At 37.7% G+C, this 72,089-nt stretch overlaps 2 protein-coding genes and 1 pseudogene across 2 annotated transcripts; 2 read left to right on the forward strand and 1 right to left on the reverse strand.

The window, feature by feature from the left end:
• Nucleotides 1-5,441: 5,441 nt before the first annotated feature.
• Nucleotides 5,442-6,282, reverse strand: LOC149235526 (uncharacterized). Its single transcript, XM_089368577.1, has 4 exons — nt 6,219-6,282; nt 5,930-6,086; nt 5,743-5,801; nt 5,442-5,611 (listed from the first exon to the last, which is right to left on the reverse strand). The coding sequence occupies exons 1-4, from the start codon at nt 6,280-6,282 to the stop codon at nt 5,532-5,534; spliced, it is 360 nt and encodes a 119-aa protein (XP_089224703.1). The 3' UTR covers nt 5,442-5,531.
• Nucleotides 6,283-22,625: 16,343 nt separating this feature from the next.
• On the forward strand, nt 22,626-29,477 carry LOC149235527 (putative pectinesterase 11; annotated as a pseudogene).
• Nucleotides 29,478-61,732: 32,255 nt separating this feature from the next.
• Nucleotides 61,733-62,755, forward strand: LOC149235528 (putative pectinesterase 11). Its single transcript, XM_089368578.1, has 4 exons — nt 61,733-61,812; nt 61,997-62,168; nt 62,252-62,440; nt 62,540-62,755. The coding sequence occupies exons 1-4, from the start codon at nt 61,733-61,735 to the stop codon at nt 62,753-62,755; spliced, it is 657 nt and encodes a 218-aa protein (XP_089224704.1).
• Nucleotides 62,756-72,089: the final 9,334 nt, after the last annotated feature.

Consider the following 72,089-nt stretch of genomic DNA (forward strand, 5'->3'; position numbering starts at 1 on the left):
TTCCGGGCCAAGCCAAGTGAAAGCAGAGTTAGTGAACCTCCTGCCAGATCAGAGATTAAAGGAACTAGGCCTCCAGTCCAGTGTTGGGGATGTGGATGACCGCATTATGTTAAAAAATGCCCGCAGCATAAAGGAGGCGACCAAATATCTCAAATCCACGAAGCCTCGACCGTTGGGGATGTGGCACGCAGCGTACCAAGAATTAACGCAGCCTTGGAGGACCGGCAAGCTGAATATCAACCGAGCATGGTGGAGTTTGAAGGTAAGATCTCAAACCTTTCTGTAGCTGTACTTATTGATCCAGGAGCTACTTTAAGTTATGTTAGTCCAAAAGTAGTGGAACATTGTAAGCTATCACCGGAAAGGTTCAAAAATCCATGGTTGGTACAGTTAGCTACGGGAGCCAAAAGACGGGTTTTAGCTAAAGTTAATAACTGTTCTTTTAGTATAGCTGGAAAGCCAGTAACAGCAGACCTGAATGTACTCCCATTAGGCTCTTATGAAATCCTTATTGGTATGGATTGGCTGGAAAAGCACCGGTCATTGGTGAACTGCAAAACTAAAACCATTTATTACAAGGATGATTTGGGGCAACAGCAGGAACTGCAGGGAATTAAACACCCTATCCAGATTCGACCTATCACCGCTTCTCAATTAGCTAAGTGCATTAGAAAGAAATGTCAGATCTATGCCATACAAGTTGGTTATGCAAACCAGAAAGATAAGATGTCCGCATTAGGCAATATCCCGGTGGTACAGGAATTTACAGATGTTTTTCCTGAAGAGGTACCAGGGCTGCCTCCAAAGAGGGACATAGACTTTACTATAGAATTAATACCGGGAGCAGCAACAGTATCACGGGCACCATAGCGAATGAGCGTACCAGAGTTAACAGAGTTGAAGATGCAACTACAAGAGCTGTTGGATAAACAGTACATACGTCCCAATGTATCACCATGGGGAGCTCCAGTATTATTTGTGAAAAAGAAAGATGGCACTCTACGTATGTGTATAGACTATCGACAGTTGAATAAGCTCACGGTCAAAAACAAGTATCCCTTACCCAGAATAGATGAATTCTTTGATCAAGTGAAAGGGGCAAAAGTATTTTCCAAGATCGATCTGCGATCTGGTTATCATCAGATCAGGATTAAAGATGAGGACATCGCTAAAACTGCCTTCAGGACACGCTATGGACACTACGAATTTGTAGTACTACCTTTTGGTTTGACCAATGCACCTGCCACCTTCATGTGTATGATGAACAACGTGTTTCATCGGTTTTTGGACAAATTTGTGCTGATATTTATCGACGATATTCTGATATACTCTCGTTCCCAGCAGGAACATGAAGAGCACCTTAGGTTGGTGTTACAAACTCTTCGAGAACATCAGCTATACGCTAAGTTCAGTAAATGTGATTTCTTCAAGGAGGAAATCCAATATTTGGGCCACGTGATCACTAAAGAAGGAATTGCAGTAGACCCCGAGAAAATAAAAACTATTATGGAATGGCCCATACCCAAAGATGTTGCTGATATCAGATCCTTTATGGGGTTATCTGGCTATTACCGGAGGTTTGTGGAAGGCTTTTCTAGGATAGCCTATCCTATCACCTCATTGCAGAAAAAGGGGAAGATATTTAGGTGGACATCAGAGTGTCAGCAGAGCTTTGACCGGTTGAAGCACTTACTCACCACCGCGCCCATCCTGAGTATAGCTGATCCTAATAAGGATTACGTGGTGTGCACCGATGCAAGCAAGGAGGGTGTGGGAGGAGTATTAATGCAGGAAGGTAAAGTAATAGCCTATGAATCAAGGAATCTAAAGGAGCATGAGCAGAGATACTCTGCTTATGATCTGGAATTAGCAGCTGTTATTCATGCGCTGAAAATGTGGAGACATTACCTCCTAGGGAGGAAATTCCTGTTGTTAACTGATCATCACAGTTTGACACATTATTTCAGCCAGCCTACCTTGAATGCAAGACAAGGCCGTTGGGCAGATTTCCTAAGTGGGTTTGATTTCGAAATAAAGCATTTAAAGGGTAAAGAAAACCGAGTGGCTGATGCGCTAAGTCGAAAGGTTCATTTTTTATGTGAACTATCAGTCAGCAAGTGGCGGAATTCGTTGGTTGAACAAATAAAAGCAGCAGCAAGTCACGATTCTGAATACCAACACTTAAAACAGCAGGTACAACAATCTGTTAAAGAAAGATTACAGCAAGGATACACACTGGATAGTGCTGGAATGTTGTGTTTTAATAAGAAATTGTATGTACCTGATTCAAATGACCTTAGGAGGCTGATTTTAGATGAGTTCCATATCAGCCACTACACTGGCCACCCAGCATACCAAAAGATGGTCACGGCGCTCAAGAAGGAGTATTACTGGCCGGGAATGAAGAAACAGGTAGTTGAATACTTGGCGCGGTGTTTGGAATGCCAACAGATTAAGGCAGAACACCAGCATCCAGCAGGACTGTTGCAGCCTTTGCCTATTCCGGAATGGAAATGGGAAACCATTTCCATGGATTTCATAACTGGGTTGCCCCGAACAAAGAAGGGCAACGACTCTATCATGGTAGTGGTTGATAAGTTGAGTAAAGCAGCGCACTTTATACCTGTGCAGTCTACTTACAAGGCGGTGCAAATTGCTCACCTCTTTATGCAAAATATATTCCGATTGCATGGGTTGCCAAAGGTAATTATATCAGATCGAGATGTGAAATTCACTTCCACTTTTTGGAGGACATTGTTTGCTCAGTTGGGTACTCAGCTGAACTTTAGCACGGCCTATCACCCGCAGACCGATGGTCAAACTGAGCGAGTTAATCAAGTATTGGAAGACATGTTGAGGGCGTATGTGATGCTGAAACTAGGTCAATGGGAAGAGTATTTACATCTGGTCGAATTTTCATATAACAATGGTTATCACACTTCAACCCAGCTAAGTCCTTTTGAAGTTCTGTATGGACGAAAGTGCCGCACACCCTCAAGTTGGGGTGGACCTGAGGACAAGCTGATTTTGGGTCCAGAAATGCTTAAAGAAATGGAAGACATGGTGAAAAGAGTGCGTGCCAACTTAAAGGCTGCACAAGGCCGATAGAAAAGCTTTGCAGATAGGAAAAGAAGATTCACAGAGTATAAGATTGGTGACCATGTGTTTGTGAGGATTCAAGCTAGGAGGAGCACACTACAGTGGAGTGGGTGCGCCAAGCTGGCTCCTCGATATTTTGGACCTTTTCAGATCTTGGCTAGAGTAGGGCCAGTGGCCTACCAACTTGCCCTGCCAAGTCATATTAGGATTCACAATGTGTTTCATGTTTCTGCCTTAAAGAAATATGTATATGACCCTAAACATGTTATCCAATGGCAAGATGTGCGGGTAAGAATTAATTTGGTTGTTTTGATTATGCAGCTATACTCAATAGGAAACTGATTAAAGGCATGGTTGTCTGCAGGTCGAACCGGAAGGCGAGGTCCTGGTCGAACCTCAGAGCATTCTCGACCGGAGAGAAGTGCGGCTGCGGAAACGGGTTATTACCCAAGTTAAAGTGCTGTGGCAGCACTATGGGCCTGAGGAGGCTACATGGGAGGACGAGGAACTCATTAGAAAAGCTTATCCAAATTTATTTAATGGGGCTAGACATCGGGACGATGTCCAATCCCAGGGGGGGGAGATGTAATGACCCCGGTAACTTGTAATTCTGAAATACTTACTGTGGTAAGAACTGTATGAGTGGTTACTCATTATTTTTGAATGACACTATTAATGAAGGAAGTTATTATATTAGATTATTTTTACATGTGTATGTTCTTGAAATGCTGGCAGCCTCCTGGTGGAGGATTTTCTATTTTAAGAAGATCAGTTATAAAACTGAATTAACTGCTTCTCACCCAAGGAAAAATCCTGGGAAGGAAAACCTCTGGGCTGTTGAGGAACAGGCAGAGAAGAATTCCAGAGAGGGAGAGACAGCAGACAGAGAAAGGGGTTAAGTCTGGTAGAGACCAGATAACCCAGCACAGGAGTGCATGTGTCTTGTTGAGGGCTGTAGGCCTGCAAGACTGCTCGGGGGGAGAATCCAGCGGAAAGTGGATCTCAAGGTTGGGAGGTTAAGAGCAAACATATAAGGTGCAGGTGAACTTCTGGAGCATTAACTCTTGTAGCTGGCGAGCCAGGTACGAGTTATATACCATTGTTCACTATTATTCGTCATTGTTTACTGGATTTATAACTCTGTATTAGGCTACTGGTGTTCAGGCGGAAACTATAGTAAACTAAATCTTTGCATTATTAGTTGCAAGAATATACATATATGTTTGAGACAATTCTTATTATCACCTGAACTGGTTATTTTAAACAAAAGAATAGAGTTTATCTATTAGATATACAATGCAGGTTGCTGAATGAAAAGTACTGGTTATTATCCATAAAGAACAGAAACAAATCATTATTAGGCAAACTAAGTATGTTTTCTATATAGAGAAGAGAAATAAACTTCTTTTAAACTGAGCATCAAAACATGCTGTCGACATATAGATAAGAACCGGTATTCAACTGCAACTCTATAACTGGAATATACATAAAAGCAGAGACATTCTAGATGTAACCGACCGTATGCAAATCCGGAGGCAAAGGCCTTAGTAGTAAGCAAGAGAAGAAAGATATACGAGAACGATACAACACATTGTAACAGTAAAACGATTTAGATAAAATACAGAACTGTATAACAGTTTCGTGCAGCTACGGAAAACAGAGCACGCTGTGAAATGGGTTATTATTCACAAGTATATCACAAACTATAGAAAAAAGCGTATCAGACCCTGTACGAGGGTTGAATGTCATTATTCTCAAAACTTGTAAAGAAATCACTGCGGCATACCAACATGCGCAGAATCTATGTGAAAGAATTAAAACATAGTAATATCTTTAACAAATTTCAACTAGTTAAATGATTAAAGATAAGCCGTAATGGTGCGAGGTCGACACGAAGTCACCGTGTGACCAAACCCTGTAGAGGGAACGGCCGGTGAACTAACCGCCGGTAACCTGTGGGTAGGCGACAGTCACCTTAACCCTCAATAATAAATCAAAACCTTATGGTCAATGGACGGTATTGAACCAGAACACGATGCCAAGCACTGTATAATCACAAGAAAAGCATTGTATACGGTACAGTATAGTTGAACTCTGGATGAACGAAACCATTGACAAATGCATGCAAGCCGAACAGGCGAATTTATTAACCAATATATACATGGTAAGTTTCAAAAACCATCCTTAAATATATATAGCAGGAAACCCTTTCGGGTGCCAGAACAGTATGAAAACCCAAAGATACAGAGTACTGAAGGAGGCCTTGGCTGTCTTAGATTCATATACATTTGGAAAAGTCAAATAGAAAAACCTTCTTGGCAAATAACAACAATACGCGTTCAGAAACATTAAAACATTCAGGGTTTATGGTTCCGACAGAGGGCCGTGAACCCTCAAACAATAATATATGAATCTGGCAGAATGCCGAATGGTTAACCAACCCACATCTGTATATTCAAGAATGGAAAGGCCGTCCTCGTTTCGAGCTCGGGATTGAACGAAGGACAGAACCCTGGGCCATTAAAATAAAACTGCCATGAGGAATACCTCAGGCTGGTTTCAAACACCATAAGATAAATCGTATTAACAACCCTTCTATTCTGTTAATCATGATTTCGGGTGAGAAAAACGCATGGTAAATACCTGTAAGTGCAGGGACTGCGTATTGACCTTCGAGCCGTATGGAAACCCCAATCGGATACCTGTAAAACAAATAAGAAGCGAGGTAAGCTCAGAGTATAAGATATGCCGGAGTATAAATAAGACCTGTTAGCATAAACCAATACGAATTATCCATGAGAAGATTTAATATATGGCGCGTTATGGATACCTGGAGAATGTTGCAGGATTGCTCACCGGCGCATGGAGGACTGCCGAGCGGAGCAGAATGCGGCTCTTCCACAGACAAATGCAAATGAACCCGAGAACCTCGGCTCGGTGGATAATAAAGGTCCCTAAAACCCTTGAGCTGTCGTAAACCCTTGGATCTGGTTAAGTGATCTGGGCCGTCCGTCGAATCCAAGTTATGGCGCGCTAAACCCCGCAGAGTTACCAATGTATCACATGGCCTCTGCACGGTGCTAGCCACCTGGCAGGGGTAGGTGAGGATATTAACATACGTTCACCACTTGGTACCGATATGGTCGGGTAGTAAGGTTGAAGCGCCACCTTTGACTTAGCCATAATATAATCCCGACACCTCCAAACAAACAGTTGGATACGCCATGGAAAGCTTACATTATTCATATGTGTACATTTAACTATAACATGGGTGCATCAATGGTAAAGAATTTTATGTATACGCAAAGGATTATTCCATGCTCGTTATATATAGGGATGAATGTTAGGCGTAAGATATTTAATTAAATTTTTTTTAATTGGTGTAATTGTCATGGAGTCGTGACAGTTAGCCTTTGCATCGGTCACTAACTTCTAGAGATTTTCAAAAGCATTTTGTTGTCCCACTACAAGGGGAAATTGTGTGAAATAATGAAGCCACTTCCACATTCATGAACCATTATAATAAAACGGTATGATGCTAAATGTACCACAAATTTTTGTGATTCTAAGTATATTAGGGGATCATAAAAAGTAGCAATGAGAACCATATGCCAAATGATAATGATAAACTTTGAAATATAACATGCATCTTGAGTTGTATTTAGGTTTAGAATGCATCCAAGAAATCTATCATTTTCATTAGATATTTATAAAATAGGATGTTATTTCAACCATCAAAGCAACAATTAAACTCATGAATAACAATAGACATCTCAACCTCCAATGTAAAGCAATGGGTGGTGATCTTAGTATGCAAATGTAAGGTTATATATGAGAAACAGCCTTGCACCTTTGGATTAAGAAATAACTATTTATCATATATATCGTATATCTTTGGGTTGAGAAAATTACACTTTTGGGTTTCAAAGGTTCTTTCATAACTTTGTTATCCTTATTAAATTTGAATCATTGATCCAAACCAATGAAATAACCTTAATCTAGTGAGAGGAATTTCCCAAATCTTCTATTTCTTAAATTTACCTATTCACCTTTAAGTGAAATTGTTAGTTAATAAATTTTATAAACACTTACACTCTCCGATTTTTTTTTGAAAAAAAAAACAGATTCCAATGATTTTTTTGATGTCGGAGTAAATTTGGCGCTCTATAGACAACGCTCCGCCCTTTTTATTTTGTTGAGGTTGAGGAACTGCACGGTGAGTACATTAAATGAGTTCACTGTCCTTGATGAGCGAGATTAGGTTAAATTCCTTCGCTGCCATCCTGATGTTTTTGAATGGGTTACTGACTGGTCAGAAGTGTGGTTCTCAATCATCTTCACTGTTCATTTTTCATTTTTCAATTTATTATTAATTTTTTTTTCATTGATATGTATAATTTGTGTCGCTAATTATATAAAATTTACATTAAAATTTTAATAGCATTTTCTATTTATAATTTTTATTTATATTAAAAATATATTTTTCTATTTTTAATTTTAAAATTTTAAAATATGTTTTATTTATTATTTAAAATCATCATAATTTTTATATATTTTTAAAATTAAAATAAATAAATTATTAATTTATACAAATCTAAATAGGTAAATAATAATAGTAACCTCCACATCTTAAAATATAATGGCAATATAAAATATAGTTACCTATATCTTATTGAAAAGCAACAACCAGACTGCACGGCGTGAAAAGATACCGCAGCGCTGTGATGTCTTAAAATTTCGTTAAAATATGTTTCCCTCTAAAATATACTCTGTTGTACTATGATGAAATAATAAAAATAAAAACTAAATTATAATACCCTGCTGTACCTTGAAGAATGAAAAAAACAAACAAACTAATAAATGGTCTGTCCGAAGGATGTGTTGAGAGAAAGATTATCTGCAATTAAAAAGGAGAAAAGTAAGATTAAAGGATGTATTTGGATGGTTGGATAAAGCATAGCTGGCATTTATAAAAGGTAGTGTAAGATTAGCAACCTCTATAAAAGATTTAAATGAGGTGTACACACGCTCCAAGGCAATTGCAGTACATGTTCCTCTCACATTGACAATTTAATATATTACCTCCAAATTCAAATGGGACGAAGAGTCTCAAGTCTCGACACTGTAGTCATTTAACTATAGCATTGCTGGCCTCCGCCCATCTCAACTTAAAAAGCAATCTCTACCTTGCCCTAGCATCGTCCCTCCGCCGGCTCTCGATTCCTTAAGGGCCTCCGCAATTAAGATGAAACTCAAATCATACATGGATTTCTGCTCATAACATAATTTCTCTTCTGTGTCTATGTGCAGAACTGTGTATTATGGGTTGTACAAATGTTCCGGACCTGGTGCAACTAATAAACGAAGAGTCTCATGGTCGCGTGAACTCAGTCACACTGCACAGGGAGGCTGCACCGTTTTTAAGTAGCAGTTTCATTGATGGGCAGAATTGGATCAAAAATATGCCAACCCGCTGGTAGAGATCTACTAATTTGGTTCCACTAAATGGCTAAAACGTCGGCCATTAATTTTCGTCTTCCAACAATTCCCTCGTTTCTTGACACGTTAAGTTGCATTCGTTGCTTGAGTCTCAGGCAATAAGAGCAATCGCGTTGAATAGCATGATCTGTCTCAACGGGTTTGTAATTGAAGGCCAAATGTACATTGTAAACGATTCATTTCATTATTCGTTCACGTTTCTTACAATAATTTATGCTCTAGTGTGGAATTTATTCAACGGTCGTGTGGAATTTATTCATGTATCAATACACCATGAAGAATGGCAGTCTATACGCTTTCATTGTTCAATATTTGTTACCGTCCTCACTTTGTTTATGATACCACAATACGAATCTAGCATAAACTAAAGTCTAGCTAGTAATTGTCAATGTTGGCCAGAGATTAAAAATTTGATGCTGAGAAGAACAAGCGAGAGAATAAAGCTGACGCCTGAACTCTGAAGGTGAATTTGAAAGTATATTTACATAATTTAGAACGACATATGATTTGTTTCTGAAAACTAGATACCAAGGATTTTTCTGGTATTGAAGTACTTGGCAAGGTGTTTCCCATGTGAAAGTTATGTTTTAGATTGAATTTGCTTCGTTGTCCTGGCCGTTCAGATCCATTCGTCGACCACATGGCTGCTTTTTAACGGTTCAGATTCATTAGACAAGATCTTGCTGCTTTGAGTAGTTAATTTTATTTCTCTAAGGGTTCCGTAGATCTAGATTTTAGACCAGATCTTTCTGCTTTGAGTAGTTAATTTTATTTCTCCAAGTGCTCAGTAGGTGTAGATTTAAAATAGATTTTGATTTTTTTCTATAAATTTCAATAAAAGTATAAATTAATTGAAAGATTCTAATAAATTTTAATCTCAAATCTTATAATTTATCTAATGCTTCGTAACATAATCTTCACCCATTAAATCATCCCATATCTTTTATTTATCATACAAACATTACACATATTATGAATTTTTTTCATTATTAAATAACAACAATTTATTTTATAGTGATAAAAAATATTTATGATTTTAAATAAAAATTTAATTTCTGAATATAAAATCAAATATTTATTTTTAAATTTTTTAATAATAAATTCTAAATAATAACCTAATAAATTAACTCTTTATTCACCTATTCTGAATATGTTTATAGTAATACTCACCTCTAATTGAATTTAGTCGGTACATTTTAAAAATAAAATAAATAATTTGCAAAATCATAATAAACTTGAACGATGTATTTATATTTTTCTCATATATCATTTTTATTAGTTTAAAAATGATAAATGTATCATGATTTTAAATATTTGTAATAGGTCATCAAACAATCAATTTACTTAAATTTGGTTTGATATTGTAATTTTTAATTACTAAATTTAGTATTTTTAATACAAAATGAATTCAACGTCTTCAATTTTTTTTTTGCTACAATATATTGTAATATTAATAAATAATATTTTAAATTTATTGAATTTTAAATAATTTATTTTGAATCTTAAATAATTTTTATTGGAAATTTTGAAAAGAAAATACATATTTATTATTATTATTTTTAATGAAGAAAAAAACAAAACTTAAATTTGATTTAAATATTGCATAGTTATTTTATTTTATTTTTAAATTATGCAATAATAAAGTTACATAACAATTCAATAAAGTGGGCAATTAAATTAGTGACTTAAATTATAGAGCTAACCAGTGTCATTATTTATTTTGTTATATAGTTTGAGTAGGCTTAACATTTAAAAAAATATATTCTTTTAAAAGGTCATGGGCATAAATGAAGCTTTACCATGTTTTTGATGAATTAAAAATTCATAGCTAAATCACCATATTTTTTATGAGTTAAAAGATTAGGAAGGTTAGTGTTTTGACTAATATTTTGAACTTATGATTTGATATAGGTGTAAGAAAGATATTATAAAATAAAATGCACTTTCAACCCTCTCAATGTTACAAAGATGACAAATTCTTTCAGCCCAGCACATTTTACAAATTGTTCGCTCAAGGTTTCACTATGAAGCTTGTGAGATTTGTAGGCTTATTTAAGCAATGCTGATTTTATTGATTACTCTAGCCAAAACATAAAGATACTTTTGAACTTTACAAGAATAATATTTTTTATTTTTTGTTTTGCAAATGTGCATTTTCTTTAATTCAATAATGATTTATCCAAAACTTGACATCTTTCTACCAACCTCAATTATGGGTCTCCCAAATAGGTGAAACATAAAGCCCATCTAACCACTCCTAGGAACATAAAGACTATATTGAACCTACATTTTTGCACTTTGCTAGCTTAACTAGTTCTTAGCAGAGTTAAGGGGCTTTTTCATATTTTATATGCCTAGCATGACTATTGTCTAGGATTTTGAAGGGATTTTGCATAGATTTTGCGAAGATCCATCTGAGATATTTGTGGGGCTTTCTCCTTCCTACAAAAGGATACCAGATCATTTAGCTTGGGATAGTAAATGCTGGCACTTAATAACACTTTCCTAGCTTTCTCATGAGACTTACAAAGATTTTTCATATTTTATATGCCTAACATGACTATTATCTAGGATTTTGAAGGGATTTCGGATACATTTTGAGGAGATCCAGCTTGGGATATTTGTGGGGCTTTCTCCTCACTACAAAAGAATCCCAACTCGTTTCGTTGGGCACGGTAAATACTTGCACTTAATAACACTTTCCTAGCTTAATGAGTTCTGGGAGAGTTAAAGAGAATTTTCATACTTTATATGCCTAACATGACTATTGTCTAGGATTTTGGATAGATTTTGCATAGATTTTGAGGATATCCAACCCTAGATATTTGTGGGGATTTCTCCTTGCTCCAAAAGAATCCCAACTTTTTTAGCTCGAGATAGTAAATGCTCTTTCTTCTTGCTATGCAGTGACCTAGGAAACAAGATCTATTTTTTAATGGATATTAGGAGTGAAACCAACCCACCCCTCAATGAGGTTGCCCCTACCCATTCATATAAATAAGAGGCTCTAGTATCCTCGTAGTAGAAGAAGAAAAATATAGTGAAGCATGTGAATAATGGGAACATTATAGATTTGATTTCAAGCAAGTTTTGTAACTCTATCATGTAGAATCAATTTTTCTGTTAATGGACGTGATATATGATTTCTAAGTTTAGTTCATCTTTATTTTAAGGGCTCTGAGCTTCCTTGCATTCTTAATTAGTATTATTATATAAATTAAATGGTTGATAAATGTTGATATACATATATTCATGATAAACATCAAAACCACTATTTCATAATATATCTCATATCATGATGGTTAAATAACAAACGACAAAAAATAATTGAATGATTACTTTATTTTTAATTATTATATATATATATATATATATATATATATATGAAAAAACATGTAACAAGATTCTTAATAATGGAGATTCGCCACATTTTTTATGGAGATTTTTAACTTTTCTTATAGATTTTGTTACAATACCATGGTTTATTAATATAAGATGTCCCAAAAACCATAAATCATTTCATATTACTTATATATCTTTTTTTTTAATCTAAATACTAAAAATATTTCATAAAAATTAAATATCTAGTTTCTATCTAATAATTATAAATAAATTAAAGATCCTTTATTCATTATAAAATTATTATATAATATATGTATAGATTATAAAAATTTCACTAAAAATTAACTTCGATGAAACTTTTGTCTATTATAAAAATTTCACTAAAAATTAACTTGGATGAAACTTTTGTCTATTTTCTTTCTTACTATGTGTAAAAAAAAAACATTAAACTTTAATTTTCACTATCCAATTTTAAACTCACCCAACAATTAATCTCACTCCTCCAAGCTACATTGATTCCACACAAGACCGACGCACATCACTATGATATACTTCAAAATAGCTCAAACTATTCCAATCTTTTCATCCTCGAATCAAATCAAGGCATCCTAATCGGTGCCGAATCGATTACGAGTGTCCAGGGTGAAGGAAATTGTACTGTCCACACAACAAGTCCGTGAAACCGCTAAATTCTCGATATCCCATCCTAGACTCCGTGAAACCGCTTTATTCCGAAGCTTTCCCGCCAAAAGCACATACCACTGCATTTCCTTTCAGTAAATGTGTTTTTTAAGCGTCGGCTGGCCTTTTCTTGAGGAAACGGGCGACCGTGTTCTAACAGAGCCTGCCAGAAAACCGTTGTAGAAGAGACATCCGATACTTCGGACAAAACAGGCTAAAAGTTGGGTCTTAGTTGGCACATTTGCTTTTCCCAAGTGGCAGCCACGACACATTGTCTTGATATTTAATAAGTTTTATAAACATTTCTACTGTCAAAGTGTTTTTTTTTTAAAGAACGAGATTCGGGTGATTTTTTAATGTTGGGGGTAAATTTGCCTGTGTGTTGAGAAAGTGCCCGGTTAGTATATTAAATGAACTCATTATCATTGTGATGAGCCAGATTACTTGTCTAAAAATTATGTTTTTTTTTTCTTAAAAGTTATATAAATTTTAAAGGATTTTGTAAATCCAAATAAAAGTTGTCAAAGTCATAATTTTAAGTGTTTTAGACGTTTTTGATGGTGCTAAATCCATTTCGACTATCAAATACATGATTCAAACACTGCATCTACAAGATTTTTTGAATTTTTTTTTGTCCAACCACTTTTGGCTGTCCAAGCAATTCTCCCGCCTCCGTAGAGGACTCCCATTAAATGCCTTCATTATCCTCATAATATTTCTAAATGAATCACTATAACATCCATGTAACCATAATACATAAATAAATAAACAAATTTTTTACTACCCATTAAACATAAGTTATTTTATACCATAATTGATATATGTATGTATGTATGTATTTATGTATGTATGTATGTGTATATATATATATATATATATATATATATATATGTGCGTGCAATGGAGGCACGCGCCATTCCAAAAGAATGTCTTGTTAATTAATTTTGGTATTACTGTCCACAGTCGGCTTTGCCATATCGTGAGGGCTCATATGGCCTTCCAAGAGATAGAAGGACTATTACCAGCCTTGGGAATCAATGTTGGTTGTACATTACTCCACGTGGCTCGATCTCCAACGATTACACAGTGGGCAATTGTCCTCTGTTTTGGTTTGGCTGCGACAGGTGGTGTGAATCTCGCTCGTTGATCAGGTCAGAGGTATCTGACGATGGTGAGGGCTCCAGGCTTACCAAATACCCAACACCCCTCCTCCCGTCGGTACGTAGCTCATTTGCAATCCAAGGTTGAGGGTTTTGGTTGCTCTGCAACCTTTCGCTTTTGGTTTCTCTGTGGTTCTTTGTCTTGGCTTCCAGGATTTATGGCTTCGTCGGTTCGTCTGTTGCGGGGAGGTAACCCCGAACTCTTTCTTTCTATGATTTTAGTTCACTCTTTCGATCATACTCTGTATTCATTGGGAGCTATTCCAGCGCTTAGGGTTGATACATCCCTTTGCTGGCCAAGTTTGGCATCCAACTCTTCCTGCGCTTCGAGGAATGGCAATCTTCTTCCATTGTATGAAACTTGTAAGCTCTTAACTAAGACAAAGCTCTTGTAGTGGTTTATACTTCTTTCTTACAGTGATTTGTACTTCTACCTTCTATACATTTTTCTAACCCTGGAAGGTATGTGATATGCAGATGGATGACGCCAAGCTGCGACCTATCAAATTCAGGTAAGGTTGGTTTGTTCCAAGAGCTCTTAGCTAAATTGTAGAAATACTTCAGGTTCTCTTCTCTGTTTGCTAATGTCGGCCAACGATTTTGTTGCAGGTACACTACTATTTATTAGGTATGCCTTTGTGGTTCATCCTTTGGATTTTCAGTGATCATGCATTCTCACAACTCTGCAATTAGTACAGGTTGGAACTCATTTCCTGGCTCCTCAAGGTTAATATGATGCAGTTTATGACTCGTTGAATTGGTGAAACATTTAGTTTGAATTTGAAATGCACCTTAATATAAGGAGGACTGTTTTAATTATGTTGCACTTCGGAGAAAGACATTTTAAAGTTTCTCTACGCTGTTTGATGTAAATGTTGGTTCTGTATGTAATTATTCTTTTGTTAAGGCCGTAACTTTTACGGAGAGACAGAGAAAAATATCTCAGCCATGTCTTGGTATTTTGATAAGAACTTTGTTACTTATGCCTGAAGCTTATTAATTTATATCACTGGATATGTATATAATTTTCTTGCGCAATCGTATTTATGTTCATAACTATCTGTTTTCCGATGTTTGGTGTTTGATTTCAAAGTTTGGTTGTGGAAATTATATTTAATTTGAAACTCTTTAACTGTTTTGGGTTTGTTGCCATCTCTCTACAAGAGGGTTAATCTCTCTGAGAGTCTTTCCGCTTTATAATGTTGCGGTTTGTATAATTACAATAACCCCATGAATATGCATTCTTCATTGGTTGAAGCTAGAACTCACCTTAGGGTTTCGTTATGCATTCGGTTGAAATCTAAGGGTTAGGTTTATTTCTGTCGACAGCCTCTTTCACTGTCTCTAACTTGTCAAGGGGTAGATAAATCGAAAGGAAAGAGGGATTCTGAAATTCATCAGGGTTTGTATGTGATAGATTATTCATACATATGTTTTGCTTACCCAAAATTTAGTAGAAAGAAAGGATTCAGTAACTGATTATTCTTGTTACGTTGCCGCACATTTATATATATGTAATCTATAAAAAGGAAAACAGAGTAAGAGGGATTTCATGCTCGTTTGGTGCAATATTTCTGAATGCACCTGAGAATTACTATTTACTATTGTATAATTATCACTGAATCTACTGTTTTTCTAATGCATTTCTATCACTGAATATTATTGTTTAATTCCTACTCCTAGGAATAAATAATTTCTCATAACGTAATACCATCCTATAGTTACAGACTAGATTACTTATCTGTTCCAAATTTGTAAATGGGTCAATCCAGCTTTGTCTAGAAAGTCTCTCCTCCCAGCCTCGAGCCTGGCGATTACGTCTAGGCCCTCCCCCGAGCACTTTCTCTGTTCCACACCTGGATTATATCCAATTATAGTCGTGCCTTGGGCTTCACGACTCCATGGTCTAGCCTCAAGTCCTGCACTCAGTTGACTATAAAATGAGTAACTTCCCACTGGTTTCTCTATCTTCCAGCTCAAGGATAGTTCTGTTCCCCTCCTTTAACTTTTCAAGGAAGGGGTTTAACTATTTCTTTGTTAAATATTTCTTTTAATTAAGGCAAATAGTTATATTATATTATCATGTCTAAGTTCCTAATTAATCATAATTAAGTAACAACTTGTTATCTAGATTTCCAGCCTAAGTCATGTCACAAAGTAAAAAAAATGCAGTAAATCATAAAGTTGAGTTAAATAACCACAGTAAATCTTTCCTGGAGCCTGGGGTGTTACATATCCCCCTCATGAGAGGAACACCGTCCCTGGTGTTCTCTTCTTCTCTCCTTTTTAATTCAAGAAAACAATGTCGGATAAGCTTATTGCATAAATCCCTCTTCTTCCCAGGAGGCCTCATCCAGGACAAAGTGCTTCCACTGCACTTTAACTTGGGTGATGACTCGCTTCCGCAAGGTGGTTTCTCTCCGATCGAAAATACGAAGAGGTTCTACCAGAAACTCTCCTTTCGGTTTGACCTGAAAGAAAAAATTCACAGTCATAATTCTCTCAAACAAATTAAAATAAACAACATATATTCTTTTAGATCATTACCTGAATATTTTCCCAATTTATTATATGTTGTGGGTTGTACACATTTTTTTAACAACGAGACATGAAAAATGTTGTGGACCCGGATGTGGCTTGGTAATGCAAGTTTATAGGCTACCGGTCCAGTTCATTCCAAAACTTGAAAAGGTCCACAGTACTGGGGTGCTAACATATCACAACCCCTCCACTGTAAGGAAATGTTTTGGGTTTTTACTCTCATATACTCATGATCTCGCTCTTTAAATTCTTTTTACGTCCTCTTTTTATCTGCATATATTTTTCGCTTATCACCCTTAGATTATGTCTAACCTTCTTGACAACTTCCTCCATCTCTGCTAGCATGTTTAGACCTATTGCTAGTTTATTAACAGGGTTATTCCAGTCCATGGGCACTCTACACTTTCTTCCATATAACACCTCAAAATGGTTCATGCCGAGTGATTCATGATGTCCACTATTGTAGGCAAATTCTATAAGGTAGAGGTAATCCTCCCACTTATGTGCTTGTTGCATCACGAACATGCGTAACATGTTTTCTAGCTCTTGATTTACCCATTTAGTTTATCCATCCGTTTGGGGATGGTAAGTTGTACTAAATTTGATCTGGGTGCCCAATTCCGAAAAGAGGGTTTTCCAGAACATGGATGTAAATTTCACATCCCAGTCTGATATTACTACCTTGGGTATTACATGCAGGCGAAAAATTTCTTTCATAAATATGTCTTTGATTTCCACCGTTTTGTAAGTGGACTTCACAGGTATGAAGTGTGCGGTTTTACTCAATTTGTCAACTACAACCATGATCGAATCATGTTGCTTCCTGGTGTGGGGTAGACCAATGATGAAGTCCATAGATATGGTCTTCCATTTCCATTTCGGAATGGGAAGTGGTTGTAACAAACCAACGGGATGCTAATGTTCTGCCTTCACTAATTGACACTCCAAACATTTGGACAAGTACTCAGCAATGTCCTTCCTTAATCCGGGCCAAAAATACCCTTTTTTGATGGTTGTTAAAAGTTTCTAGTAACCTAGGTTGCCCGCACATGGTTTCTTATGGAACTCATCCATTATTAATTGTTTAATAGAGCTTTGGTTGGGAATATAAATTCTGTTTCTAAATGTAAGGAGCTTATCAAGACTTATTTCGAAATATGATTTTTCTCCTTTTAACAGTGCTTCCTTTGTTTGCTGCCAAAGAAAAGTGTATTTAGGATCTTTGACTGATGCCTCCTTTATAATTTCTAGAATGTTGGAGCATGCTTGGCTGATCTGAACTTCATAAATACAATGTACATCAACCACTCGATTTTCCTTCCCCTTAAGGTGTTTCATCTCAAAATCAAACTCACTTAAAAATGTCATCCACCTGGCTTGTCAAGAATTTAAGCTAGACTGGTTGAAGAAGTTAGTAAGGCTGCTGTGATCCATTAGTAGCAAAAATTTCTTCCCCAACAAGTAATGTCACCACATTTTAAGTGCATGTACTACCGCTGTTAATTCAAGGTCATAGGCAGAATATCGTTGTTCATAATCTTTCAATTTCTGTGATTTGTAAGCAATAACTTTTCCTTCTTGTGTCAGCACTCCACCAACACCCTCTTTACTTGCATCAGTGCAAACCACAAAAGACTTTTCTGGATCTGCTACCTTTAGCACGGGTGCAGTGGTAAGTAGGTGTTTTAATTTTTCAAAACTTTGCTGACATTTTGTTGTCCATTGAAATATGCGCCCCTTTTTCTATAAGGAGGTCATAGGAAAGGCAATTTTTGAAAATCCTTCAATGAACTAGCGGTAGTACCTGGCCAAACCTAGGAAGGATCTGATATCAATGACATTCTTTGGGGCGGTCCATTCCATGATGGTTTTGATATTTTCTGGGTCGATCGCTATTCCTTCTGCTGATATGACGTGACCGAAGTATTGGATCTGATCTTTGAAAAAGTCGCACTTGCTAAATTTGGCATATAATTGGTTCTCTCGTAAATTTTGCAGCACAATTCTCAAATGTTCTTTGAGCACTTCCTGATTTTTTGAGTATATAAAAATATCATCAATAAAAATTAGTACAAACTTATCAAGGTGGGGTTGGAAAATACTGTGCATCAAACTCATAAATGTAGCTGGGGAATTTGTAAGGCCAAATGGCAACACTATGAATTCATAATGACCATAACGGGTTCAAAATGCAGTTTTGTAAATGTCTTCCTCCTTTATCCATATTTGATGATAGCCGGACCTTAAATCGATTTTTGAAAATACTTTGGATCCCTGCACTTGATCGAATAGATCATCAATATGTGGCAATGGATACTTATTCTTGATGGTCAGCTTATTTAACTGATGATAATCGATACACAGTCTCAATGTTCCATCCTTCTTTCGTACAAATAGTATGGGGGCTCCCCAAGGGGACACACTGGGGCGAATGTACTTCTTATCCAAAAGCTCTTGAAGCTGCATCTTGAGTTTTATCAACTCATGTATGCTCATGCAATAAGGGACATTGGATACTGGGGCTACACTCGGAATCAATTCAATGGTGAAGTCAATATCCTGCTTGGGTGGTAGTCTAGGGATGGATTCAGGAAATACATCGACAAATTCCTAAATGATAGGAATATTATCCAAAGAGGTCATTTTATTCTTGGTGTTGGTAAATCCCACTTGAACAACATAAATTTGACAGCCCTTCCTAATACATTTTCCTAACTGACTAGCAGTGATAGGGCGTAGCTTTGTATTGGTCTTGATTCCTTGTAGTTCCCTTCTTTGTCTTGATTCTGAAATAAAACTGATAGTTTTCTGTTTGCAATCAACCAAGGACCAACATTTTTCCAACCAGTCCATTCCGATTAAAATATCATATGAACCCAAAGGAAGAATGTTAAGGTTCACGTGAATGGGTTGTCCTGAGATTACTATGGGACATTGTTCTGTTTTGGTGACTACCTTTCTTTTTGCCCAGTGGCTAACTGAACTAGCCATGGTTTTGGGAATTTACAACTCTGCAATTGACACTTTTCTACTACATTAGGACTAATATAACTTAAGCTAACCGCGATCAAAGAAAACCAAAACAGGTTGCATAGCAGTCATACCTTCACATTTAATCATGGTGGGTTGATATTCTGCTTGGTGATCATCTAAGGCAACATTAATTCTGGGCATGCTCCTCGCTACTTCTCTGACTGTGGATGCTTCTTGCATGTTTGCCAACTGTTCTGTTCTTGCTTTATGTGGGCAATTTTTGTAGTAGTGTGGTTCTCTACATCCCCAACATTGTAGCGGTGGTTTTGATGGCTGATCATTACTAAATTTATTGGTTCCTTCTGCCTATCTATGTTCTGAATAAGCAGTCTTGGGTTGGTTCCTTGCTGGGAATTTACTGAAAGGCTTTTGCTGGAAATTTTTTCTGTTAGAAAGTTTTGGATGTCTATTTGAAATCAGACCTCTTCCTTTCTTATTCAACCCTCCTTTAGCTCCGTCATTTTTCTGTTTCATCTATTGATAATAGATGCAGGCCTTCTGTACTACATCATCCATTGTTTTGGGGTAGTCAAATTCAAGTTTTTCCTTCATAAAATTGGGTAAGTTATTGATAAAATGCTGGATCTTAGCCTTTTCTTCTTGCATATAAGGCACATAGAGCAGTAGGGAGGTAAACCATGCCACATATTTGTCCATGGTTAAGGTTCCCAATCTTAATAGGTGGAATTCCTTGGCTTTCTTGTCATATTAACATTTAGTTAAATACTTGTCTTTAAAATGTTTTTGAAATTCATTCTAGGTAACCTGCTCCTCATCAATTTTTCTCACTGATTTAATCTCTTCCACCCAAATAGTAGCCTTACCTCTTAGCTGATAAAATGCCAATCAAGTTTTTAATTTATCCATGTATTCGTAAAGTTGAAATTATTTGCTCATATAAATGAGCCAAGCTTCCGCCGCCTCCTCGGATTTTCCTTCGAAAAGTGATGGTTTAATCTTTTTAAATTGTCCTTGTAATACAGATTTTTGTTTCTTTGTCTTGCATTGGTCGGAGACATTGTTCAAGCGCCCTTCTTCATCTTCCCCATGTTTTTCGGTTGACTTTGCATTTTCCTCTCCATGCTGAGTTGTTAGGGTCTTCTCCCTATCTTCAGCACTGGGGTGTGGGTTTTGTTGATTCTGTCGATTGGACATACTCCTTAGGATCTTCTCCTGTTCAAGACAGAGTCTTTTGTTGTCAGTTCTTAAGTTGGTCATTTCTGCACGAAGTTGTTGCACAGTTTCAAGTAAAACTGCGTTAGCTTGACGAGACTCTTCGCCTAGCTGAATCCAAATATCTGGATTAGCATTCACATAATTTGTTCCTGGTGAATTGGGTGGTCCTGGGCTCCTCTGCATTTTGTCCCTTTTTGAGTGGAGGTGATCTCTGTGTTCACATATAGATTCACTTAGTTAAATTACAGAAATCATTTTCATTGTTTACATGTATATAATTTCCCCAAGAGTCTCAGTGTTCAAACCTGAGGCTCTGATACCGTTTGTAACATCCATGTAACCATAATGAATAAAAAAATTATTACTACCCATTAAAAATTTATTACTACCCGAGCACTTTCTCTGTTCCACACCTGGATTATATCCAGTTACAGTTGTGTTTTGTTAATGAATTTCTATCACTAAATATTACTGCTTAATTCCTACTATTAGGAATAAATAATTCTCATAATGTAATACCATCTTGTAGTTAAAGACTAGATTACTTATCTGTTCCAAAATTTTAAATGGGTCAATCCAACTTTGTTTGGAAAGTCTCTCCTCCCAGCCTCCAGCCTGACGATTACGTCCAGGCCCTCCCTCGAGCACTTTCTTTGTTCCACACTTGGATTATATCCAATTACAGTTGTGCCTTGGGCCTCAGGACTCCATGGTCCAACCTGAAGTCTTGCACTCAGTTGATTCTAAAATGAGTAACTTGCCACTAGTTTCTCTATCTTCCAACTCAAGGATGGTCCTCTTCCCCTCATTCTTTCCCTTTTCAAAGCTATTTCTTTTAATTAAGACAAACAATTATATTATATTATCATGTCTAAATTCCTAATTAATCATAATTAGGTAACAACTTGTTATGTGGCTTTTCAGCCTAAGTTAATGTCACAAAGCAAAATAAATGCAGCAAATCATAAAGCTAAGTTAAATAACCACAGTGAATCTTTCCTCGAGCCTAACGTGTTACAGTTTAATTTTTCAATTTATTATTAGTGTTTTTTTACATTAATGTGCATAATATGTATTGTTAATTTATCAAAATTTTAATAATAAATTTTCTTTTATAATATATTTTTAAATTTTTATTTATATTAATTTTTTTTGATCTTTTTTATTTATTAATTAAAATCTTTATAATTTTATGTATTTTAAAAATATTTTTTACTTATTATTTAAAATCATCAAAAATTTTATATATTTTTATTAAATTATTATTTTATGTGAATTTAGGATCCATAATGCTTCTTCTAAGAACTAGCCCCCAATTAAAAAAAAAAAACCAAAAAAAAAAAACATACATGTCCTAAATTACACTTCACGCGTTAAAAGATGATCCAGCGCTGTAATCCTTAAAATTTGGTTAAACTATGTTTCCTCTCTAAAATATACTCTGTTGTACTATGATGAAACAATAAAAATAAAAACTAAATTATACTACTCTGCTCTACCTTGAAGAATACAAAAAACAAACCAACTAAAAAATGGTCTGTCCAAAGGATGGGTTGAGATAAAGATTATCCCGAATTAAAAAAGAGCAAAGTAAGATTAAAGGATGTATTTCGATAGTTGGATAAAGCATAGCTGGCATTTAAAAAATGTATTGTAATATTAGCAACCGTTATAAAAGATTTAAATGAGGTCTACACACGCGACAAAGCAATTTCATGACATGTTCCTCTCACATTGACGATTTAATTTAATACCTCCAAATTCAAATGGATGAAGAGTCTGACCACTGTAGTCATTTAACTATAACATTGCTGGCCACGCTTTTCGGCGGAGCGCTGACATCCCCACCTCCTCCCCATGTCAACCGATTCTTTAAAAGAAATCTCTGCCTTGCACTCTCATCGTCTCTCCGGCGGCTGTCGATTCCTTAAGGGCCTCTGCCATTAAGATGAAACTCAAATCAGACTTGGCTTTCTGCTCATATAAATACCATCTTCTGTCGGGTTCTAGTGCAAGTGTTTCGGTTCCTATCTACCTAATATCTTCCTTCTTGCACATTTTGCCTCGATCTCGTCCTGTTTTTATATATCCATGATGTCTAACTGTAAGAGAGTAACCCTTCTCGCTTTGCTTTTTACTTCGTTTCATATGTTTTCTCTAAAACCTGCTTACTCTATCGCTACAATTTCTCAACGCCATCTGATGAACGACACCCATGTAGACAATGATATCCCGGTATTGTTGAATAGAAGATCGTCTCGAAAACTTAAGAGTGTAGCCAGAGTTATAGTAGTTTCTAAGGAGAAAGGGAACGACCATTTTACAACGGTCCAGGATGCCATCAATGCGGTTCCGGCGAATAACATGCACTTGATCATAATTCAGGTCAAGCCCGGCATTTATAAGTGAGCAACCAATAAACCCGCTAATTAGTTTCATGAGAGAATATGACTCTTACAATATAATTTTGTCAGAAGACTGAAACTTTCTGCATGGTTTTGATTCAACAATATATCTCTCCATTAAATTTTGTCTAGAAACGAGTCTTTTAGGATGAGAAACTTAGTGTTGTGGCCTTATGTGATCAGGGAGAAGGTGACGATTCCTGCAGACAAGCCATTTATAGTTCTGAGTGGCTCGGGTGCCAACAATACTGTCATCACTTGGAATGATAGTGCTAAATCTAGTGGAGGGACATTTTACAGCGCAACTGTGTCAGTGTTTGCTTCAGATTTCATGGTCAGATATATCACAATCTAGGTATTTCGCTATTAAATCGTAGTATAATATATAATGTCCTAGTAAAACTGGACAATTTTTAAAAGTACATATTTTTGGTGCAGAACTCTTATGGTTCGGGCGATCAAGCTGTGGCACTGAGGATATCGGGAGATCGTTGTGCTTTTTACTGATGCAGATTTCTGGGGTATCAAGACACTGTGCTGGACGAGAGCGGGAGGCATTACTTTAGAAGCTGTTTCATCGAAGGTGCCGCCGACTTCATATGCGGTGATGGACAATCTGTCTATGAGGTAAACTCACTGACTGCAGATCATGCAGAATGTTTTCATTGTTTTGCTTTGTCATGGATTAGAGCTGATAAACAATTCTGGTGGTTATGTACTCTTAGAAATGTCGTCTGCATACGATTCCTGAGCTAAATGGCGCAATCACAGCTCAGAGCAGTGTAAATGTGTTAGAAAACCTGCACAGATGAATCTAGCTAGTAAAGGTTGAACACACAGCTTTGCAGAGCAAAAACACTAAAAGAAAATCGAAAGAAGAAAAGAATGATTCAATTGAAAATTATGTTACAATGCTCATGATATAGCATTACTGGGTGAAGATCCCAAGGTAATGACTATAGTGGTGATCAATGAGAAGACTCAACACCTACAACAAGTTCCGGAGATAACTAGTCAGTTGCGGAGTTAAAGAAGGAGCAAATCAAGGAGTAAATCAAGGAGTAAATCATGCAAAAGGAATTTTGCATGCAATCCCATGCTCTAACTAAAAGTCCGCATGTAGATGTGTAGTAGTTCCAACATGCAAAAGGAATCTTGCATGCAGTCACATGCTCTAACTAAGAGTCTACATGTAGGTGTGTAGTAGTTCCAACACCCCCCCTGAACACCACTATGGGGAAAAATAGAAAATGGGCCCTGGCAACTAAGGAAAAAGGTCACCCAAAATACAATGCAACTTGTACTAAAATTGAGGAAAGAGGGAAAACCTCGTGGGAAAACCCCCCCCTCAAAATACAATGTAATCAAAAGAGAAGAGGAAGAAAAATACAGTGGCTAAGAAATTGTGTCCTTCACTCCACGACGATCACGCAAAGAGCGAAACTTCTGCTCAGTGAATGTCTTGGTGAAGATGTCTGCAGTCTGTTCTGCTGAAGGATAGAACTGCAAATCAATGACCCGATCATGTACTAAGTCTCTGATGTAGTGCATATGGATCTCTATGTGCTTCGTCCGCTGCCACTGTACTGGATCCCTGCAAAATTTGAGAGTGCTCTGGTTGTCACACCAGATGACAATGGGCTGGTGGAACTGGATGCCCAACTCAGTGAGGAAGTGTTGTAGCCACAGAGCCTGAATGGTGATGTTGACTACTCCTCGGTACTCAGCCTGAGCTGAAGAGAGAGCAATAGCAGCTTGCTTCTTGCTCGACCAACAGATAGGGCCAGATCCTAGACTGAGTGAATATCCGGAGGTGGACTTGCGATCAATGCTGTCTCCCGCCCAATCAGAATCTGTGAAGCCAAGGAGATTCAATGCAGTGTCTGCTGTATAGTGAATCCCGAAGGTGATGGTGCCCTGCACATATCGGAGGATGCGCTTGGCAGCATTCCAGTGTAGCTCATGCGGCTCCTGCATGTATCTGGAAACTGCCCCTACTGCATATGAGAGATCTGGTCTGGAGTGGGTGAGGTACAATAAGCTCCCCACTAGCTGTCGGTAGAGAGTGCTGTCAACTAATGGAGTGTCACCTCCATCCTCAAGGCGGACACCAGACAGAAAAGGAGTCGGTGCTGGCTTGCAGTCAGTCATGCGAAATCTCTCGAGGAGATCCCGTGCATACTTAGCCTGAGAGAGTTTGATGCCTGTGGCATTCTGGCTAATCTCAAGACCAAGAAAGAAGTGTAATGGACCCATGTCCGTCATCAAGAACCTATCATGCAAGGCCCTCTTGACTGTAGCAATGGCTGAAGCCGAGCTGCCAGTGATTAGGAGATCATCTACATACAAAACTAAGATAAGAAGAGAATCATGTGTCCTAAGCATGTAAACATTCGGATCAGACTTACATCTTTCAAAGTTTTGTGATAAGAGAAAAGAATCCATCTTCGCGTACCAAGCTCTCGGGGCTTGCTTAAGGCCGTAGAGAGATTTCTTCAGTCTGCAAACCAAAGATGAATCCTGAATGAAACCATGTGGCTCTCCATGTAGATCTCCTCAGATAGGTCTCCGTGAAGAAAGGCATTCTTCACATCCATCTGATGTACTTCCCACCGCTGGGCAGCCGCAATGGCAAGTGTAAGGCGTATGGAATACATCTTTGCTACTGGAGCAAAGGTCTCGTCATAATCAATGCCATGCACTTGTTGGAAGCCTTTGGCTACTAGCCTTGCTTTCCGTCTGGTGATTTGCCCATCTGCAGCACTCTTGGTCCTGTAGACCCATTTGCATCGGACAAGTTTCCTTCCTGAAGGAAGGGGGACCAGATCCCAAGTCTGGTTCTCGAGGAGGGAGTTATACTCCTCCTCCATGGCGGACTCCCAAGATGGATGCCCAACAGCTTCAGCATAAGACTGTGGATCAGAAGATTGAACCAAATGACAATGCCAGGAGGGCGATGGTTCAGCGGCAGTGAGGACAAGAGGAGGATCAATAAACTCTGAGCTAGTCCTCTGTAGATCAGAATTGTCCCCCACAAGACCATTTCTAGCAGCTGGTTGGTCTTGTGCATATATCTCACGTAAGCTCCTTGTTCTCTGATTTATGACAGGGGAATATGATTCACTGCTGGAAGCCCGATTTGGGCTTGGATGTGGATCATCATTTGCATGCATTAGATTTGTATCTGAAGACTCTGTCTTTGCATCTACATGCTCTTCCTCGGCATCTTCATGATCTGTATCGACATCTGAATGTACTGAGTCATCATCTCGGACATGAGGTAGATAAAAAGTGTCTCCATGCGGTGCTTGAGGTGCATGCGAGAGACTTTCCTCAAATTTGACACTTCGCTCAATGATGAGCTTGTCCGTAGAGGGAATCAAGAGTCGATATCCCTTCACACCATCAGGGTATCCAACAAAGATGCACTCAATGCTCTGTGGATCAAGAGCTTTCCTCTTTTCAGAGGGGATCCGGGCCCATGCTCGAGAGCCGAAAACACGGAGGTGAGTGACCTCTGGTTTAGTGCCGCTCCAAGCCTCAAAGGGGGTCTGGTCCTTGACAGACCTATGAGGAGATCTGTTCTGGATGTAGTTAGCACAATTAAGTGCTTCGGCCCAAAGCTTATGAGGCAGTGACTTGGCATGCAACATGCAGGAAGCCATCTCTTTAAGAGATCGGTTCTTTCTCTCAGCAACTCCGTTCTGCTGCGGAGTGTATGGAACTGTGTACTGCAACTGTATGCCGGACTGAAGGCAAAGGTTCTGAAGTGCTGTGTTAACATATTCCCCCCCATTGTCTGTACGGAGGGCTTTGATCTTTCTCTCTGACTGTGTCTCAACTAGTGCTTTGAAATCTTCAAAGTGCTCAAAAACTTCAGATTTGTTCCTGAGAAGATACACCCAAGTATACCGTGAGAAATCATCAATAAATGTAATCACATACCTTGCTTTGTTGATGGAAGGATGAGGAAAAGGCCCCATGAGATCACTATGGATCAGATCTAGAGGGGAGGATGCTCTGTGAGTCTTGCCGGTGTCAAACTTTTCTCTGGGATGTTTGCCAAGAACACACCCTTCACAAACTCCTTTGGAGAAACTGATATTTGGCAAGCCTTCCACCATCTCATTCTTGCTTAGCTGCTGCATATACCTGTAATTTAAGCGACCAAACCTCTCGTGCCAAAGCCTACTACTATCATCAGCATGTGTAAGCAATAAGGAGGATTCAGATTCAATAAATTCAGAAAATGTATACAGTCTGGCTCCATTGTTTACCTCACCAGTTGCAATTTTGGCATTGCTATGTAGATCATATATGTTCACTGCATCTGGAGTGAATTCCACTCTCTTTCCAGTGATGGAATGAGTGATCTGATAAACTGAAAGCAGGTTTACCGAAAGTTTTGGAACATGAAGCACATCTTCAAAGCTTCCGTGTAAAAGTTCCACTCTACCTTTTCCGGTGACCTCAATAGGTGAGTCATCTCCCATGAGGATGGGAGGTCCTTTGCATGCATCCAAAGAGGAATACACTTCCTTTGCAGCAGCCATATGATGTGATGCACCAGAATCTATAATCCATGCATCAGGAGAAGAATTAATTGCAACTAAAGCATGAAAATTGTTACCTTTTCCGTGTGGCGGATCCTCAGTTTTCTTCTTGGCGCCCTGAGGGATGTGGTCCCCAAGGTTATGCTTCTGAAGGATTTCTGCCATTTGGTCAATTTGTTTCTTCATGCAAGAGGATTCTGGATGGAATCCTCTTTGACAGTAGGTGCATCTGTTTCCTTTCTTCCCTTTCTCATTTCTCGAGCCGGAGGAGTCATTGAAGGGCTTAGTGTACCCTTCCTTCTTTGGATGGGAATGTGCTTTTCCTTTGTCTTTCTGCTGCTGATTTTTCTGATTTGAATCAGATCTGTGATTTTTATTGTGGCTGCCATCATGCACAGCAAGTGCATGTGCTTTTGGAGGTTTGATTTTCCCCATGCCAATGAGTTTATCTTGCTCAAAAATAAGAGACTCCATAAATTCTTTGAGAGAAGGCATAGTGTAGGATTTACCTGTTGCGAGCCTTACTGAATGAAATGTAGACACAAAGACGGAGTATTCCGGTCTGAGCTTTGACATAATAGAGAGAACTTGGCGACTCTCCTCCTTGGATTTGTCAATTCCACAACCCTTGAGTTGCAGCAATAAATCATTATATTTGGTGAAGAAATCTTGAATTCTGTCATAGTTCCGTGGATCCAATGATAGCAGCTCCACTTCGAGCAGATGTCCTTTCATCTCATCCTGTTTCCCGTAGAGCTCTTCAACCTTTTTCCAAATCTCATTGGGAGTATTGCAGGCAGATAGATGAAACTGCAACTCTGGAGAGATGCACATGCATATGGATCCGTGGGCCTCATCCATACGGTTGAGGTACTTGGATTTCTCTATGGCTGAAGTGGGTTCCACTTCTGTAGCCATGGTAATCCTGTACAACCCTTTATGACGAAGGTATCGAGCCATTTGATCCTTCCATTCATGATAGTTGTACGGTGTTAGGATCGATGCTTTGGGAAACTCCATTTTTTCTGTCAATCTTCGATCTCCAAGCTGTAATACTTGCAAAATAAAGTACTGATGCACCTTTTATCTAGCAACCTATGGGCTCTGATACCATGTAAATGTGTTAGAAAACCTGCACAGATGAATCTAGCTAGTAAAGGTTGAACACACAGCTTTGCAGAGCAAAAACACTAAAAGAAAATCGAAAGAAGAAAAGAATGATTCAATTGAAAATTATGTTACAATGCTCATGATATAGCATTACTGGGTGAAGATCCCAAGGTAATGACTATAGTGGTGATCAATGAGAAGACTCAACACCTACAACAAGTTCCGGAGATAACTAGTCAGTTGCGGAGTTAAAGAAGGAGCAAATCAAGGAGTAAATCATGCAAAAGGAATTTTGCATGCAATCCCATGCTCTAACTAAAAGTCCGCATGTAGATGTGTAGTAGTTCCAACATGCAAAATGAATCTTGCATGCAGTCACATGCTCTAACTAAGAGTCTACATGTAGGTGTGTAGTAGTTCCAACAAGAAGATCCACTTCGGGTGAAGACAGGGCTTCACCTTTCTAAATTGCATCATTACCGGTCGTGGACTAATGTACCTCGGCAGGGCGTGTGGACGTTACTCGAGAGTAGTATTTGCTTACACTTATATTGCTGACATTATCTTCCCAGAAGGATGGGATAATTGGAAGGATCCTTCCAGAGAATCGTAAGCTACTGCTATCCCAACGAAGCAAATCTAATGCTCACATCTAAGCATGGACTATCAGAATCACATTCTAACAATATAATCGCTCTTCTGTATCTATGTGCAGAACTGTGTATTGTGGGCTGTACAAATGTTCTGGACCTGGTGCAACAAATAAACGAAGAGTCTCATGGTCGAGAGAACTCAGTGATGAGGAGGCTGCACCGTTTTTAAGTAGCAGTTTCATTGATGGGCAGAATTGGATCAAAAATATGCCAACCGGCCTGTAGAGATATGCTAATTTGGTTCCACTAAATGGCTAAAACGTCACCCAGTAATTCTCTTCCTTCTACCAATTCCCTCGTTTCTTGACACGTTAAGTTGCATTCGCTGCTCGAGTCTTATTGTCTCAAGCAATAAGAGCAACCACGTTGAATAGCATGATCTATTTCACCGGGTCTGTAATTGAAGGGCAAATGTACATTGTAAATGACTCATTTTTTCATTCGTTCACGGTTCTTACTATCATTTATTCATCAGTTGTTACCGTCCACAATTTGCTTATGATACCACAATTGATTCATGTATCAATACACCATAAGGAATGCCAGTCTATACGCTTTCATTGTTCAATATTTGTTAACGTCCACATTTTGTTTATAATACCCGCAATGCGAGTCTAGCAGAAAATGATGTCTAGCGAGTAATTGTCATTATGACAATATTATAAAATTTTGATATTGAGAAGACCAACCAATAAGAGAATAAGGCTTACGCTGCAACTATGAAGGTGAATTTTAAAGTATATTTACAGAATTTAGAACGGCATGTGATTTGCTTTTGAAAAGTAAATGGTGTAAGGCCTCATCGGGTATTTAATTACTTCGGAGGGTGTTGTCAAATCGGGTATTCAAGTACTTGGGAAGGTGTTGTCAAGCTAGTTTAAATCTTGTGGTGGGAGCAGAGTGTAGGTGGTGTGTTGGGAATAGTCATAGGTATTGTTTTTCTCTAGACTTCATGTTATGACATGTTAAACAATTACCTACCTTGATTCCGGCCATTCTCTACCTTGATTCCCAAAATAACAAGTAAATGTGGTTCTTAGAGTTAGCTAGTACCAGATTGACGCACCACGTAGAAATAGGTGCTTCGCAACGTGTTTTCCTTATAAAATCTGCGTTTTAGATTGAATTTACTACGTTGCCCTGGTCTTTCAGATTCATTCGGCGACCATGTGGCTGCTTTGGCTGCGTTGAACTGCTCAGATTCATTAGACTATCAACTTGCTTCTTTGAGCCATCCATCTTGATCCTTGTGAGTCACTGTTCTCTTTACAACCCGGCAGACCTCCATTACAAATTTTTCAAATCCCCAAAGTTCCCATACCCTCGCGGCTCTTCAACTTGTGTCACTTGTTTTGGAGGTTACCCTGGCCCTTGATTCTTCCCCGAAGAATAATACGCACCACATATTTAACTCTGAAATCCAATGAGCCGGAATGTACCAAAAAAAAGACCTTTACAATTAATTTAAAGACCTTGTCCTCCCATGCACGCGGGGCGTTTTCTATTCTTAGTTGTTATGTGGGCTCTTCTTTTCGCGTTTTGTAACGCGCTACAAATGCTAAAGCTGATCATTAATTGATGGTTAAAAATTTGTCCAGGGTTTCACAAGTTTTGATTGGTTAGTTAGTATAGTTCGGTTGACCTTTAGAGTGCTTGGCGTGGAGGGATTCATCGGTTGACATTTGTGATGTGGGATGGCCCTTCTGGACTTGACTCTACCCTATGATCTGACACTAAGAATCAGAATGGGGAGTCACGATTCATTTGAAATTGAGTTATTAAGGTTAACATGGTAAGCAAAGAATAATTATTTGAAAGGAAAAAAGGTAATGGTGAGATTTATGGTTACAAAAATTTTTAAGAGGGAAGTTTATCTTAAAATTTAAAACTCTTGATGAATTTTATAGTTTTTAATATGAAAATTGTGAAATGTGTGGTGATATTTTTGTAAAAATGTTTATATTTATAATGATTTTATATTAGTCTATATAATTTTTTGGTGAATTTTAAGGTAAAATAATTTTGTCCTTTAAAATTTGGGCGAATAAGTTTTAGAAAAAAATGGAATTCGCTAATAATTTTTTTTGGAAAAAACATGGAAAATTAGCCCACCTGCTAATATTAGCCCCTAAAATTTTCCATGTTTATGGTTCTAATAAAAGTGTCACTCAAAGAAGATGGAGGAATGTGTTGGAAAGTTTTGTGAAGTTCAGAGACAACCTCAAAAGGTTTTACAGAAGGCTTGTATTAGGAAACTGAAGGTGTTTAAGGTGGCTAAGGAAGTTGAGAAGTGGGTATTTAGAAGGGATGTTATGTTTGACAAGGTATTACGACTTAGTAAGAGAGCTATTGTTTGATTTTGGGAGTTTGCAACTTGCAGTTTGAAGAAAATGGAGGCCTGTGTTGTATAAAAATTGAAGCCTATTCTAGGTTACAATCCAAAGATGACCCTACTTCTAAACAATTGGTTATGTATCCATTTCTTGTATCTTGTAGATGTGGACAGATTTATTTGAGTTACTTTGGTTTGGGGAAGGGGAGTAATGTAATTAAGGCGTTAGCATGTTCGTTTCAATCTTATTGTGGAAAATCTAAGCCACAAGGTTGTTTGGATTAACTTCTGAGTTTTCCCATAGAACTCTAGACCTAGAAGGCACTTTTCCTTATTGGCAATGCATTTGGAATGTTCATTTTCCTCTATGAGAGAAGCTTATTTGGAGTAGATAAGAGGGTGTTCTGGTTACTTGTTGAAGTGTACTTTGTAGGTGATTTAAAGGTAGAATTTAATCTCGGATGGGAGGAAAATTCTCATGGACAGAGGATAGACTATTGACATACCCCTTTTCATTCCTCGGGGTGCTACTAGACATGGAATTTGATCCACCAATGCCAAAGAAGAAGAAACTTTCATCCTATGGAGGAGCGTGTGTAGGAAAAGTCTAAATAAACCTCTTTTGGCAGTAAGCAAGTAGGTAATGATTCACCCTCCATTTCTTTGCAAAAACCATCAAGTACGGTATCTCAATATTTTTCTTTCTCACCATCTGCATTATTAGTTGGACCCTCAGAGTCTACTATTTCTGATGATCCACATACACATACCCCTCAAAAGGATTTAACTAGTGGGGTGGCATCTCCGATATGTTATAATTCTTCAATCAAGTCTAGGGGTTCAAGTATCCCTCTTATTTTTAAATCCCTCCCATATTGAATTCTCATCCTCCTAGAGTGTAAGGAAACTAGGACCCAAACTATTTTGGATACCCTTCTCAATCCCTTAGATTGTCCTATTGTTGACACCAAGTCTCCCATAATTGATGGTTGATTGCCTTCCAATATCTCCATATTCAATTCAAGACTTATGGGGTGAGTTAAACCATGTCTCAACCATCTTATCTCCCACAATTGGTTGATGATATAATTCCTCCTTCGGAGCCATTAGATTATTCATCCTTGTTGTATCCTCTTCCTATCTTCTTTACTATCTACTCACATCCTATTCCCCACCTTGATTCAACTAATAGTGTAACCATTAGGAAGACCAAAATATTGGCTCAAAGGGGTAAGGTCTTTTATTCCATGGGAGTCATTCTGGGAACGAAAACCTTATTTGGGAATCATATTCCTCCTTTAACTAATGAGAGTGTGGTTTCTAAGGATTTTGGAGATTTTTCGCTTTTCTCCATTTCCTCCATGATACTTATGTCTCTAAATATGAGAGGTCTAGGAGGTGCTCCAAAAAAATCCTCCTTGACTCACTTCATTCAATCACAACGTCCTTCACTAATTCTCATACATGAAACTATGGATCTGGTGGATAAGGCCAAGCCTTCCTTGCTCAATGTCTGCCCTATCTAGAACTTAAGTGTGATTGAAGATACATGTATTTCACGTGGCTTGGCTATAATGTGGAACTTGAGGGTTACATATTTTTCCTGGTTTAAATCTTAAATAAGGATTATCATTTTGGGTTAGTTTAGAGGCTATGTTATTCTGGTCTATATTGTGAGTCATTATGGTTCTTTTTATTAGAGAGATGTCTTCGAGAATTGTTGTATTATTGTGGCATTTAAGAGTGAATTCTCTTATTTCTGTTGGAGATTTAAATATGTCTTTATATGCTAGCAAGGTTTATAGTGCGGGAAAGGGTCTTCAACGCTTTAACTTGCTGATGAAGTCTCTTCTGCTCATAATTAACATATTTGATCTTTTGCTGTATTTCTTGAGTCGGTGGTGATGAAATCTATGACTGATAAATGTTGCGTCGGCTCGAGGCTAGTTCTTTTCTCTTTCAGCCGTTCTGCTCATTAATATGGTTGTCGAGAAGTAATAATGTAGTGTTGTATCTGATCTTCATCCTTCGGGAACTCAAAAATAATTAAAGAGTGAAAAGATGGTAATGGCGGTGACATAAAAGATCGGGAAAAAATGTGGAGCGCCGGATCACGACAAATGAATAAAGTAGCTGCTGCTGTTCTGTTCACTGCAGTTGAAATTATAATTTCAATAGATCTGTTATGGGGAATGCACAGTGAAAGATGTCGCAGCTGTGCTGTGGTGTTCCACTTATCTTTGAGAGTGTAAACAACAAGATCCTTGCTGGAGGATTTGCAAACTCCGTGGTGATCTCATGTCAACAAATACCAAAACGAAGGGCCAATTTGAGTCATGAGGTGGTAACCTTAGGCAACAATATATTTTCTGACATACACACAATCGTTATACAATTATGCTCAATCGTTATACAATTGTGTTGGATCATCATCAATTCCCATCATATGATCGTAGAGGAATTTATTGTGGAGTCCCGATCCTTTTTCGGGAGTGACCCCCTGCGCTTTTCGTGAGTACCAATTCCTCAGCGAACAACGTAATAGAGGCAGATATGATTTCATTGTGCAGAAAGTGGTTGCCTCACTACATGGTTCCCAAAACTGTGGTTTTCATAGAGTTGTTACCTAAGACTCCCATTTCTTTTTAGTCAATGGACTTTTAAATGCCAGTTGGACCTTTCTTTAGGGAAAGGGTGACCGTGTTCTAACAGAGCCTACTAGAAAACCGTTGTTGAAGAAACGACTGATAATTGGGAAAAATCAGGTTAAAAGCTGGGTATTATTTGGCACATTTGCTTTTTCCCATGCCAGGACACATTATGTCTCCAAATTTACACCGAAGGTGTTACTCTATGACGTTGGTTGGAAAAACATAGTTTGCCTCACCCAATCCTGAAAACTCATTTTCGTCGTCCTCTGACAACTTGAAAATTCCCCGGTGGAAAGGGTCCCGCTTCTTCGTCAAGGGCCCTACGTCATCGAGCCACGGTGGGTTCTTCGGGTCCTCTTCCGAATCTTGGAGTGGCATGGAAGGATTAGATAGGAAAACGGGCATGCCTATAATCAGCGTTGACCTAGCGGTATTCATGGAAATCGATTCCGGGTTCGATTCCCCATATATGAGCTTAACAGATTGCTTACATGCGGGGCTACAAATGGATAATGTGGATTACTCAATGTCTCTAGGTCAAACCGCAGCCAGTGGAGTGACCCCATTCAATTTATCATCTCGATTATCAGTCAAAGAACGAGATGAAGCCGAAGTTGGAGTCGGATCAGGTCATCTTGTCCATACCCCCTAATGTGCCCACAACGCCTGTCTCTTCATATATTTGTCTTCTACAGAAACAATCGAATATCAAGAACCGAGTCGCCTTGGGACTGTGGCTTCCACAAGCGGTGCAAAAGGGGGAAGTCATGCCGCACGGTCCACGAGATCGGGAATCTCAGGACAAACCTTCACTGCAGTCCAAAAAATAGCAAATTTTCGTAACTTCCAATTTTCTCAATTAGAATTATCCCATTAGATTTTTTTATTAATCACTCAATGTATTCACGTAATTTTTATCAAGAGAAAGCCTAGAAAGAAGGATCAGAAATGAAATGAAATAACACAGTATTCCAAAAGCTCATATCATCATATTATGTCATCCACCACAATGAAATAACACAGTGTTCCAAACTCTTGTCATGGATTATGAAATTCTTCATTCTAAAATACATGAATCATGTTAATATTGAACCTTAATTGGGAAATTGGAATCACATCTCAACTCAGTTCAATCAAATCAAGAAATGGTTTTTAAATTGGGAATGGAATCCTCGAATCTCTGGTTTGCATTTGTGCAAGCTGAATATATTGTGTGTGACAACGAAGAAAGGAATTAATCTCTACTTGCTCTTGAGTAAAGCTCGCTCGGGAAAGAATCATGGCCCCTCACAAGTACGTTAACTGATGGACTCTTTTATTATTATTTTATATTGCAGGAGCTATTACAGATGCAAAAATGCTAAATGCTCTGTGAAAAAGATAGTGGAACACATGTGGAACGTTCGTTTGACGATCCCATCATTGTCATAACCACTTACGAAGGTCAACAGATGCATCAAATCCCTGCATTGCTACGTAGTTTGGGAGGGGAAGGCGTTGCTGCCAACATGCCAGAGAGAGCACCACTACAAATTATTTATTTTCGCCATTCACAATCTTCCCTCGGCTTCTCATTGAAAATGATGGCACCACATGTGAGAATAATGTAGAAACTGAATTAGTTATGAGCAGTTGAACAAGATGTAGTTGTGAGTAGTTAGGAATCGGTTACCAGAATTGGTTTTGAGTTTCCTATATAAATGAAGATGTAATCGAGCAAATGATTAATAAAGTTTGTGAGTTTTCTATTTTAAGTTGGTATCAGAGCGTCAGCCAAGCACTTGTGTGTTGCTATGCGTGTGAGGCCGCTGAGTCAGGCCGACTAAGTGAGATGCTGTGTTGAAGCCTTAACTGCTAAGTTGAGAACCGCCCTGTCCAGAACCCACTCCGTTGCTGGTGCGTCGCCCTGTCCAGAACTCCTGCTGTCGAGAACCATTGCTGGTGCGGTAGACCGCAAGAAAGGCTGCATGGAGTGTGAGCCAGTTTGGCTGCGTGGAGTGTGAATCATTTGCAGTTGCTGGTGTGAGAACCGGTGCGTCCAGAAGAAGACGGAGACCTGCGCGTGTTTCCAAGAAGATGGAGCAGAGGTGCTATCCAGAACCGTCCCTGTCGAGAATCGTTGCAGCTGTCGTTCGTTGGCCCTGTATTGGAGCTGTCTAAGAACTGTCGCTGCCCAATTGCTGTCGAGAAGCTGTCGAACGTGTGCTGGTGGAAGCGAGACAGTTAGGTGCTGTCTTTGCTGGTGGAAGACGGAGCAGTGTTTTCAAAGCGTCCAGAAGAAGACCATTGTTTCCAAACAACCGAGGTCCAGTATTGTTTCGGTTCTGTTGAAATAAAAAATACAGACCCTTCTAATCTTCCATCTTGCTAAAAATGCCCAATTGATCGAACGTGGCATTTTTGTTTGTTGAGTCGAGTTTTTTTTTTACTGGAGTCAAGTTTTTTTTAAAGCCCATATCATATGTAAGGTAGTGAACAGGCTGAACTTGAAAGTTCTTGTTTTATGCCCGATACGTGTCAAATTACAGACCATATAACCACAGATCCAGCCCATTAAAGAAAACGAGTGGAAGCATTTCTCAGGCAGTGAGGCCTGCGGTATTCTTGTAATTTGCAGAGTTTTATTTATTAACCAGCTTTCCTGTACCTTAAGAAGCATGGCTAATCCCCTTGCAGATTCATATTTAAATGAGTATTCAAAACTTGATGGAGAAAACTATGTAAATTGGAAATTTAAGATCATCACAGTACTGGAGGCATACAATCTCTGGTCGATTGTAAAAGGTGACGAGACCAAGCCTCAACCTCCTACTAACACTCAAGATTGGGAGAAGCGTGAAGTGAGAGCAAGGGTGCTGCTCCGTATGTCAGTGAAGGACAATATTATTCCTCACATTCGGGACTGTGAAACTTCGAAGGCGACATGGGACACTCTTAAAAGTTTGTATGAGACTTCTAATGCAAATCGTATTTTATTTTTAAAAACAAAGCTGCTATCTATCAAAATGGATGCCAATGAAAGCATTAGTAACTTTGTTTCCCGAATTAAAGACTTTAGTGATAAGCTTGGTGATATTGGTGAAAAGGTTTCTAGTACAGACTTGGTAACTGTTACTTTAAAGGGGTTAGTCCCCGACTATAAAGTCTTTATTTCAGCTCTCTCAGCTAGACCGACACCTCCTACATTTGAAGAATTGGCTGGAATTCTTCTTCAAGAAGAAGAGCGCATGAAAAAATTTGAACTGGAGTCAAATGGTTCTGATTTGGCTTTGACTGCCAGAGGCCAAAAACCATTCCGAGGGAGATCATGGGACAGAAACAGAGGCCATTTTCAAGCAAAGCAGACAGGTAAGGCACCTCCTGATTCTTATGTTAAAAGGAACATTGTGTGTCATTATTGTGGAAAACCTGGACATCTGGCAAAAGATTGCTATAGGAGAAAGAATAATGAATCAAATCAAAGACATAACAGGCATAATGGAAACTACATAAACAGAGACACCTCAGTGAATGATGGATTTAAAAATCTTAAGTTATTTCTTTCTGATGCTGCATTGTCTGCTGAAACTGATGATGAGTATACTTGGTTTATAGATTCTGGTGCATCGGCACACATGACTTGTAATAAAGAATGGTTTGATAAATATTTTGAGAAATCTGATGGTACACACATTTACTTAGGAGATGATAGGTCACTTAAAGTTCAAGGCTATGGCATAGTAAATGTGTACTTACCTAATGGACAAATGAGACAGATTCATAATGTGATGTATGTACCTGCTCTTAAAAAGAATCTGCTATCTGTTTCCGCTATCACTGATAATCATTTAAAAGTAGAATTTGGTAAATTGGGGTGTATAGTGAAAGATGTTCAGGACCACTACAAGGTTGTTTCTACAGGTACCAGGGTTGGAGGATTGTACAAACTGGATGTGACAGTCAAGCGCCATGTTGCATTGACATCTCAAGAGACATCGACAACAGAATTATGGCATCACAGGTATGGGCACCTAAATTACAATGATTTATCGTTGTTACAAAGGAAATCAATGGTTGAAGGTCTTCCTGTTATGAAGTGTGAACATTTACCATGTGAAGCTTGTGCACTTGGTAAGCAGCATAGAGAAGAGTTTCCTGTTCATACTGAGAAACGGAAGTATGATATTCTTGAATTAATTCACACTGATGTATGCGGACCTATGCAAACTAGGTCTCTTGGTGGTGCTTCATATTTTGTTATTTTTATTGATGATAGATCTAGATATACCTGGGTCTATTTTGTTAGAAGGAAAAGTGACATATTTGAGTATTTTAAAGAATTTCGAAATATGGTTGAAAAACAAACAGGAAAGTGTATTAAAATACTCAGATCTGATCAAGGGGGTGAATATAAATCAAAGGCATTTAACACCTATTGTAAATCTAATGGAATTCAACAACAGTTCACAGTGCCACATACCCCTCAGCAAAATGGTGTTGCTGAGCGATGGAATAGAACCTTGGTGGAATCTGCTCGTAGTATGCTGCAAGGTAAGAACATCTCTAATGGTTTCTGGGCAGAAGCCATTAACACTGCTGTTTATCTAAAGAATCGATGTCCCACTAAGCAATTAGTTTTTCAAACTCCTTTTGAGGTTCTTTATGGTTATAAACCTCATGTGAGTCATTTCAAAGTCTTTGGATGTACTGCTTTTGCTCATATTCCTGAAGCTAACAGAAGAAAACTTGATGCCAAGTCCATCAAGTGTATTTTCATTGGATATTGTACGGATCAGAAAGCCTATAAATTGTTTGATCCAAGTTCCCATAAAATATTTGCAAGTCATGATGTATTGTTTCATGAGCAGACTGATAAAAGTAATACAAAGAATGATACATGGCATATTTCTAATGATGATGCACATATCAAGCTTGATACTATGATTAAACAGGAACAGGAACAGGTCCAGGTACAGGTAGAGGATCAGGATGATAGCAGCAGTACGAGCACATCTAGCAGCAGTGAGTCATCACAAGGGGGTGATACACCTCAAAGCCAACGAATCATGGATGGAACACCCACACCAAGAAGGTCATCCCGACAGACTCAGCTTCCTGAAAGGTATAAAGACTTTGCCTTAATGTCTAATATAATGAATGTTGAAGAACCAATTGATTATGAGCAGGCTAAACAACATGAACCATGGATTAATGCTATGAATGATGAGTATGCTTCTATTATGAAAAATCAAACATGGGAATTAGTGGAACTTCCTGAAAATAAAGTTCCAATTGGAAGCAAATGGTTGTATAAAACAAAATTTAAAGCAGATGGTACAATTGATAAATTTAAGGCAAGATTAGTAGCAAAAGGATATGCTCAACAGGAGGGCATTGATTATGAAGACACTTTTGCACCAGTAGCTAAGTTGAATACAATTAGATTACTGATTGCCTTAGCCACAAAACATAACTGGAATATACATCAAATGGATGTCAAATCTGCTTTTCTAAATGGTGATTTACAGGAAGAAGTTTATTTGGTTCAACCTGAAGGGTTTGTCAAACAGGGATAGGAGCATCTGGTTTGCAGGTTAAGAAAGGCCTTGTATGGTTTGAAACAGGCACCAAGATCATGGTATGTAAAGATTGATACCTTCTTTCTTCAGAATGGGTTTGTGAAAAGCAAAAATGATCCTAACTTGTATGTTAAGAAAGATGAAAAGGACATGTTGCTTTAATATCTTTATATGTGGATGATCTCATTATAACAGGCAGTGCTCACAAGTTAATTGAAGAAATTAAAGTTCAGTTGTCACAGGTTTTTGAAATGAAAGATTTGGGTGAAATGCATTACTGTTTAGGCATTGAAGTATGGAGAGAAACTGGTAAAACATTGATTACTCAAAGCAAATATACAAAGGAGATTCTTAAGAAGTTCAATATAATAGATTGTAAAGCTATGTCAACTCCCTTAGAACAGAATGCAAAGTTGTACAAAGAAGATGGTTCGAAAGAGGCAGATGGAACATTATATCGTCAGTTAGTGGGAAGTTTGAACTATCTCACCACTACCAGGCCAGACATTGCATACTCAGTCAGTATCCTTAGTCAATTCATGGCTAAGCCTTCAGGAAATCACTGGATTGCTGCAAAGAAAGTTCTCCGATACCTAAAGGGAACAGTGAATCTTGGTATTATGTATACTGATGTATCTGATGTTGTACTGACAGGTTTTTCTGATTCAGATTGGGCAGGAAATCCAGATGACAGACGATCTACCTCTGGCTATGCATTCCATATTGGATCAGGGGTCGTATCTTGGAGCAGTAAGAAACGGCCAACTGTTTCTTTATCATCAATAGAATCAGAGTACAAAGCTTTAACCAATGCCACCTGTGAAGCTATTTGGTTGCGGAGAGTTCTTGCTGATCTTGAAGAAGCGCAAAGTGGTGCAACATGTATCAATTGTGATAATCAGAGTGCTATCAAATTAGCACATAATCCAGTTTACCATGGTAGAACAAAACATGTTGAGTTACAGTACCACTTTGTACGTGAGAAAATTATGTCAAAAGAAATTGGATTGCTATTTTGTAACACCAAGGATAATGTGGCTGATATATTTACTAAGCCCCTTGGTAAAATCAAATTTGAAGTTTTTAGAAGTCAGTTAGGTATTGTAGAAAATCCATTTCTCCATTAAGGGAGGATGTGAGAATAATGTAGAAACTGAATTAGTTATGAGCAGTTGAACAAGATGTAGTTGTGAGTAGTTAGGAATCGGTTACCAGAATTGGTTTTGAGTTTCCTATATAAATGAAGATGTAATCGAGCAAATGATTAATAAAGTTTGTGAGTTTTCTATTTTAAGTCCACACACCACTAGCGTTGCTTCATTCCAACCCCGCATGCAGCAGCAACAACAAGAAAAAGAAATTGTTTCGCAGTCGTTGCACCGTCACATGATCAGTTAAGAGCCCCAGCTGAAACAGGCGCGACAGTACCCAATCCAACTAACCAGGGTCTTCTCGAGGACATTGTTCCCTCGGGAATGCGCAAACTTTCTTAACCAAATAATTCATTGGATCAATTATTCATCGAATATTATACACGAGGAGAATCGATTCCCAATCATCAAAATATATTTATAACATCATCATCATCTTGTAGAGCCATGTTAATGGCAGTGGAATATTTTGTTTTGGAGAACAAATTTTATTTACTTTCCCTGGGAAATTAGATGCTCCCTCCCAATAGAAGTAGATAGTGTTCCCAATCTCAGTTGGAATCATCAATCATGGGGATCTTCTATTGATTGTGCATCTACTTCCTACTTCCACATTTCCATTATTTTGTGGAAAACCATAAGAAAAAAGAAACTGCCAACTATCTACCTTAATCAAATTGCCCACTATGATTATTGACTCCTTTGCAACTCCCATATCCAAGAGTGCTATGTAATTCCTAGAGTTCACAATAATTTTGGAGTTGGAGCGGTGAATTAGCTAGAGTACACCAAATTCCTCTAGCTATTCAGCACCATGTTCCCACACATCATCTAAGAAGAGGGTGAACCTTCTTCCTTTCATAGACTCATTCAACGGTATCATTCATATTTGTATTTGTGTTTATAACCTTTCTTGGCATGCTTATTTGTGTGGAGAGTTATTTCTGAAGACTTGAAAATGAAGGACGCTCAAAAACGGTGAGCCAAAGCAAGAAACTATCGCGGAAGAGATCCCCTACCTTTGTTAGAAAAATAAATACTCAGAAATCAGTTGCGGCATGGTAGGCAAAGTCAACTTCATTTGCAGAAAGCTAAATATTTGGTTGCGGTGATTAAAACACAGAGTTTACTCACGGAAAAACAAAGTAAAATAAAAAAGGTTGCAGAAATTTACTTGCTTAAGACCACATCGCAACATAACATACTTTTGATTATAATACAAAACACATAAGACTTATTACGATTTACGCTTCACTGGGTTGCGGAGTAAACTTCTATAAAACTCAGTGAAACTAGTTTTCACGTGCCCACCAAAATTTCCTCCACGATTTTCTCCTCCCTACCTCTCAGACTCTTGCTCCCTAACTTGCCCAACATTACACATGACTTTTACTTGCATATTTATCCTAACATACCAATTTCACATTAATTACATGACAGACAAAATATTTAATACACAACATAGGTGATTTTACATAGTAAATGATTTTCTGAACTTGCAATTTCACATTAATTACATGACAGACAAAATATTTAACACGCAACATAGGTGATTTTACATAGTAAATGATTTTTTGAACTTGCACGTGTTGTGGAGTGTGGGCAACAATAGAGGAATGAATGTTTGCCCATATCTATTTATTAAACTTCATCAAATGCTTTAACCTCTATGATGCGTTGCAGAATGGTCCGCTCTGAACTTCTGTTCTAACTTTTGTCATTCTGCCTACAAACAAAATCGCAACTGTGTAGTGGTTGACTGGGCAAGCATGCTAGTTTTTGTTTAAGTCGGTGGTTCGAATTAATATTTCCAACACCCCCCCTTAATAACAACTGCCGCCATTGAAAATTCCCAAACAATCTTTGAAACTTTCACATGCCAATGGCTTTGTGAAAATGTCAGCAAATTGTTCTTTTGACTTGCAGTGCTGCAACACAATTCCATCATTGTTAATTAACTCTCTAATAAAATGATATTTAGCATCAATATGCTTGGTCCTCTTGTGAAAAATAGAATTCTTTGATAATGAAATTGCGGATGTGTTATCGCAAAAAATAGTTGTTGCTCCCTCTTGGTTGCGGCAAAGATCCCTCAACATCCCTCTCATCCAAACTGCCTAACACATTGCTACTATTGCAGCGACATATTCAGCTTCTGTTGTTGACAATGAAACTATCGGCTCCTTATTGGAAGCCCATAAAATGGATCTGTAACCCAAATGAAAAACATATCCTGACGTGCTCTTTATGTCATCGACACTTCCTTCCCAATCACTATCGGTGTAACCAACCAACCTGAAATCATTTATTGCGGTGTACAAAATGCCATATTTTTTTCTCCCATTAACATATCTTAGAATTCTTATCACTACTTGCCAATGTGTCTCCTTTGGTGTCTCCATGAACCTTGACACCAAACTCACTGCATACATTAGATCTAGCCTTGTGGCAGTCAAATACATCATGTTTCCTATCATACTTTTGTATAACGTTGAATTGACATTGCAGTTGCAATCTTCTTTGCTCAACTTCAACCCCATGACGGTTGGAGTTGGTGCGGGCTTGTTGTTCTACATTTTAAACCTCTCTAAAATGTTTGCCACATACTTTGCTTGAGAGATAAAAATGCCATTTTTTGTTTGCTTTACTTCTATGCCCAAAAAATATCTTAGCAACCCCAAGTTAGTCATTTCAAATTCATTCTTCATGAATTGTTTGAAATCAATGATGAGAAAAGCATCACTGATTGTAAAAATCAACTCATCAACATATAAGACAACAATGAGAATCTAACCATCGTTCTCTTTGATGTAGAGAGTAGGCTCACCGTCACACTTGTCGAAACCATTGTCCAACAAGTAGGCATCTATCCTGTTGTACCATACACGCGGTGCTTGCTTCAGCCCATAAAGAGCTTTCCTCAATCGATACACTTTGTCTTCTTTTCCTTCTACCTCATAACCAGACAGTTGCGCAACATACACTTCCTCTTTCAACACTCCATTCAAGAACACTGACTTTACATCCATTTGACACACTTTCCATTTATGTTGCACGACAATCGCCACAATTGTACGCACCATCTCCATCCTCGCAACTGGTGTGAACGTCTCTTCATAATCTCTTCCACGCTGCTTCTTATATGCTTTAACAACTAGCCTTACTTTGTGCCTTTCAATCTTCCTATCGACATTGCTCTTGGTCTTATAGACCCACTTCACTCCAATGACTTCTTTTCCTTGCGGAAGGTTCACTAACTCCCATGTGTCGTTCCTTTCTATTGCTTCTATTTCTTCCTCCATTGTCGCAACCCATTTTTCATCTTTGACTACAACATCAAAATGGATTGGGTCATCAACATGACAAAACAAAGAAAATAATGAATTCAGACTAGCGCTGTTATCAACTTCATCTTGCTCATACATTTCATTCAAATTTCTGAATTTTGGTCCTCTTATGCTTGCTGAAGATGGGCCTGATATGTCACTTGGTGTTGCGCTTTGTGGCGTGCTTGGAGAAGCACTTGCTTCACTGCATGACGTTGTCCTATTATTTTTTGATGGTGTTCCTTGTTGCCTGCTTTGTTGTGCTTGAATAGGAGTAGAGGGAGTTACTGTTGACGAATTACTTGTTGTTGTCAATTCCTCTTTGTCCTCATGTGGTATACATGATTTCACATTAACTATCTTCTCTAAACTTCCATCCCATGCTTCCTCTTCTATGAACTACACATCTCTACTAATTATGACTTTCTTGATTGATGGATTGTAGAGCTTGTATTCCTTGGATTCATCACTATATCCAACAAATATACATTTCTCCCCCTTGTTGTCCAACTTCTTCCTCAACTCATACGGGACATGTGCACATGCCACACAACCAAAAACTCTCATGTGGGTGACACTATGCTTTCTTCCATTCCATGCCTCTTCAAAAACCATGTTATGGATGCTTTTGGTTGGACATCTATTCAAGATATATGCTACATAAGCGACAACTTCAGCCCAATAATCATTTGGAAAATGCTTTTCCATCAACATACGCATTTCCATTTCCATAATGGTACTATTCTTCCTTTCCGCCACACCATTTTGTTGAGGTGTATATCTTGTTGTAAATTGCTTGTGAATTCCACGTTCCCTGCAAAATCAAAGGAAATCATTTGAGATGTATTCTCCACGTCTGTCAGTGCTAAGAACTTTGATGTAGTGTCCACTTTGCTTCTCAACAAGAGCTTTATATTGGTGAAAGCACTCAAACACTTCACTTTTCTGTTTTAGGAGATAGACCCATGTCTTCTTTGTGTAGTCATATATGAAGGTCAATACATAGTGGCTGCCACCAATTGATGGTGTTTGCATTGCTCCACATAAATCTGAGTGGACAATCTCCAAAGGTTCTTTTGCCCTTACTGACTTTCCTGTTGGAAATGTCTCCCTGTGTTGCTTGCCCAAGATGCATCATTCACATAGGCTATCCGTTTTTCCTATGAGTGGTAATCCCTTCATCATGCCTTTCCTATGCGGAAAATACAAACCTCCAAAGTTCAGATGTCCAAATCTCAAATTCCATAACCAATTTTCATCTTTTATCTCTACTTGATAGTTCACTTGTGTGACAACTGCCTCTTTTCTTCCATCCTCTTGTGAGTTCATTGATAGTTGTGCTTGTGAACCTTCTTCCTTCAAGTCTGATCTTATCTTTAGGGGAAACATTCTATTGTTTGTCATATGAACCTTTGCAATCACTTGTCTGCTTGGAGGCCTATCCAAAATTGTGCACTCATCATTTTTTAATAAGACATTGTAGCCCTTTTGTATGAGTTGTCCAATGCTTATGAGGTTATGCTTTAGAACAGGGACAAAGTAAACATCTGAGATGTACTTATTCTCTCCCTTCTTTGTTAACATATTAAATATTCCTTTTCCCATGATAGAGACTTTTCTATATGTCCCTAACGTCACTTCAAATTTCACACTTTCATCTAAATTGGAAAACATTTCTATGTTCCCTGACATGTGGTTGCTACACCCTGAATCTAGATACCATATATCACTTTGTTTTTCTTGTGCTACATTAAAAGATAAAAACATGCTATCATGGATTTGATTTTATTTTGTGAAATTTACACTTGGTTTGTTACTAATGTCATATTGCTTCTTTCTACATTCATTTGCATAATTACCATACTTCTTACAGTAATGACATTGAACTTGAGATTCATCATAACTTTGACCTTGTGCTTGATTTTGGCTTGGACTTTGACTTGGATTTTGATTGCTGCCCCTTCCACTTGAGCTTGAAGGGCTACTTCTTCCACCTCTATGTGGGCTTCTTCCTCTTTCTCTAGCATATGATTTTTCTCTACCTCTACCTTGACCAAATGATACTTGTGTCTTGAAGGCATGCTCCAATCAGGAGCTTGCTGCTATATTTAGTCTATGTTCATAAGAAATCAGTGATGCATGAAGCTCATCTACTGAGAACTGTGAGAGATCCTTTGTCTCTTCTATGGCCACAACAATGGCATCAAACCTTGCAGGCAAACTTCTCAAAACTTTCTCAACTATTCTTCTTTCTTGAAGTGTTTCACCATGGGACTTGATTTGAGTAACCAACCCAATTACATGTGTAAAAAACGAGTCTACATTCTCAGACTCTTTCATACAAAGTGTTTCAAAATCTCTTCTTGACATTTGCAGTTTTGTTGTCTTGACTTTTTCCATGCTTTGGTAGGTTGTGTGGAGGGTGTCCCATGCTTGCTTGGACTTCGTTGCTGCTGCAACCCTTGGGAAAATACTTTCATGATCTTCTTGGAAAATATAGGACAGGGCTTTTGAATCCTTCTTCGTGTTGTCCCTCAACAGATCACTTTCTGCTTGAGACAAGGCATTGTATGATGTTGCATCTGCTGGTTCTTGAAAACCATTCTCCACCAAATCCCAAATGTCTTGAGACGAAAACATGGCCTTCATTGTAATAGCCCAATAATCATAATTTTTGCCATTAAACTGAGGTATCTGAGGATTAGTCAAGCTTGTGCTTGATGTTGCCATTTCTGAGTGTAAAAAAACTTTCTAGCTGCTAAAAATTCTGCCTTCAAAAACAAATTTTAATTGCTAGTAAAAACACTTGTTTTTACACTAACAATATTTAACCCACTCTGATACCATGTTAGAAAAATAAATTTATGTGCGGAACGGTAAGCAAGGTCAACTTCAGTTGCGGAAAGGTAAATCTTTCGTTGCCTCGAGAATATCGCAACCACACAGGGACTTTAAATAAAACACATAGTTCACTCAGGGAAAATTAGAGTAAAATAAAAGAGGGCTATGGAAATTTACTTGTGAAGGCAACATAACATACTTTTGATTATAATATAAAACATAGGAAAATACATTCGCCTGATAAATTGGATTCTCCAAGTAAAACACAAAAGATTTACTGTGATATAAAACATAGGAAAACAGATTGGCCCGATAAATTGGATTCTCCAAGTAAAACACAAAAGACTTACTGTGATTTAAGCTCACTGGGTTGCGGAGTAAACTTCTGTAAAATTCCGTAAAATTTTCTCCACGATTTTTTGGACTACCTCATAGACTCTAGCTCCCTATTTTCCCAACAATACAAATGACTTTTACTTTCATATTTATCCTAACATACCAATTTCACATTAATTACATGACAGACAAAAAATTTAATATGCAACATTGGCGATTTTACATAGTAAATGATTTTATGAACTTGCACGTGTTGTGGAGTGTGGGAAAAAGTCGGGGAATGAAGATTTGCCCATATCTATTTATTAAATTTCATTAAATGCTTTAACCTTTGTGATGTGCTGCGGAATGGTCCGCTCGGAACTTCTGTTCTGACTTCTGTCATTCTGCCTGCAAAAAAAATTGCAACAATGTAGTCGTTCACTGGCAAGCATGTTGGTTCTCAGTGTGTTTAAGGCGGTGGTTGGCATTAATATTCCCAACGACCCTGGGCAAGCATGCTGGTTGTTAGTGTGTTTAAGACAATGATTGGCATTAATATTTCCAACAACCTTTTGGGTGTTGAAGAATGTCTTCAGAAGAAAAGTTTTGCCAAAACCACCCTTTCCAACTCGGGAGAAGCGAGAGTTAGCCTTTGCATCGGTCACTAACTTCTGGAGCTTTTCAAAAGCATTGTGTTGTCCCACTAAAGGGGAAATTGCATGAAATAATGTATCCACTTCCACATTCATCAACCATTATAATAAAACGGTATGATGCTAAATGTACCGCAATTTTTTTTTGATTCTAAGTATATTAGGTGATCATAAAAAGTAGCAATGAACCATATGCCAAATGACAATGATAAACTTTGAAATATAACATGCATCTTGAGTTGTATTTAGGTTTCAGAATGCGTCCAAGAAATTTATCATTTTCATTACATATTTATAAAACACGATGTTATTTCAACCATCAAAGCAACAATTAAACTCGTGAATACCAATGGAACCCTTCAACCATCAAAGCAACAATTAAACTCATGAATAACAATAGACGTCTAGATGTCCAATGTAAAGCAATGGGTGGCGATCTTAGTATGCAAATGTAAGGTTATGTATGAGAAGCACCCTTGCACCTTTGGGTTAAGAAACAACTATTTATCATATATATAGTACAATTTTAGGTTGAGAAAATTATATTTTTGGGTTTCAAGGGTTCTTTCATAACTTTTTTATCCTTATTGGATTTGAATCATTAATCCAAAACAATGAAATGACCTTAAAATGGTGAGAGGAATTCCCCAAATCTTCTATTTCTTAAATTTACCTATACACCTTTAAGTGCAATTGTTAGTTAATAAATTTTATAAACACTTACACTCCGATTAAAAAAAAAAAAAAAAACTAGATTCCAATGATTTTTTTGATGTCGGGGTAAATTTGGCGCTCCGTAGACAACGCCCCGCCCTTTTTATTTTGTTGAGGTTGAGGAAGTGCACGGTGAGTACATTAAATGAGTTCACTGTCCTTGATGAGCAAGATTACGTTAAATCCTTCGTTGCCATCCTGCTGTTTTTGAATGGGTTACTGACCGGTCAGAAGTGTAGTTCTCAGTCATCTTCACTATTCACTTCCTCTGTCCAAATTTTACACAGAATTTTTCATTTTTCAATTTATTATTAATTTTCTTTTCATTGATATGTATAATTTGTGTTGGTAATTATATAAAATTTACATTTAAATTTTAATAGTATTTTTCATTTATAATTTTTATTTATATTAAAAATATATTTTTATATTTCTAATTTTAAAATTTTAAAATATGTTTTATTTATTATTTAAAATCATCATACTTTTTATATATTTTTAAAATTAAAATAAATAAATTATTAATTTATGTAAATCTAAATGGGAAAATAATAATAGTAACCTCCACATCTTAAAATATAATGGCAATATAAAATATAGTTATATCTCATCGCAAGCAACAACCATGTCCTAAATCAGACTGCACGGCATTAAAAGATACTGCAGCACAGTGATGTCTTAAAATTTCGTTAAAATTTGTTTCCCTCTAAAATATACTCTGTTGTACTGTGATGAAATAATAAAAATAAAAGCTAAATTATACTACCTTGTTGTACCTTGAAGAATGAAAAAAACAAACAAACTAATAAATGGTCTGTCTGAAGGATGTGTTGAGAGAAAGATTATCCGGAATTATAAAGGAGAAAAGTAGGATTAAAGGTTGTATTTGGATGGTTGGATAAAGCATAACTAGCATTTATAAAAGGTAGTGTAAGATTATCAACCTCTATAAAATATTTAAATGAGGTGTACACACGCTACAAGGCAATTGCATTACATGTTCCTCTCACATTGACAATTTAATATATTACCTCCAACTTCAAATGCGATGAAGAGTCTCGACACTGTAGTCATTTAACTATAACATTGCTAGCCATGCTTTTCGGCACAGAGCTGACATCCCCGCCTCCCCCATCTTAACTTAAAAAGCAATCTCTGCCTTGCACTAGCATCGTCCCTCGGGCGGCTATCGATTCCTTAAGGGCCTCGGCAATTAAGATGAAACTCAAATCATACTTGGATTTCTTCTCATATAAATACCATCTTCTGTCGGGTTCTAGTGCAAGTGTTTGGGTTCCTATCCACCTACTTGTTTTCTGTGATAATATCGTCTTTCTTCCACAGTTTGCCTCCATCTAGTACTGTTTTCATATATCCATGATGTCTAACTGTAAGAGAGTAACTCTTTTCGCTTTGCTTTTGACATCGCTTCATATCTTTTCTCTAAAACTTGCTTACTCTATCCCTACAATTTCTCAACGCCATCTGATGAACGACACCCATATAGATAAGGATATCCCGGTATTGTTGAATAGCAGATCGTCTCGAAAACTTAAGAGTGTAGCGAGAGGAGGAAGGGAACGACCATTTTACAACGGTCCAGGATGCCATCAATGCGATTCCAGCGAATAACATGCACTTGATCATAATTCAGGTCAAACCCGACATTTATAAGTGAGCAACCAATGAACCCGCAGATTAGTTTCATGAGAGAATATGACTCTCACGATATAATTTTGTCAGAAGACTGATACTTTCTGCATAGTTTGGATTCAACAATATATCTCTCCATTAAATTTTGTCTAGAAACTAGTCTTTTAGGATGAGCAACTTAGTGTTGTGGCCTTCATGTGATCAGTGAGAAGGTGACGATTCCTGCAGACAAGCCATTTATAGTTCTGAGTGGCTCGGGTGCCAACAATACTGTCATCACTTGGAATGATAGTGCTAAATCATGTGGGGGGGCATTTTACAACGCAACGGTGTTTGTGTTTGCTTTAGATTTCATGGCCAGATATATCACAATCCAAGTATTTCGCTATTAAATCCTAGTATAATATATAATGTCCTATTAAAACTGGACATTATTTAAAAGTACATATTTTTGGTACAGAATTCTTATGGTCTGGGCGATCAAGCTGTGGATCTGAGGATATCGGGAGATCGTTGTGCTTTTTATGGATGCAGATTTCTGGGGTATGAAGACACTGTGCTGGACGAGAGCGGGAGGCATTACTTTAGAAGCTGTTTCATCGAAGGTGTCGCCGACTTCATATGTGGTGATGGACAATCTCTCTATGAGGTAAACTCACTGACTGCATATCATGCAAAATGTTTCCATTGTTTTTCTTTGTCATGGTTTAGTGCTGATAAACGTTTCTGGTGGTTATGTACTCTTAGAAATGTCGTCTGCATACGATTCTTGAGCTAAATGGCGCAGTTACAACATGTACTCTTAGAAATGTCGTCTGCATACGATTCCTGAGCTAAATGGCGCAGTTACAGCTCAAAGCAGATACTCTCAGGGTATAAACACGGGCTTCACTCCAATGACTTCTTTTCCTTGCAGAAGGTTCACTAACTCCCACGTGTCGTTCCTTTCTATTGCTTCTATTTCTTCCTCCATTGTCGCAACCCATTTTTCATCTTTGAATACATCATCAAAATGGATTGGGTCATCAACATGAAAAAACAAAGAAAATAATGAATTCAGACTAGCGCTGCTATCAACTTCTTCTTGCTCATATATTTCATTCAAATTTTTGAATTTTGGTCTTCTTATGCTTGTTGAAGATGGGCCTGATATGTCACTTCATGTTGCGCTTTGCGGCATGCTTGGAGAAGTACTTGTTTGACTACGTGACGTTTTCCAATTATTTTTTGATGGTGTTCCTTGCTGCCCACTTTGCTATACTTGAATAGGAGTAGAGGGAGTTACTGTTGATGAATTACTTGTTGTTGTCAATTCCTCTTTGTCCTCATGTGGTATACATGCTTTCACATTGACTATCTTCTCTAAACTTCCATCCCATGCTTCCTCTTCTATGAACTACACATCTCTGCTAATTATGACTTTCTTAATTGATGGATTGTAGAGCTTGTATTCATTGGATTCATCAATGTATCCAACAAATATACATTTCTCCCCCTTGTTGTCCAACTTCTTCCTCAACTCACCCGGGACATGTGCATATGCCACGCAACCAAAAACTCTCATGTGGGTGACACTATGCTTTCTTTCACTCCATGTTGGGTTGTGTTATATTCTTTCCACGTAGTTAACAGGGGATTTGAGGGGCACCCATAACCCCACTTTATGGGGTTTGGGGCAGCACCCCGAAAAATTTTGGTTTTGGACCCTATGTTAGGTTGGATGGACCTACCTATGGTTTTGTGCATGATTTTCACACATGTTTTTTGGACCCAACGGTTTTTGGTCCACGGTATTGGACGTGATGGTTTTCAGTTCATGGTATTGGATGCTTCGGCATGTATAAATATGTATTATAACATTGAAAGGAACATAAAGAAAAATCAAGCTAGTAGTCACGATTTTGGGATCGAGGGGAAATCTCTATGTATATGTGTTTTATGTCTTCTTCTCTTGCATTATTTATTTTCTGTGTTTTAGAATTCGTATGCAGGTAATTTCTGTACAGGGTTAAAACCTACATTTGGTATCAGAGTAGATTTGGCTTCAAGGGGATGCCTTTGTTAATGAGGGGTTTTGCTCGGGCCTATGGTAGATCCCGTTCAATGGGAGATCTGCGAGATCAGTTCTGGTGTTGAAAGAAGATGGTGAGCAATGGAAACATAGAGATCGAGAAATTTAATGGTCAGAGTTTTGAGTTGTGGAAAATCAAGATGGAGGATCTGTTGGTGGATAAAGATCAGTGGATCGCAGTAGATCCGGGTACTAAATCAACGAGAGTGTCCGATAAAGAATGGAAGAAATTGGATTGGAAGGAAAAGAGCACAATACGATTGTGTGTCTCAGATTCAATATTGTTGAATGTATCAGGGGAAGCTACGACAAAGGCTTTGTGGGACAAGTTAGGGACTTTTTACCAATCTAAGTCTTTGGTGAATAATGTATTCCTGCGGAAAAAGCTGTATAACCTGAGGATGAAAGATGGAGAGTCGGTGATAGAGAATCTGAACACATTTAATACAGTGGTAAGTCAGTTAGCATCTGTTGATATTAAAATTTAAGATGAAGATAAGTGCATCAGTTTGTTTTGTTCTCTACCAGATTCGTGGGATAGTCTGGTTATTGCAATAGGTAGCAATGCAACTGCCTTGCATTTTGATGAAATAGTCTCATCCTTGTTGGTAGAGGAGATGAGACAGAAAAATATGGAGAGTCAGAATGGTGATGCCTTGTCTATACGAGGATGGTCCCAGAACAGAAACAAAAATAAGTCATCGAGTGGGAGATCTAAATCTAGAGGGAGATCTAAATCTCTAGGAAAACCTGTAAAGGTGGTGTGCTAGAAATGTAGAAAGGAAGGGCACTTCAAAAGAGACTGTAAATCTAAAGCTCTTGATAAAGGAAATGGATCTGATGATACTCTTTTTGTAGAGGCGAAAACCACCTCAGATGAAGGTGGGGATGTGTACTTGGCTTCTTCAAGTACACATGTAGATCATGAGGCATGGTTGATTGACTCAGGTGCATCCTTTCACTTCACTCCCCATAGAGAGTGGTTCTGTGAGTATGAGAAATATGATGGTGGTGATGTCTTCTTGGGGATGACGGGAAGGCTAGAATCATTGGTCGTGGAAAAGTAAAGTTGAAGCTGCAAGGTGGAAGGGTTAGAACAGTTCCTGGTGTTCCGCATATTCCTGCATTAGCCAGAAATCTGATTTTTGTTAGTAAGTGGGATCTTGCAGGTGTAAAAATAGTGTTCGAGAAGGATACCTGCAAGATGGTTCGGGGAACACTAGTATTGATGCGGGGAGTTCGGATTGGAACTCTGTACAAGCTGCAAGGTAGCACTGTTGTTGATGTTTGCAACAGTTCCGTGGTTCCTGAAAGTGGAGCAGAAAATCTAGTGGTCTCTGGAGAAAAGACCATGCTGTGGCATCAAACTCTTGGACATACTGGAGAGAAGGGCCTTCAATACTTTATGGTAAAGGTATGGTAGAAAGTATGAGTAATAGCTCTCTGGATTTTGATTTTTATGAAAATTTTGTATACGGGAAGCAGAATCGGGTGAGGTTCCCCTCCGGTGGTAAGAGGGTGAAACATATATTAGAGCTTGTGCACAGTGATGTGTTTCGACCTGTGAAGGTTCCATCACTGTGTAAGTCTGTGTACTATGAAGGTTCCATCACTATGTAAGTCTGTGTACTATGTATCATTTATAGATGACTTCTCAAGGAATACATGGATATATTTCCTTAAGAAGAAATTTGAAGCCTATGATAGGTTTAAAGAATTTAAGGTTCTAGTGGAAAACCAGACAGAGAAGAAGATAAAGGTGCTGAGGACAGATAGTGGTGGAGAGTTTTGCAGTAAGGAATTTGAAGAATTTTGAAAGAAGTGTGGTATAGCACGGCAGAAAACTACTCCATAAACACCTCAGCAAAATGGAGTTGTAGAAATAATGAACAAGACATTGATGGAAAGAGCAAGAAGCATGCTCAGTGGTGCCGGGTTAGGACAGGAATTCTTGGCAGAGGCGGTGGATACCACATGTTACCTGGTCAACAGGTCACCTTCATCACTGTTGGAGGATAAGACTCCATAAGGGGTATGGACTAGTAAGAAACCCTCTCTTTCACATCTAAGGGTATTTGGATGTGATGCATATGTACATGATCCAAAGGAGAAAAGAACAAAGTTGGATAGTAAATCTGAAAAGTGCATCTTTATTGGGTATAAGGATGGTTTAAAGGGTTATACGCTTTGGAACCCAGTAACAAGGAAGGTTATGTACAACCGAGATGTGGTGTTCAGAGAGGTGAAAGATGTTATTAAACATGAATTCCAACCAAAGGAACCTGAGAAGATAGAGTTTGAGCTAAAGGAGGAAGAATCAGACTCTACAGCAGAGGAGGAATCAGAAGATGAAGAGCCACAAACTCCGGCTATGAGAAGATCAGTTCGATAAAGAAGGCAACCAGAAAGATATAGTCCATCTGCTTTCTATTCAAATTTTTCTTTGTCTATTACTGATGATGATCCTAGAACTGTGAAGGAAGCAGTGGATTCAGAGGATGGAAAACTCTGGAAAGAGGCCATGGTTGATGAAATGGCGTCTTTGCACAAAAATGAGGCTTGGGATTTGGTGGAGTTTTCGGCTGGAAGGAAACCCATTGGCAGCAAATGGGTGTTAAAAAAAAAAGACAAATGCAGAAGGAAAAGTGCAGAAATACAAATCTCGGTTGGTAGCAAAAGGTTATTCCCAGCTGCCCGGAATTGATTTTGATGATATTTTCTCTCCTGTTGCCAAGGTAACTTCTATTAGATTACTTTTATCTGTTGCTGCTGCTTTTGAATTTGAGGTAGAATAGATGGATGTGAAGACAAAATTTCTTCACGGAGATCTGAAAGAGGAGATCTACATGAAGCAACCTGAAGGCTTTGCGGTGAAGGGTAAGAAAGAACTGGTATGTAAGTTAAAGAAGTCTCTATATGGGTTAAAACAATCACCAAGGATGTGGTATCAGAAATTTGATACATTTATACAGGGACTTGGCTTTACCAAAAGCAAAGCAGATCACTATGTGTATTTTAAATTAATTGGTGGCCGTGTTATTTATTTGGTCTTGTATGTGGATGATTTGTTGTTGGTTGGAAATGACAAACAAGTTATCCAGGATTTGAAGATCCAATTGTCCTCCAAATTCGACATGAAATATCTTGGTGCTGTAAACTATATTTTGGGCATGGAAATTAAAATGAATCAAGCAAAGAGGAAGCTCTGGTTAAACCAGAGGAAGTATGTTGAGACAATATTGCAGAGGTTTAATATGCAAGATAGTAAACTGGTGAAGGTTCCTATTCCTGTAGGTGTGAGGTTATTTGCTGAAAATTGTACCAAGACACAAGAAGAGGAAGAGGACATGTCCTGTGTTCCATATGCAAGTGCAGTCGATAGCCTGATGTATGCAATGGTCTCTACTAGACCAGACATTGCACATGCAATGGGAGTATTGAGCAGGTTTATGTCAAAACTAGGGAAGGAGCACTGGACATTAGTGAAGCAGGTTTTCAGGTATTTGTGTGGCACTAGTGATTATGGTTTGTGCTACCAAGGAAGACTAGGATTGGATAGAGTGTTGGATATTCATGGCTTTGTTGATGCAGACTAGGTTGGAGATTTGGATCAGAGAAGATCTAAAAGTGGGTATGTGTTTAACCTATTTGGAGGTGCAGTCAGTTGGATGAGTAAGAAACAATCAATATTGGCACAGTCAACTATAGAGGCAGAATACATGGTAGCCACCCATGCAAGCAAGGAAGCAGTTTGGTTGCAGAGATTGTGTTCAAGTATGGGGTTAGTACAGGAAGCTATAAGGATAGACTGTGACAGCCAAAGTGCAATTTTCTTGGCAAAGAACCCCGCATATCATTCAAAGACAAAGCATATTGATGTTCAGTATCACTTTGTGAGGGATATGATAGAAGAAAAAAAGGTGTTGCTGGTAAAGGTGGAAACTTTGAATAATACTGCAGATGCATTGACAAAATCTATGAGCTCCGAGAAGTTCTCTTGGTGTAGAGAGACAATGGGCATTTTAGGGCTGGAAAAATGATTAAGCTCTCTTGTGGCCCCTTATGGAAAGAAAACAACAAGTGGGAGAATGTTGGGTTGTGTTATATTCTTTCCACATAATTAAAGGGGGTTTGAGGGGCACCCGTAACCCCACTTTATAGGGTCCGGGGCAGCGCCCCAGAAAATTTTGGTTTTGGACCCTATGTTAGGTTCGGCGGACTCACCTATGGTTTTGTGCATGAATTTCGAACATATTTTTTGGATGCGATGGTTTTTGGTCCATGGTATTGGACGCGATGGTTTTCGGTCCATGGTATTGGATGCTTCGTCATGTATAAATATGTATTATAACATTGAAAGGAACGTAATGAAAAATTAATATGGTCATCCCGGCTTTGGGATCCAAGGGAAAATCTCTATGTATATGTGTTCTACTCTCGCATTATTTATTTTCTGTGTTTTAGAATTCATATGCAGGTAATTTCTGTACAGGGTTAGAACCTACAATCCATGCCTCTTCAGAAACCATGTTATGAACGCTTTTGGTTGGACATCTATTCAAGATATATGTTGCATAAGCAACAGGTTCAACCCAACAATCATTTGGCAAATGCTTTGCCTTCAACATACTCCTTGCCATTTCCATAATGGTCCTATTCTTCCTTTCCGCCACACCATTTTGATGAGGTGTATATCCTTTTGTAAATTGCTTGTGAATTTTATGTTCCCTGCAAAATTGAAGGAAATCATTTGAGATGTATTCTCCACCTCTGTCAGTGCTAAGAACTTTGATGTAGTGTCTACGTTACTTCTCAACAAGAGCTTTGTACTGGCGAAAGCACTCAAACAGTTCACTTTTTTGTTTTAGGAGATAGACCCATGTCTTCCTTGTGTAGTCATATATGAAGGTCAATACATAGTGGCTGCCACCAATTGATGGTGTTTGCATTGCTCCACATAAATCTAAATGGACAATCTCCAAAGGTGCCTTTTCCCTTACTGACTTTCCTGTTGGAAATGTCTCCCTGTGTTGCTTGCCCAAGATGCATCCTTCACATAGGCTGTCCATTTTTTCTATGAGTGGTAATCCCTTCATCATGCCTTTCCTATGCAGAAAATTCAAACCTCCAAAGTTGATATGTCCAAATCTCAAATGCCATAACCAATTTTCATCTTTTACCTCTGCTTGATAGTTCACTTGTGTGACAGTTGCCTCTTTTCTTCCATCCTCTTGTGAGTTCATTGATAGTTGTGCTTGTGAAACTTCTTTCTTCAAGTCTGATCTTATCTTTAGGGGAAACATTCTATTGTTTTTCATCTGAACCTTTGCAATCAGCTGTTTGCTTGGAGGCCTATCCAAAATTGTGCACTCATCATTTTTGAAGAAGACATTGTAGCCCTTTTGCATGAGTTGTCCAATTATTATGAGATTATGCTTTAGAACAGGGACAAAGAAAACATCTGAGATGTACTTCTTCTCTCCCTTCTTTGTTAAGATATTAACTCTTCCTTTTCCCATGACAGATACTTTGCGATCTGTCCCTAATGTCACTTCAAATTTCACACTTTCATCTAGATTGGAAAACATTTCTATTTTCCCTGACATGTGGTTCCTACACCCTAAATATAGATACCATATATCACTTTGTTTTTCTTGTGCTACATTACAAGATAAAAACATGTTATCATGGTTTTGATTTTCTTTAGTGAAATTTACACTTGGTTTGTTACTAATGTCATATTTCTTCTTTCTACATTCATTTGCGTAATGACCATACTTCTTATAGTAATGACATTGAACTTGAGATTTATCATACCTCTGACCTTGTGCTTGATTTTGGCTTGGGCCTTGACTTGGATTTTGATTGCTGCCCCTTCCACTTGAGCTTGAAGGGCTACTTCTTCCACCTCTATGTGGGCTTCTTCCTCTTCCTCTAGCATATGATTTTGCTCTGCCTCTACCTTGACCAAATGATACTTGTGTCTTGAACGCATGCTCCAATCAGGAGCTTGCTCCTCTATTTAGTCTATGTTCGTGAGAAATCAGTGATGCATGAAGCTCATCCACTTATAACTCTGAGAGATTCTTTGTCTCTTCTATGGCCACAACAATGGCATCAAACCTTGTTGGCAAACTTCTCAAAACTTTCTCAACTATTCTTCTTTCTTCAAGTCTCTCACCATGAGACTTGATTTGAGTAACCAACCCAATTACATGTGTAAAAAATGAGTCTACATTCTCAGAATCTTTCATACAAAGTGTTTCAAAATCTCTTCTCGACATTTGCAGTTTTGTTGTCTTGACTTTTGCCATGCCTTGGTAGGCTGTCTGGAGGGTGTCCCATGCTTTCTTTCACGCGCCCACAAAAATTTCCTCCACGATTTTCTCCTCACTACATCTCGCTCCCTAAATTGCCCAACATTACAAATGACTTTTACTTGCATATTTATCCTAACATACCAATTTCACATTAATTACATGACAGACAAAAAATTTAATACGCAACATGGACGATTTTACATAGTAAATGATTTTATGAACTTGCAGGTGTTGTGGAGTGTGGGAAAAAGTCGCGAAATGAAGATTTGCCCATATCTATTTATTAAACTTCATTAAATGCTTTAACCTCTCTGATGTGTTGTGGAATGGTCCGCTCTGAAATTCTGTTCTTACTTCTGTCATTCTGCTTGCAAAAAAAATTACAACAGTGTAGTGGTTCACTGGCAAGCATGCTGGTTCTGAGTGTGTTTAAGGCGGTGGTTTGCATTAATATTTCCAACAACCCTGGGCAAGCATGTTGGTTGTCAGTGTGTTTAAGGTGGTGGTTGCCGTTAATATTTCCAACAACCTTTTGGTTGTCGAAGAGTGTCTTCAGAAGCAAAGTTTTGCCAGAACCACCCTTGCCAACTCGGGAGAAGGGAGAGTTAGCCTTTGCATCGGTCACTAACTTTTGGAGCTTTTCAAAAGCTTTGTGTTGTCCCACTACAAGGGGAAATTGCTTGAAATAATGCACCACTTCCACATTCATGAACCATTATAATAAGATGGTATGATGCTAAATGTACCACAAATTTTTGTGATTCTAAGTATATTAGGTGATCTTAAAAGGTAGCAATGAGAACCATATGCCAAATGACAATGATAAACTTTGAAATATAACATGCATCTTGAGTTGTATTTAGGTTTCAGAATGAGTCCAAGAAATTTATCATTTTCATTAGATATTTATAAAACACGATGTTATTTCAACCATCAAAGCGACAATTAAACTCATCAATACCAATGGAACCCTTCAACCATCAAAGCAACAATTAAACTCATGAATAACAATAGACGTCTGTGTGTCAGTCCAACGTAAAGCAGTGGGTGGTGATCTTAGTATGCAAATGTAAGGTTATATATGAGAAGCACCCTTGCACCTTTCGGTTAAGAAATAACCATTTATCATATATATCCCACATCTTTGAGTTGAGAAAATTACATTTTTTAGTTTCAAGGGTTCTTTCCTAACTTTTTTATCTTTATTAGATTTGAATCATTGATCCAAAATAGTGAAATGACTTTAATCCAGTGAGAGGAATTCCCCAAATCCTCTATTTCTTAAGTTTACCTGTGAACCTTTAAGTGCAATTGTTAGTTAATAAATTTTATAAACACTTATACTCTCTGAATTCTTTTTGAAAAACAAAACAGATTCCAATGATTTTTTTGATGTCGGAGTAAATTTGGCGCTCTGTAGACAACGCCCCGCCCTTTTTATTTTGTTGAGGTTGAGGAAGTGCACGGGGAGTACATTAAATGAGTTCAATGTCCTTAATGAGCGAGATTACGTTAATTCCTTCGTTGCCATCCTGATGTTTTTGAATGGGTTACTGACCGGTCAGAAGTGTGGTTCCCAGTCATCTTCACTGTTCACATCGTCTGTCCAAATTTTACACAGGAGTTTTCATTTTTCAATTTATTATTAATTTTTTTTCACTGATATGTATAATTTGTGTTGCTAATTATATAAAATTTACATTAAAATTTTAATAGTATTTTCTATTTATAATTTTTAATTATTAAAAATATATTTTTCCATTTCTAATTTAAAATTTTTAAAATATGTTTTTATTTATTATTTAAAATCATCCTAACTTTTATATATTTTTAAAATTAAAATAAATAAGTTATTAGTTTATGTAAATCTAAATGGGAAAATAATAATTTTAACCTCCACATTTTAAAATATAATGGCAATATAAAACATAGTTATATCTTATTGAAAAGCAACATCCATGTCCTAAATCAGACTGCACGGCGTTAAAAGATACAACAGCACTATGATGTCTTAAAATTTGGTTAAAATATGTTTCCCTCTAAAATATACTCTGTTGTACTGAGATGAAATAATAAAAATAAAAACTAAATTATACTACCGTGCTGTACCTTGAAGAATGAAAAAAACAAACAAACTAATAAATGGCCTGTCCGAAGGATGTTGAGAGAAAGGTTATCTGGAATTAAAAAGGAGAAAAGTAATATTAAAGGTTGTATTTGGATGGTTGGATAAAACATAGATGGCATTTATAAAAGGTAGTGTAAGATTAGCAACCTCTATAAAAGATTTAAATGAGGTGTACAAACGCTACAAGGTAATTGTGTTACATGTTCCTCTCACATCGACAATTTAATATATTACCCCCAAATTCAAATGGGATGAAGAGTCTCGACACTGTAGTCATTTAACTATAGCATTGCTGGCCACGCTTTTCGGCGCAGAGCTGACATCCTCGCCTCCACCATCTCAACTTAAAGAGCAATCTCTGCCTTGCACTAGCATCGTCCCTCCGCCGGCTCTCGTTTCCTTAAGGGCCTCCGCAATTAAGATGAAACTCAAATCATACTTGGATTTCTGCTCATATAAATACCATCTTCTGTCGGGTTCTAGTGCAAGTGTTTCGGTTCCTATCCACCTACGCGTTTTCTGTGATAATATGGTCTTTCTTCCACAGTTTGCCTCGATCTCGTACTGTTTTCATATATCCATGATGTCTAACTGTAAGAGAGTAACTCTTTTCGCTTTGCTTTTGACATCGCTTCATATCTACACCCATATAGACAAGGATATCATGGTATTGTTGAATAGCAGATCGTCTCGAAAACTTAAGAGCGTAGCCAGAGTTATAGTAGTTTCAACTTTCCAAGGAGGAAGGGAACGGCCATTTTACAATGGTCAAGGATGCCATCAATGCGGTTCCAGCGAATAACATGCAGTTGATCATAATTCAGGTCAAACCCAGCATTTATAAGTGAGCAACCAATGAACCCGCTGATTAGTTTCATAAGAGAATATGATTCTCACGATATAATTTTGTCACAAGACTGATCCTTTCTGTATAGTTTTGATTCAACAATATATCTCTCCATTAAATTTTGTCAACAAACGAGGCTTTTAGGATGAGAAACTTAGTGTTGTGGCCTTCATGTGATCAGGGAGAAGGTGACGATTCCTGCAGACAAGCCATTTATAGTTCCGAGTGGCTCGGGTGCCAACAATACTGTCATCACTTGGAATGATAGTGCTAAATCAAGTGCAGGGACATTTTACAGCGCAACGGTGTCTGTGTTTGTTTCAGATTTCATGGCCAGATATATCACAATCCAGGTATTTTGCTATTAAATCCTAGTATAATATATAATGTCCTATTAAAACTGGACATTATTTAAAAGTACATATTTTTGGTGCAGAACTCTTATGGTCCGGGCGATCAAGCTGTGGCTCTGAGGATATTGGGAGATTGTTGTGCTTTTTACGGATGCATATTTCTGGGGTATCAAGACACTATGGTGGACGAGAGCAGGAGGCATTACTTTAGAAGTTGTTTCATCGAAGGTGCCGCCAACTTCATATGTGGTGATCGACAATATTTCTATGACGTAAACTCACTGACTGCAGATCATGCAGAATGTTTTTCATTGTTTTGCTTTGTCATGGTTTAGAGCTGATAAACAACTCTGGTGGTTATGTACTCTTAGAAATGTCGTTTGCATACGAATCCTGAGCTAAATGGCGCAATTACAGCTCAAAGCAGATGCTCTCCGGGTAGAAACACTGGCTCCACCTTTCTAAATTATATCATTACCGGTCGTGGACTAATGTACCTCGGCAAGGCATGGGGACGTTACTCGAGAGTAGTATTTGCTTACACTTACATTGCTGACATTATCTTCCCAGAAGGATGGGATAATTGAAAGGATCCTTCCAGAGAATCGTAGGCCTTTACTATCCCAACAAAGCAAATGTAATGCTTGGATCTATGCATGGACTATCAGAATCATATTCTAACAACATGATCGCTCTTCCGTTTCTATGTGCAGAACTGTGTATTATCGGCTGTACAAATGTTCTGGACATGGTGCAACTAATAAACGAAGAGTCTCATGGTGGCGTGAACTCAGTGATGAGGAGGCTGCGCCGTTTTTAAGTAGCAGTTTCATTGATGAGCAGAATTGGATCAAAAATATGGCAAAGGGCCTGTAGAGATCTGCTAATTTGGTTCCACTAAATGGCTAAAACGTCAGTCTGTAATTCTCTTCGTGCTAACAATTCCCTCGTTTCTTGACACGTTGAGTTTCATACGCTGCTCGAGTCTCAAGCAATAAGAGCAATCGCGTTGAATAGCATGATCCGTTTCATTGGGTCTGTCATTGAAGGCCAAATGTACATTGTAAATGATTCATTTCATTATTCGTTCACGGTTTTTACAATCATTTATGCTACCGCGTGTTAATTAAATATTTTTATCCGATGACCTGAATTGAAAGATGCCAGTGTATTTTTGTAGTCGTCACTAAATCTATCAATGAAATTCACAACATTAACTTTCTTGCATGTTTAGAACACATGTTTAAATCATACTTAAATTACTTTTTTACAAAGCATGATATAAAATTTACTTACCTCTTGTTGATAACCACGTATGTTCATTAGTGAGAAATATATTTAAAAAAATTATAAAATATTAACCTAAAAGATGTGGATCAAAGAGGAACAACACTTATGCCTCTTCATATTCTGAAACGTATACTCGTACCACATGTCAATTGTAGTTTATAATTAAGCAAGCATACTCGTACCACATGTCAATTGTAGTTTATAATTAAGCAATTATATTGTAACATTTACAACTCTTGTAACGTTTTGAACTTGCATCTAGGTAAACCTTAAACTATTTCTAGTTCACATCCTTTGTAACGTTTCCAACTCATGTCCAGATAAAATTTAAATTGTTTCCCGTTCACATTCTCAAGAGGAACTGTTGCCATTCATAAAGCTTACAAGGTTAAAGTTCTAAGCGAATACAGCAAGCATCATGTGGCTATAAATCTCTATTCTCCTTACTAGAGTGTATCATTGCCATTATTCATTGCTACCTTCCTCGCTAGGAAACCATGGATTTTCGATAGGATTTTTCATATATGTTGTGCTCTTGGCCTTGATATGTTCTGTGGTGAACTGTGGTGCTGAGAACAATACCTCGGCCGACACCCTCCTCCCCGTCGTTCTCCGAATGCTTTCCCAAGTTGCAGGGATGGATCGTCGGCATTTACTCAACCTGCGCAGCTCAACGCCATGAACAAATCGCTACAGAACTACAGGTAAATAACTAGGGTTTAGTTTTAGCCATTTTTTTCATTATTGTTTTGACCTAATGGGTTACCATTTCTGATTGTTTTTTTGGTTTCTTCTCCAAGGCAGGATGTGATTCCGTTCATGTGAATTCTGGTTTGATTGATGTCGATCACAGGAGCTTCCGTAGCAATGGGTTGTTGCAGCGGATGATGATTTATTTTAGATACAAACTCTAAAAAATGGGTATATAACATTTTAAATATTCCCAGGTTTTATAAGTTTATCCCGTAGTCTAACTAGATGGAGGAATTGTTAGACTAAACAAAGCACAACTAAAATAATAGAAACATACACAACACAAAAAAAAACCTCACAAAAAATATAACACAGAGATTTAAAGTGGTTCACCCAGCCAATCTGGGCTACGTCCACTAGAACAGAGGCATCGACAATCTTATTATTCAAAGGAGATTACAACAAATCTAATAATTCACACATGCTCTCAGCTCTCCCCTATTTCCTCTATTTTCTCTACACACTCTTACACACACTTTCAATCCTCTACGAGATTACATTTCTATATAGCTGGAGCATAAAACTGAATCATAAATTCCCTCACAACAAATATAGGATGCATTAACTCCTCCTCAAAAAATACTGGAGCTCATATAGAAACTAATCTTATTTTTGTCACATACATGAGCTTTTTGCCCAATTTAATAAAACCGAAAATCTCAACAATCTCCACCTTGACAACAATGAGCCTGATGCCTTTTTCATTTATTATTTTTATCTTTTCTGCAAGCCAAGAGAAGCCAAACACCAACGTAGCTTCTCTAACAAAACTAGTTTCGTGAACATGTCTGCATAGTTTTCCTTCGTATGCACCTTTTCAAGAGAAACACCCCTTTCAGTGATAACCCGTCTTACAAAATGGTACTTGATTGGTATATGATTTGATTTACTATGATAGGCTGGATTCTTCGCCAAATGAATTGCACTTTGACTATCACAAAATAATTTGATGTTGTCCTGTAACCTGCCAAACTCACCAATCAAACCTTTCAACCAAACCGCTTCTTTGCAAGCATGCGAAGCAACAATGTATTCTGCTTCAGTAGTGGATAAAGCAACAATGTTCTGTAGCTTTGACATCCAGCTAATAGCTCCACCTGCAAGAGTAAAGACATACCCTGAAGTTGACCTTCTCTTATCCAAATCACCTACAAAATCAGAATCAACATATCCACAAACAAATTCACTACTTTTATTATAAGCGATACAATAATCACTTGTGCCTCTCAAATACCGAAGCACCCATTTCACTGTTGACCAGTGTTCTTTACCTGGATTTGCCATATACCTGCTGACAACCCCAACTGCATGTGAAATATCTGGCCGAGTACAAACGATCACATACATCAAACATCCTACTACATTGGCATATGGAATTCGAGACATATAATCCTTTTCTTCATCTGTATTAGGACATAAACTAGAAGAAAGCTTAAAATGGGAAGCTAAAGGGATTGACACAGGCTTCACAATGTTCATACCAAACCTCAAGAGTATTTTCTCAATATACTTCTGTTGTGATAGCCACAGCTTACCATTTCTCCTATCTCTGAAAATCTCCATGGCCAAAATTTGTCTTGCTGCTCCCGGATCTTTCATATCAAATGTCATTGCCATCTGAGCCTTTAACCTGTTGATTTCCACTATGCTTTTGCTTGCTAAAAGCATATAGTCAACATATAACACTAAGATAATGAACATGCCATCATTTAATTTCTTAAAATAAACACAATGATCATATTCACTTCTTATATATTTTTGACTCAACATGAAAGAATCAAACTCCTTGTACCATTGCCGAGGCGACTGCTTCAAGCCATACAATGATTTCCTGAGCCTGCAGACAAATTTCTTATTGCGATGCTGAACAAACCCTTCTGTTTGTTCCATATAAATTTCCTCATCTAAGTCTCCATGTAAAACTTCAGTCTTAACATCTAGTTGCTGCAATTCTAAATCAAGCAAAGTGACTAATGCTAACACAATTCTAATTGAAATTATTTTAACAACTAGTGAAAAATCTCATGAAAGTCAATGCCTGCTTTCTGAGAAAAACCTTTTGCGACCAACCTCGCTTTGTACCTGTCCTAAGTATCATTCACACCCTATTTCAACTTGAAAACCCATTTACATCCCACAGTTTTCCTGTCTTTCGAAATTTCAACCAGATCCCATGTGCCATTCTTGTGTAATGCCATCATCTCGTCCTTCATAGCTTATTTCCACTTGTCACTTTCCGAACCTTCTACATCTTCCTGATAGCATAGAGGTTCATCGTCATTAGCGGTTAAAGCAACTGAAGTAACATGATCATCATACCTTCTAGGAGGACGTTTAATTCTCGTGGACCTCCTTAAAGATGTTTCTGGTGCTTCCATAATTGGCTGACTACCATCTATAGGAACTTCTTCATGATCAACATCTGAGACCTGTTCATGATCTACATCTGAACCCTGTTCACGATCTGATTCTGAAACCTATTTATGACTAGTATCTGAACTATGGTCACCATGACTACCATTAGAAGTGCTTTCAAACTGAATGTGCTGAAAATCAGATACATCATCCTGTTTCAATCTATTATCTACATCTAACTGTACAAGAGAGGATTCATTAAACTTTACATCTCTGTTGATGATGATCTTGTGGGTAGTAGGATCCCACAATCTATATCCCTTTGTTCCATCACCATATCCAACAAAGATATACCTTTTTGACCTTGGATCTAATTTAGTTCGTTGATGTTTAGGCACTAGAGCATATGCATCACAACCAAACACTCTGAGTTTAGAATAATCACAGGGGTGACCTTTCCATATCTCTTGAGGAATCTTGCAACCTATCGCCGTGGATGGTGATCGATTTATCACATAACAAGCTGTAGCCACCGCTTCTGCCCACAATTCCTTCTGAAAACCGACGTTACTCAGCATACTCCTTGCTCTCTCTAAAAGAGTCATATTCATGCGTTCAACAACTCCATTTTGCTGAGGAGTATAAAGAGTGGTCTTATGTCTCTCAATCCCTGCATCCTTGCAATAGTTTTCAAACTCCTTGGAAGTAAAATCACCACCATTTTCAGTTCTTAAACATTTTATAGTTCTACCAGTGATGTTTTCTACCAATGCTCTAAACTGTTTGAAAATTGTAAACACATCAGACTTCCTTTTCAACATGTAGACCCACACTTTCCTAGAGAAATCATCAATAAACGATACAAAATATGACGAGCCACAATACGAAGTTGTAGGGGCTGGACCCCAAACATCTGAATGGATATAATCAAGTATTCCTTTACTAGTATGTTTGCCTGTTTTAAACTTTTGCTTACTTTGTTTTCCAAATAGACAATGTTTACAAAAATCTAACTTTCCAAACTTTAGATTAGGAAGTAACTTACAATCAGCCTAAATTTTTAACCCTCTTTCGCTCATATGGCCCAACCTTTGATGCCATAAGCGAATGGAACTACTGTCATGTTCAGACACCGTAGACACATGATCTGACCCTGTTCTTCCTTCTGACTGAAATAGATTTCCTACCTTCTTAGCTTTCATTACTAGTAAAATACCTTTGCAAATTTTCATTACTCCACCTTGAATTACAGTTTTATATCCATTTGTCTCAAGTGCTCCTAGTGAAATTATATTTTTCCTTAAATCTAGTACATGTCTTACATCATTTAACATTTTGGTTGTCCAATCAAACATTTGCAGTTGTATTCTCCCTATTCCCACAATATTACATGTGACATCATTACCCATGTACACGACTCCATCATTAATTGATCTATACGTCTTAAACCATTCTCTAGGAATACACATGTGGTTTGATGCACCAAAATCTAACAGCCAATGTTGATCATGATTTGACAAATTAACTGATAACACTTCATCACTCATACCTGAACTAGTTGCCGAACCTGTATCTGTCGTGTTTGCCTCTTGCTTCATTGTCGAAGAGTCTTCTTTGGATGCTTGCTGTCTCTTCCAACAGTCCTTCTTCAAATGTCCCGATTTGCCACAAAACCAGCACTTTACCTTACTCTTCTTCCCTTTCGATTTTGATCGTGAATCGCTGTGCTTACCAGAGCATCTTTCTCTCGAACAACCTCTAGCCATCATTGTTTCTGATGTAGACAAAGCTCCAACAATATCATCAAATTCAATAGTTTCTGATGTACTTAGGCTTATAGAAGTAGCAAAATGATCCCATGACTCGAGCAACGAACACAATAAAGTTATAGCTTTATCTTTAGATTCAAATTTTACTTCTATGCTTTCTAATTGCACCAACAGGGTATTAAAGACATTCAAATGATCGGTGATAGATGTACCTTCCTTTATGTGCAAACTATATAATTTTCGCTTCAGAAGAATCCTGTTGGTCAAGGATTTTGTCATGTACAGTTTCTCCAGCTTTGTCCACAAACCAGCAACAGTTTTCTCTGACACGATGTTAAACAAAACATCATCCGCTAAACACAGTCGAATACCGCTCAGAGCTCTTCCATCCAATTCATTCCATTCATCATCTGTCATGGGGTAAGGCTATTTGGATCTTCACAACAACGCCTTCGCCACGCCTTGTTGCACAAGCAAATCGTGCATCTTCACTTTCCAGATCTCGAAGTTATTTTTGCCATTAAACTTCTCGATCTCAAAACGAGCACTTTGAGTTTTTTCCATGTTGTATCAAACAAACAATCTCCAATTCCGAATTAAAAGACGCCTCTGTCGTACTATGTAATCACAATTTTAAAAGAAAAAACCAAAATTGCAAGTTTACCATAGGGAAAATCTGTCGGGCGCTCCTTGATAGCGAAAAAACCGCGCCTAAAACACATTCACTGCATGGCGCTCCGTTGATAGTCGATCAACCGCGTGCTTAATCCCGTCAATTCTGTGCCAATCTGAACATTGGAACATTGGCACAAGTATCAGCCTGAGATCTGCGCCAATGAGCGCGTATGTTAAAAAATAAAACGCACCAACTGGTTCACTGCCAAATTGGCGCGATTATCTCCGCTAAAACCACGCCAATCGCTGAAACTCCACCTTCAGCCGATCTGTCACATGTACCAGCTCCAAGTTATGGGCCCTCCACACTCCACTGCGCCACTCTGATACCACTTGTTAGACTAAACAAAGGTCGGTTGAAATAATAGAAACATACACAACACAAACAAAAACCTCACAAAAAACATAACAAAGAGATTTAACGTGGTTCACCCAACCAATCTGGGCTACGTCCACCAGAACAGAGGCATCGAAAACCTTATTATTCAAAGGAGATTACAACAAATCTAATAATTCACACATGCTCTCAGCTCTCCCCTATTTCCTCTATTTTCTCTACACACTCTTACACACACTTTCAATCCTCTACGGGATTACATTTCTATATAGCTGGAGCATAAAACTGAATCATAAATTCCCTCACAGCAAATATAGGATGCATTAACTCCTCAAAAAATACTGGAGCTAATATAGCAACTAATCCTATTGTTGTCACATACATGAGATTTCTGCCCAATTTAATAAAACCGAAAATCTCAACAGGAATTGCGCAGAACGTTATGGTGCCATTTTTTCTTTAATGCATGTCCACATCTCTCCAAATTCATTATTATACCAATTTAAACATATAAAATATATTGTATTCTCTTATAAACATTTTTTTATGAATGAACAGAAAATATTAATCTTCTTTCTCTCAATTTTCTTTCTTATTTCCTACCAGTAAACATTATTCATTATCTTTTAGCTACACGCATAATGTATAAACTCAAATTTTACTTTTTGATCATTCGAAAAAGAGAAAATAAGAAATGGAAAAATAATGAAATCAATAAATAATATAACAGTTAAGGTAAGAAACATAATAAATGCAAAAAATCTAATCACTATCTCAGCCATCCCATTTTTCATGATCCTCCTTAGGTCAAGGAAGATACAAAATAGAAACAAAAATTAATATAACATATAATAAATGAAATTAATAGACTTTTTTACGTTCATGTGGCTAGATTTTCAAACCTCATAGAGAAAATAAAAGATTCGAAATAGAGACTTTTCTAAATTTTTATCATTCTACTAATTAAATTAATTGAAAAGAGAATGAAAAGCCTTCCAAAAAGATTCCATTACGATGGAATCAGGACTCGTATTTTACTAATCAGATCACTTGGAAAGGGAATAAAAATATTTTCCACAGATTCTCATTACAATGTGATGGTTTTATCAAATCAATTAAAAATAAAATAAATAATCTTTTCCGATGATTCCAAATACAATTCAACCTTTTACCAAACCAATGGATCATAGAAAAAATTTCAAAAGATTCGAGTTATAATTTTCGTACATTATAATTTGGATTATACAATTTCAATCTTATTTTGATAAATGTGAAATCTAACTCTTTTCAAGTTATAACATTCATACTCAATCACAATTTAGATAATACAATATTTACTCCATTAGATAAATTTGAAATTCTTCTCAATTTTCCGCAACTAGGCCTCCTGGAAAAATAACTACGTCTAGAAGATATGATGGGCTCGTCAAAAGTAATAATACATATATAAATTATAATATCTTTACCTAAGTCATAAAATCTAACGCTTGAACAATTCATGCTATTGTTTTCAGTGCAGGTTCAACTTGTTTATTTTTTATCAAAATCAAAAGCATCAGAATAATCAGAACAACTGAAGCACACTCACTGCCAGAATAATCCCCACCATTTAATTATTCCAATTTAATTATCGGCAATCGTTGTTGGCAATTTCACATGGAATGGAGCAATAACATAGTGCTCCAATAACCCCGATGCAATAGTACATGGACTATCAGAAATCGCTATCGGTGATTCCAACACTCCAATGCTAGGCTCCTTCCGTTCCGATCTGGCGATGCGATAACAATCGTGGACTCGATAACCTTTCCACTCTTCTCTATAATGGTTCGGGTTCGGGCTGTCGGAGTTCAGACTTCGGCGGTTCCAAAGGTCCCTTCCACTCCACTTGTGGTTCTTGGGATGCGATAATGATGCGATAAAAGCCTTCCAAAAAGATTCCATTACGATGGAATCAAGACTCTTATTTTACTAATCAAATCACTTGGAAAGGGAATAAAAATATCTTCCACCGATTCTCATTACTACGTGATGTTTTTATCAAATCAATTAAAAATAAAATAAATAAGCTTTTCTGATTATTCCAAATACAATTCAACCCTTTTACCAAACCAATGGATCATAGAAAAAATTTCAAAAGATTCGAGTTATAATTTTCGTACATTATAATTTGGATTATACAATCTTTACAATCTTATTTTGATAAATGTGAAATCTAACTCTTTTCAAGTTATAACATTCGTACTCAATCACAGTTTAGATAATACAATCTTTACTCCATTAGATTAATTTGAAATTCTTCTCAATTTTCCGCAACTAGGACTCCTGGAAAAATAACTATGTCTAGAAGATATGATGGGCTCGTAGAAATTAATAATACATATATAAATTATAATATCTTTACCTAAGTTGTAAAATCTAAGGCTTGAACAGTTCATGCTATTTCTTTAAGTGCAGGTTCAACTTGTTTATTTTTTATCAAAATCAAAAGCATCAGAATAATCAGAACAACTGAAGCACACTCGCTGCTTTGGTCGTTAAACCCAGAAATCAGAAAGGATGGTTTAGTTTCTATGGATGAGGCAAATGCCTTTATATTTTTTGAGATACATCCATCTGCTTTTATTGTTGTACAGCCGCATAGGCCTCAAGAGGGTTCTCCAACTCACCTTTTGTTGCTATTTTAAAGGATGTGTACTCTGAATAATGGAAAGCTCTATAACGTTGTGGATGCTCATTGTC

Source organism: Pinus tabuliformis, chromosome 8 (genome assembly GCF_031772625.1).
Source record: "Pinus tabuliformis cultivar Carrire ecotype Pingquan chromosome 8, CPIR1, whole genome shotgun sequence".
NCBI classification, from domain to species: Eukaryota; Viridiplantae; Streptophyta; class Pinopsida; order Pinales; family Pinaceae; genus Pinus; species Pinus tabuliformis.

Coding starts and splice junctions, on each gene's coding strand:
- LOC149235526 (XM_089368577.1), bottom strand. CDS start 6,282: ATGGCTAAGTCAAAGGTGGCGCTTCAACCTTACTACCCGACCATATCG. Junction 6,087..6,218: donor ATCGGTACCAAGTGGTGAAC/GTATGTTAATAT, acceptor TCACTTAACCAG/ATCCAAGGGTTTACGACAGC. Junction 5,612..5,742: donor CGCAGTCCCTGCACTTACAG/GTATTTACCATG, acceptor TTAATGGCCCAG/GGTTCTGTCCTTCGTTCAAT.
- LOC149235528 (XM_089368578.1), top strand. CDS start 61,733: ATGGTCAAGGATGCCATCAATGCGGTTCCAGCGAATAACATGCAGTTG. Junction 61,813..61,996: donor GTCAAACCCAGCATTTATAA/GTGAGCAACCAA, acceptor TCATGTGATCAG/GGAGAAGGTGACGATTCCTG. Junction 62,169..62,251: donor CCAGATATATCACAATCCAG/GTATTTTGCTAT, acceptor TTTTTGGTGCAG/AACTCTTATGGTCCGGGCGA.